This window comes from Canis lupus, chromosome 4 (genome assembly GCF_011100685.1).
Source record: "Canis lupus familiaris isolate Mischka breed German Shepherd chromosome 4, alternate assembly UU_Cfam_GSD_1.0, whole genome shotgun sequence".
Lineage (NCBI taxonomy): Eukaryota > Metazoa > Chordata > Mammalia > Carnivora > Canidae > Canis > Canis lupus.
The window spans coordinates 16,884,027-16,956,115 of NC_049225.1; the positions used below are offsets into that span (position 1 = coordinate 16,884,027).

Here is a 72,089-nt window from a genome sequence, read left to right on the forward strand (position 1 = left end):
AAATAATTAATTTTATCACAAAATATATTTATGGTATTTATAACCTATATGTTACACATATTAAGAGATATCTGTAGAGATATTATTTCATTGTTCATATGTACTCCAAAATGTCAGAACACTACTGAAATGGATTTGCTACATATATAGTCTTCCATATATTTTGTAGTGCAAAAAATTTGAATAAATTATACCTTGGTAATATCTTCTTGACTTTCAAGAATATATCAATAATTCATCAATAATACTAAAACATTGTCCTAATGGTTCATACTCTTCCACCATCTTATTCGTGAGGCCCCATCTTATAAAAATACTGCAGTGTGCCAACTCCCCCTTGGACTTGCCATATATTACATTTGGCACACCTTTTTTTTCTCCCTCCTTGCTGAACTCCTGAGTGACTACATTCATCTCCTGGCCATAGTCCGTGCTGCTTTCGATTAGCTCATGAAGATATGGCAGTGCTGGCAGGATGCTCAAGCTACACTGCAGAAGAAGCGGGAGGCTGAGGCTCACCTGCTTTGGGGCAACAAGCCTGACAAACTGCAGCAGGCCAAGGATGAGATCTTAAAGTAGGAGTCTCGCATGACTCAGTATGAAAGCGACTTTGAAAGGATTTCAAATGTGGTCTGAAAAGAAGTGATATGGTTTGAGAAAGAGAAATCCAAGGACTTCAAAAACCAGGTGATCAAGTACCTTGAGACCCTCCTGTATTCACAGCAGCAGCTGGCAAAGTACTGGAAAGCCTTCCTTCCTGAGGCAAAGGCCATCTCTTAATGGACAAAGGACACCAGAAGCCACCTGCCTGAAGCTGTCTTTTTATACTCTTTCCTCCACCTCTGCTGGACTCCAGTGATGCATCCTGCCTAGCCTGGACATTCCCCCTACCTCCCTGCCCCCAAAACCCCTGTCCCTATTCTAACCATTACTTCATTTAGCTTCCATATATATTTTCTTACCTGAGAGAATAGTTTCTTGCTTTAAGCAAAAGACTTACACTAGGTGGTGGAGTTGGAGGATAGGGGTGGAGTATTGATATAAATATATAAATACAAATGTATATTTTTCAGGATGTGGTTAGGAACTGGGAATAACGTTTTCTGGTACTTCTAATGGTGCCATGAAAAGATTATGTAATCAAATATTTTAAAATCAGATTAAATAATCTTTTTTAAAAGATTTAATTATTTATTCATGAGAGACAGACAGAGAGAGAGAGAGAGAGAGGCAGAGACACAGGCAGAGGGCGAAGCAGGCTCCATGCAGAGAGCCCGACGCGGGACTCAATCCCAGGACTCCAGGATCAGGCCCTGGGCCGAAAGCAGGTGCTAAACTGCTGAGCCACCCAGGGATGCCCCCCCCCCCCTTTTTTGAGCTAAATTATCTCTCTCTTTTTTTTTTTTCTAAATTATCTCTTTATTAGGAAAGCACCAACACCACATTCTTGGAAATTACTGAAATTTTATTTGCCTCAGGCTTATGACTTGAAACCAAAGACATTGTGCAAAGAAAGCAAAGATTAAGTACACTTTAGGGAGAAGGAGACGATACACATAGGTAACATAAGAGATCAGGTTGACAAAGAAGCCATCCAATACACTATACAGACTGCAATATTCAATAGCGTTTCAACAAAACTTTTTTTTTGTTTAAATCAAGAGCAAAAAAAATTGAGCAATGTTTACAGTAGACATAAATCTTAAACAGTTCAAAAGCATTTTTTTCAGATCATAGAGCATAAAATGGAAAAATGTCTATACAGGTGAAGTCTAACTACTGTACATTTATCACCTATTAAAGTTGCTTATATGTACCACAGTGTAAAAAAAAATACCGAACAATTAAAACCTTGAAAATTGCCTGATGAAAAATAAAATAACCAATGGCTTTTCATGGGTTCTCCTGGTTATCAGTGCTACAAAAAGACAAAAAGACAAAAACAAAACAAAACAAAACAAAAAACAACTTCTCATCTGAACAGGTGGCAAAACCAGGCACAATCAAACCATTACCAAATTAGACTCATCCACAGAAATATACTATCCATCCACATATTTTCCATCAAAAGCTTTGTCTGTTTTTAATCTTTGAATCTTTGAGGCCCATTTGGTCACAATATGTTACAAATATTTGTGTGTGTGTCTCTGTGTGTTGTGTGTTTTTACACCAGGATATCATATGTTTGTCTGGCACTATCCTAAAGCTAGTTTATAGATGATGATGATACAGAAACAACCTAGTGCCCACAGGACAAGTGAACTCATAGTAGAAAATGAGAGAGGGGAGGAAGGAGTTCATATCTACCGAGGGAGGGGGGAAGGAGTTCATGCTTCCATATCTATCACTTTTCTATGGAACTTGATTCTTGTGTTTTGTGACAACAAAGTACATTGATATCTTTCATCTTGATATTGTTGCAAGAAGAAAGGAAAGGTAGTGCAGGGACTCAACTTCCCTTTGATGTTGTTGTGCTGACTCTATAAGCTGAATTTTTACTGATCGTAATGATGAGGGAATGCATTCCTAGATGTTAGAATGTTTCCTATACTGGAAGAAAACCTGGCTTCTAGCCTTGATTCTGCCACTAGTGTAACATTTGACCCTGAGGAAACCACTTTACATGCTTGATCTTCAATCTCATCATGTATAAAGAAAAATCTCTACTGTCTCTAAAACTCTTGATTCTCTAAAGGTCTGGCTGGATTTATTCCTATTAGTTTGGTTTCTGACTACTTCTAGACAATGGGTTATAAAACTTTGTAGTTAAAAGATAGTAAGAAATTTAGGCAGGAACTAATACTTGATACATAGATATTTTGAACAAGTTACTGAAATATACTACTTTTAGAATATGTGATAAAAGCAAGGCTTTTGCACATGAAGATGAGGATTCATTAGTAGCCCAGACTGCTGCATAAAGGGCAACTAGAAGCTAAGCAATAACAGCCATATCATTTTGATAGTGTCCAATTAGGCAAGAGCTGTAGAGCTCATCTGAGGGTAATTTGAAGCAGATGCCAGCATTAAGACACAGATGTGGGACATTTTTCAATGGCAATGGAACGTGTGTGGTATAGGATAGCTGATGGCTTCATCATCATTTTTCTTTCCATGGCATTACAATGGTAAAATACACAACATTCAGCTGATTTTATGTTCTTGAATTATTCCCAGGAACAGGCTGTCCTCCTGGTAAATATATCTTCTGAGCTGGGGGCCATTACATTTTGATTTATACAATCCTCATGCCCTCTTTGAAATCTGATATCTCTCATCCCAAAAGTGGAAGTCAGAATAAATTTCTCAGCATAACACCAGGAACTAGAAACAGATGGATAACTTTGATAACCTGGGATTCTTGTCTGGCACAACAGTGCTCTCTCACTGCTCTTGCAGAGAAGTTGAAGTGGATAATTCCTGAGCATCAAATGTCAATATGTGTTTTCTTAAAGCTGGCTTTAGTAGATCTAATACTTACTTCTCATGAAAAGTTTGTTTTCTGGTTTTCATTCAAGTCAGTGTGAATAGCAAACTTAAACGTCCCAGTTTCTTCCTTGTGAATAGTACCATTCATTTTGAATGCTAAACATTAGAGGTATTTATAAATCATCCCTATCTCCCTAATTCTGCTTTTCTTTGAATAGCCAATCAGAATTGATGAATGCCACCTCTTTGCCTAGAGGGACACTGGGCTATGAAGCAGATAAAGACTGTGAAGGTTAGTGTCGCTGGTAGTCAAGTAAATGTAAATGTGTGCAGAGCAATTGAAGATAATTTCAGAAACAGAATGTAATCCATTTAATGTTTCCTGAGAGGGCTGGGTCCTAATTGGAAGAGTTGATTGGGTCGAGAGAGTTTTTCCAGAGTAGGTGCATTATCGTAAACTGTACAGATAGGATTTAACATAATTTGTCAGGAAGTTCTGAATCCAAGGGAAAGTAATGGATGAGGACCTGAAGGAGGTTAGTTTAAAGAGAAAGGCAATATTGTCCTCGGTTGCTGGAAGATCATGGCAACCAAGCAGAGGAGCGTGTCCTTACAGTTTTGTCAGAGCAGATTGGCATACTGAAAATACAGCAGCATGGAAAAGAGCACAGTCTTGGATTCTGGGAGGCCAGGGAACTCTCCAGGGGTGGTGCTGGCACTTCATTGCTGTGAGACCATATTCAATTTCCCTAATGTTACAAGCCTCAGTTTCCTTATCTGTACAATGGATATAGTGCCAAGGGGCAATGACATGGATCTGCTGTGAGAACGGAGTGTGGTAAGGCTTTTACAGTAGTTGGCAGGGCCTGGCCTGGAGTAAGCACTCAATATATATTAACAACAATTCTTCTTGTTGTCTGGCAGCCGAGGCTGATTGCACTGGACCAGGCATAATGACCTTCTTTCCGAGCCCTTTCAAGGTTTTCCAAATTAAATGGGCTCTGATTCATTTCAGGATGTTTATTGCCTTTTCCTTAAACTTTAAGGTGTCCTTTCTCTATTGAAAACACTCCAATTACAGACACTAGAATCAAGGTGATTCCTAAAGCTTCCGAAGGTACTTTCTCTCCTCTGTGTGTGTGTGTGTGTGTGTGTGTGTGTGTGCCTGGTTGAAATGATCCATTATGTTCAGCCTCCTGGGAAGGCAATTGGCTGTTTAGCAACAGCATTACAAAGTGAGCTCATATACAAGTTATTATCCACTATAACCATAGTCTTTTTAAACATTATTTATTTCCAAAAGGAGAATAGGTTTCCATTTTCTATCTCAGCTGCTGATGATTTTTCCCTAGGTAAATTATCCTGCAGTATTCCTGTTAAATTTCATTTCATTTTATTTGCCAATCTCCCCAAACCTGTCATTCAGCAATTCAGTCACCTCACCTGTTTACTTTTTTTGTTTAGAATTATCTGCACATTTCATTAATGTTGGATTTAAATCACCTCCTGCTTCACAGGGATATTTTGTGTAGAACCCACTCCTCTATAGATTCTAAGGCTATGCTGTTTAAAATTCATCAAATTTTGTTTTAATGGATACAGTTTTTCCTCTGCATGGCAGCCTTTCTAAATAACATTTCTCTGTAATTTCTATGTTTCTGAAAACAAAATGTACTAATTCATTCATTCATTCTTTATTTATTTATTCACTGCTCACTGAGGCAGGCACATTACTAGGCCTTGGAGACCAGATTCTTCCTCTTAAGCACTTCTTCATCTAAAACACTGACATTTTAATGAGAGAGCAAGACCTGCAATAAATAATTATAATACAGCATGGTAATAACTACAAAAGAGGTAAAAACCCAGAGAGGGCAGAGATAACCTTTTCAGTTAAAATTTAAGTTGGTCTTTAAAAGACGAAAAAGGAAGACTTATTTCCATAATCTGTAATGACACATCTAATACTACATATTTGTAAATGAATACATTCTTAATACACACAAATACATATTCAAAATGGTATGTTTCAGCTACACACACACCTGTTGTAGTTGAGTGAATTTTTTTCTCTTGGTGTATTAGTATATCAGGACTTACAGGGTGGAATGAGAGGTTATTATGCTGAGTGAAGTAAGTCAGTCAGAGAAAGACAAATATCATATGATTTCACTCATATGTGGAATATAAGAAACACAACAGGTGAACATAGGAGAGGGAAGGAAAAATTAAATAAGACGAAATCAGAGAGGGAGACCATAAGAGACACCATAGGAAACAAACAGGGTCACTGGAGAGGAGGCGGGTGGGAAGATGAGATAATTGGGTGATGAGCATTAAGGATGGCATTGATGGGATGAGCAATAGGTGTTATATGCAAATGATGAATCACTGAACTCTACCTCTGAACTAATAATATACTCCTATATAGTCAATTAATTATAATCAATTAAAATTGATTTTAAGTTTAAAAAAAGGACTTACACACAAGCTTGTTCCAGGATGTATAGAGGCTAAATGACATTAGCCTCATAGCCCTAGTCTCCATCTAAAACTTACATCTGTTTTCAGTCATCACTTATTCCCCGTTAAAGACTCTCCTTCCTATGTCTGCAGCATTGCATTTATACAGACATACTGGGCTTCCCATCTTGGCCAAAGAGCAGCTATGTCCTCAACCTTCACCCTCTGCTCTTTGTCCCTTCATTATCTTTTTAGGATCCTCTTTGTCCTTCCTTCCAGCTTGTTTATTTGAACAGCCTTCTTAGGTCCTCTCATGAAGCTGCCTCTCATCCCTTTGCAGGAAGTAGAAACAAAGATTCTCCTTTCGTATTTTTTTCAAGATGCTTAACACCTCCGACCCCAACCCATCCCATTCTACCCTAAGCTGTCTGTTGGTACCCTAAGCTGTCTCTGGTCTTCATGTTAGGCTTACTTCATAAATCCTGGAGTAATAGGTAGCACACATATACATAGATGTCTCAATTTTTGTGGCATGAAGCTACTAGTTGAGAAATCAGTTTACCTTTAAATGACATTAGCATATGTTTAATGAGATATAGTTTACATATATAATTGTGTAAGTTTAAGGTATAAAATGTATTGTTTTGTTACACTTGAATATTGCAATATGGTTACCTCTCTAATGTTAGCTAACACCTCCATATGTCACATAATTATCATTTCACTTTCTGGTGAGAACATTTAAAATCCAGTCTCTTAGCAACTTTAAAGTATATAATACAGTATTTATACTATAATCACAATGTGTATTGTATCTCCAGAATTTATTATCTAACTGCAAGTTTGTACTGTTTGACTAACACCTCCTAATTCACCCCCACCCCCACCCAGCCCCTGGTAACTATCATTCTACTCTGTTTCTATGAGTTCATCTTTTTAAAATTCCGTGTATGAGTCATATCATACAGTATCTGTCCTTTTCTGTCTGACTTACCTCACTTAGCAAAATCCTTTTAAGTTCCATTCATGTAGTCACAAATGGCAGGATTTCCTTTTTTCTTATGGCCAAAAATATTTATAGTTTGTGTATGTGTGTGTGTGTGTGTGTGTGTGTGTGTATTACATCTCTTCCTATTCATCTGTATATGGACACTGAGGTTGTTTCCATACCTTGGTAAAAAAATAAGCTGTAATAAACATGGAAGTGTAGATATTTTTTAGATATTCTGTTTTCATTTCCTTAGATCTATACCCAGAAGTGGAATTGCAGGATCATATGGTAGTTCTATTTTTATTTTTTAAAAGAACCTCCATATAGTTTTTCATAGTATCTATACCAATTTACATTTCCACCAATAATGGACAAGGGTTCCCTTCTATCCACATAGTCCTAACATTTATTAGTCTCATTTTCTTGATGATAGTCATTCTAACAAGTGTGAGGGGATATCTCATTGTGTTTTGGTTTGCATTTCTGTGGTGATTAGTGACATTGAGCACCTTCCCATGTGTCTGTTGGTCATTTGTATGTCTTCTTTGGAAAAATGTCTATTTAGTTCCTCTGCCTGCTTTTACATCATTTTGCCTGCTTGTTTGTATTTATGTCATTCAGTTGTATGAGTTCAAAGGGATATTAACCCTTTAAAAGACATATGGTTTACAAGTATTTTCTCCCATGCCATAGGCTGCCATTTTATTTTGTCCATTGTTTTGCTGTGCAGTGTTTCAGTTTGATGTACTCTCATTTGGTGATTTTTGGTTTTGTTGCTTGTGCTTTTAGAGACATATCCAAAAAGCCATTGCCAACACCAATGTCAAAGAGCTTTATCCTGTTTTCTTCTATGATTTTTGTGGTTTCACATCAAATGTTTAAGTCTTTAATCCATTTTGAGTTAATTTTTGTGAGTTGTGTAAAGTAGGGGCTAAATTCAATTTAATTTAATTCCATTTTTCTGCAATAAACTCCATTTATTGGAGAGACTATTCTTTCCATATTGAGTATTGTTGACATCCTTGTCAGGTATTAGCATATTTAAAAATTCATAACAAAATTTAAGAATGAACCAAAGATATTATGAACATCTAGAGGTGGAGCTGACAAAATTTGTTGATGGATTTAGTGGGAAGTGTGTGAAAAGAAAAGAAAAAAAAGAATCAATGTCAGTCCCTGGGTTATTGGCTTGAGCAATTGGGTGGTAGGTACTAATGTTAACACAGGGGATGAAAGTGAATTTCAGAAAAGGCTTTTTTAGGTGGGAGAAAAGAATGGCATTAAGAGCTCTGTTTCAGGGCAGCCCAGGTGGCTCAAGGGTTTAGCGCCACCCTCAGCCTGCAGGTGTGGTCCTGAAGACCCAGGATCAAGTCCCATGTCAGGTTCCCTGCATGGAATGGAGCCTGCTTCTCCCTCCGCCTGTGTCTCTGCCTCTCTCTCAATATCTCTCTCTCTCTCCTGTGTCTCTCATGAATAAATAAATAAATAAATCTTTAAAAAAGAGCTCTGTTTCAGATATGCTAATATGAGGTGCCCAGCAAAGGTTCAAGAAATAATGTAAGATTTCTTTCTCTTTCTCTCTCTCTCATGTGTCATTCCTTGGCAAATCAAAACTTCATCACAATATTCTTCTTGCAAGAGCATTGAATTTTTAGATTAAATCCTGGATGTGCTTTCTGTAGCTGTATGATCTAGCACATTTCAGTTAATCCCTGAGTTTCTTTAGATACAAAATAGGAATAATAATGTATTATGAATAGGATTGTTTACAAGGATTAACTTACATTCAGTTGAATTAAATTAGATAAAGTACCTGGTATATGGTATCAATTTAATATCAGTGCCCTCCTGGTCACCATCTTCCCCCTCCTTTGTCACATTGTATAAAGCAAATGAAATTTGAGCATATTCTCAGATACTCTGCAATTTTCTTCCAACACAAATTAGTGTTTTCTTGAAATATTCAGGTTTAGAAGAAGAAAGAATTAGCATGACACTGTATAGCAATATGAATTGGAAACATTATTTTATAATAAATCTTAGTTGTCTCCTCTCTCATCAGCATGGTGACTTAAGAAACAATTTTAGTCTGCTGATTGCCTAGACTGAAAAAATAATACATTAAAAAAATAGACTAATTTATGGTCACGAAATTAAGTATTTATGCTCAGGAAAAAAAGATTATAGAATTATAAGTGAATAAACACATATTTTTACTGGGTCCTTTTTTCAAGTTCTATTCCATGACTCTAAACTGAAAATATGGAATGCCTGGGTGGTTCATGGTTGAGTGCCTCCTTTTGGCCCAGGGCGTGATCCTGGAGTCCTGGGATCCACTCCCGCATCGAGCCCCCTGCATGGAGCCTGCTCTCTCTCTCTGCCTGTATCTTTGCCTCTCTCTGTGTCTTTAATGAATAAATAAAATCTTTAAAAAATAAAAAAATAAACTGAAAATATTATTATCTAATACTAGATCACAGTTTACCGACAGTACTATCAATGGGAATAACTAGGGGAGAGTTGAATGGCATAATACATAACAGGCACCTGAGAATTGTTATTTTATTTATGTCTTTTCACTCAATTTACACAATAAGATTTCATTTTTTAAACTTGTTAACATTTTTATTAAATGTAGTTATTTTCACAGCTTTATGGTTGAAATGTAGTTTCTAAAGTAACACCTGGTTTGTGGGAAAAGAACAGTGAACTATTCTTATTTAAAACAAAATATCCTCTAAAGTGATTAGGATTAAATTCTCACTTCTAAAAGTAAAACTGATGGGGGGGGTTGGTCGTTAGGAGGCTTGAGTGCTAGGTACTTAAGGAAGAGTTTGGGCTTGTAGCCAGTTATACGAGAGGGTCCCTCAAGTTATGTCCAAAATATGCAAAGGAGTATGATCAGAGAGGTTCTTAATATGTTGATGCCTCAAAGGAGGGAAATGAGTAATCCAGTTTAGCCATAGCCAAATATTTCATGAAGAAAGAACTATTTTGACTGAAATTAATAGGTGAGCCAACTTTGAAAAATTCTTTCAATTATAAAAGTGCTAAATGATATGTGGTTGGTATAGAGAATTTAAAAAAATCTATCTGCAGAATAGAATAAAATTTCATCTATAATTACATCACCCAGGGAAACTCACTATTAAGATTTAAACGTTTATTTCAGATAAACTTTTATTTTATTTATATACTTTGAAAAATATTTTTTTATATAATTACAAATTATATACATATAGCTCTATACATTATTTTAAAATAATACACAGCTGGTCCTTGGGCAATATGGGAGCTGGGGTCACCGACATCCCTCCTACCCCTCTGTCCCCCTGCTGCACACTCAAAAAATCCACTTACAAACTTTTTACTCCTTCAAAACTGAACTACTAATAGCCTACCATTGACTGGCAGCCTTACTGATAATACAATGTCTATTTAACACATATTTTGTATGTTGTCTGTATTATATGGTATATTTTAAAAATAAAGTAAGCTAGAGAAAAGAAAATGTTATTAAGAAAATCATAAACAAAATACATCTATAGTACTGTACTGTATTTATTTTAAAAAATCTGTGAATAGGTAGACTCATGCAGTTTAAACACATGTTGTTCAAGGGTCAACTGCGTTATTAGTATTTGACATATTGTTAAATACTCCTAGAATATATTATTGAAACAAAATTGAACACTTTTATCATATTCTTGTCTCATGGTTTATTTAATTATCTATCAACAAATTAAGATCTTGGATGTAAATACTACTATGTTGTGTAGGATTTCAGATTTTATTTATTTATTTATTTATTTATTTATTTATTTATTTATTTATGTATTTATTTATTTATTTATATTTTGTTTATTTATTCATGAAAGACACACACAGAGAGGCAGAGACATAGGCAGAGGGAGAAACAGGCTCCCCATGGGGAGCCTGATGTGGGATTTCATTCCAGGACCCCAGGATCACGACCTGAGCCAAAGGCAGATGCTCAGCTGCTGAGCCACCCGGGTGCCCCAGGATTTCAGATTTTAGAATTGGACCTGGGAATAGAAATAGTTCAGGTAACTACATGAAGAAAGTTGTGGAAATAGGAATGCGTAGGGAATATTTAAGAAACAATTACTATATATGTTTAGGCAACAATTAGGTGTATGTATGTAAACCATGTAGGAATTATTGCAACTGGGTTGGGGCAGATTCAAGTGAACTATAAGAGTTAGGGTCAGATATTCAGTTTGGAGAGGCACTGCAGGTCTGCACATAGCACTGAGACATAATCAAAGCAGTGTTTTTGGAAAATTCTTCTGTAAGGAGAGTGTAGGAGTGAACTGGAAAGGCAATATAGTGAAAGACAAGAGACAAGATAACAGGTTATTTTAATGGCAAAATGCAAGATAATGAGGGCTGGAACCTGGGTGATGATTGTAGGAAGGGAAAGAAAAAGATGTTGGGGAGAGAGGTTTCTAAGCATTTGCTATAGTGTTCTTTGGTTAATGCAAATTAAATACATTTTGGGGATGCTTAGCATGGATATTACCAGCCATTTTCTCTCTGAGTGCTGCTAAAACTAGTAAGTGCACTATAATGACACTGCTAAAATAAAACTGTTTTTCCTTTAATAATGCTGCAGTCTCATTATACAAAATAAGCCAATGTAGAGTTATAATTCCAATAGTTTAGAATGACCTCTTGAAGGTATTTTATTTTAACATTCCAAAGGCTTTTTTGAGTTAGGTTTCTTTTTTTTTAATTCTCTGTAGTGTTGTTTATATTTAAATAATAAATAAATTGTTTGCAGTTGATATTTTGCTAGATCTGTTTTCCTGTCTAATGACTGCTTGATGATTTCAGATTTTAGATAGTTATTTAAATTATTTATTAAGAGAGTTAACACCATTGAGTGGGTTTGGTTTTTTTTTTTTTTGGTCTTGATAATAACACTTAAACAAATGCTTATAGAAACTCAATCTTTTTATAGAAGGAAGGTAGCATAATATTGTACGAAGAGGACTGGAGTCAGATTCAAAAGTGTCATGCTTTAGGCTAAGTTTGCCATCATTCAACCTTAGGCCCGGCCAGGACTTCTATTTCTGCCCTTCTGAAGCTGCTTCTACTATGAGTTTAGAGCCATAGCTGTTACTATTATTGCCACAGAACTACCACAGAGCCATCACTACTGTACACCTGCTACTACTCTTTCTGCTAATGACGTGTTGCCTCCTTTTTTTTTTTTTTTTTTTGTGGTGGTCAGATTACTTTTCTGAGGGGCTTTATGTGCATTACTTTCAACCTCCAGGCCAACCACACGAGATAGGCAGAATTATTTTTATTTACTGAGGAGGAATCTGAGGTTCAAGGAGATTAAATACTTTGCTCAATGAAAATGATGATTCTGGAAGTTAACCCGAGATCTACACATACTGCCTCTGCGAGACTGAATGAGAAATAGACTGGACCTGATCTGCTGCTAAAGTGCTGAGAGGACTTAAAAACTTAAGACTTCCACAGCAGAGGAGCAGAAACCCTATTTCCTTTTTTTATTGTTAGTGGAAAAACACAACTTTGTCTTCTTCATGGTTTCTGGGTATTTTTATACCAAGTCTTTGGATCTTTTCAGATTCTGCACATTTACATTTCTTATTTCCAGCCACCCATAAAGATGGACTTAACTCCTTCCTTGGGTACTATTTTAACATAAGTGGTCTCTTAATTTGTCTGAAAACCAAATTAGACTGTGTATTTTCTGAAAGTAGGCATCACATCCATCTCAATACCTATCTTATTACTCCATAGATGTTTGCTGAATAACTTAATACATTATAGAACAGAAATATAAAAATATTTTGTTAAACCTAAAGGATTTTACTATTAAATCATTATTTCTCAAACTGGAATTTAAATGTATTCAAATATGTAATAATTATTTTATAGAAATGGGCTTAAAATAATATTAGGCAAATCTATATTGAACACAATTGACAAGTAATCTAGCTTCTGGTTCTTAAAATTTTAAATACCTAAACACATCTGTAGATGTAGCTGTGGGGACATTTTCATGAGATAAGGAAATTTATGCAGTAGAACTAAACATTCTTATAAAGAAGTATTTTCTGTGTATAAGAATAGGTGTAATTTCATAACTTGGGTGACATTTGAATAACTTGCCTTTGAAAAGTAAAATAAACAACTTTTTTTTCAGTTTAGAGTATAATTGAAAGTCATTCTTCATGTAATCCAAGTTTCTACTTTAATAAATATATTCTGTACTCAATAAATCATGAATCCAAAGTACCAATGAGAATATCTCTGAACTCAAAATGGCATAAAAAATTGAGGCAATTATTCAGATACTTAGGGCTATCGGAAACTGTAAGCAATTTTGTAGGAATAGTTTAATTTTTAAAAATCTCTCTTTGCTGGAATTTCAAGTATTTTACTACTCACTCAGGTAATTTCAGGTAAAATAATGCTATTTTGGATATGGCAAGTAAAATATTTTTTCAATATGTGTCTCTTTAGTCTATGAAGAATTTGAGAGTCTGATTTGAAACTCTTAAGTTTATCTTCCATTGTCTTAAGTTGCAGTTTCTTCCACTAAGCAAGTCTAAGTTAATTAATTTTCTTTCTGATCTTGGGTTAACCAAGATCATGGATGATATGCTCTTCACACAAAGCCAACCCTGTTTCTCTGTGAAAAGCAGTAAGCATCCCTCTAGGAAGATAGGGGGCAGAAGTGTTCCCTGGGGGGATGATTTACTGACTTGACTGCTCTGTCCTCGCCACATCTGCTCTTCTTCTTTTGCCATGTAATGTTAGCTGCTTGCTTTAGCTGCTTGTCCCTTTGATGGCCAACAACACCTATATGAAAGGTGACTTTTTCCTCACAAAAGCAGATGTACTTGACTCTATTGTATCTCAACTGGATTCACTGAGGGACTACAGAATATTGGACTGGCAGCAGAGCCATTTGAACTTTTTAAAAATTCTTGTTTCAAGGAGATTAGATTGATCTTTCTGATGTGTCCGTAAGCCCAGTCAGTCATGCCAGCCTGGTTGGTTGCTCATTTTTGTTGTCTGAACCATCCGCATATCCTTCGCACTTAGTTTCAGACAATGTGAATCTAGGAGCATCTTAGAGGCAGATTGGTTGAAAGAACATGGACAGAGTAGAAGTAACACTTGAAAATCAAATTTGTGAGGATGTTAGAAGAGTAAGGATGCAGGTACAATCTCACTTCTTTTCAGGCTAGTCAGTTGAAATATACTATGATGGTTTCAGTATATTTTGGCTGACTTGCCTAAAAGGTTTATTATCTTATTTCATTATTTAAAATCAGAGACACAATGAATGAATAAAACATTTCATTATTCTTTCTTATTTATATTTCATACCAGATCCATTTTCCATTTCTTACATTATTTCTCACAAGGCCACTGTGCTTCCATATGCCCCTCCAGATCCACAATCCAGCTTTCTTTACTCTTCTGTGTACCCTGTAGGAGTCTGACTTCTGTGGATGCCTCAGTGTTCTCTCTTTCTAAACAGATTCTAAATCTAAACAGATTCAACAATTGGAAGCACAGACTAGAAACTAAAGGGTAAGAGAAGAGTCAAGTTGGGTTATTTATTATCTGCAGTTTGCTTTCTCACAGATCAAGATTTGGATGTGGCTGCTTTCCTCCACTGAAGGTGATAGCTTCTATCAGGCAGCTACCTCTATACAGACCTCTACAGGTACTGCTAACTACCAACTGTTGAGTTCATAAAAGTGATATCTAAGAAGAAAAATTCAGTATTAGTTGTGCCTCGTCTAGACTTCTCATGGTGTGCTAGGTCTAGGGCAATCTTATAGGATTGCATTCTTGGGGATCCTCATTACTAGATTCAGACTAGCCTGAGAAGGAGAGGGCCACTTTACTATCAGGACAAATTGTGCAGTGCACTATAACCAATGTTGCAGAAAGGGAAGTCAGAGAAGTGTGAATGGGAACAAATCCCGGCCAGAATTACTCCAGCTCTTGGACAGAGTGGTTGGTTAAAAATGGGCTTATATTGCAGCATGCCAATATGAGGCCACCCTGGAACTATTTTTACACTGCAATAAAAAAAAATTACTCTTGCTGTTAGGGTTGTATATTCACACCCTGAGGCTGCCATAGCAAATTACCACAAACTTGATGGCTTAAAACAGCAGAATTTTATTCTCTCACAGTTCTGGAGGCTAAGTCCAAAATCAACTTGTCATCGGGTCTTTGCTCTCTTCTGAAGACTCTAGGGAAGAATCCTTTCTTACATCTTCCTAGCTTTAGGTAGGTAGCTTCCAAAATCCTTGGCACCCTTTGGCTTGTAGCTACATCATCCCTCTTTCTACTTCTGTCTTCATATGGCTTACTTTTTTCTAAGTGGCTGTGTATTTCCTCTCCTCTTCTTAAAAGGACACTAGTCATTGGATTTAGGGTCCACTCTAATCCTGCATGACCTCATCTTAACTAATTACATATGCAAAGATCCTATTTCCAAATAAGTCATATTCTGAGGCTCTCGGTGGATATAAATTATTTGTGGATGACATTCAACCTAGTACAAATTACAACCTCATGAGAACCTGAGCAAGAAGAGAGACAGAAACTTGATGATATTGTGCACCTGAATCTAGGTCTATCAGATCTGTCTAATCAGTTATATCAGCGAGAACAATGCCTTTTTACCTCCTCCCTTCAAGTGAATTTGAGTTAGGTTTTCATTTAATATGTCTTTAGATCTCCAATATAATTTCTGGTCAAGTTAAGATTTTGACAACGAATATCATATTTGAAATGCAGTATCTTCTGTTATTACTGTTATTACCACAGATGTGTGACATAGTGAGGCACAAAAAGACCTGTAGCAGTGGGAAGAAGGGAAAGATTGATGGGCTGGACCAGTTGGGGTAGGGATTTATAAAGCGACATAACAAATAATGATGGTCCATGACCAAAATAATGATGCTTTTATTCAGTTCGGGGATAGGCTTCAGTATTTTCTTAAAACCTCCCAAGTGATTCTAACAGGATTTAGAACCTGGAAAAAAAGTGCTGCTGGAAATTCTTAACTTCGTCCTATATACATGGTGCTTTCAAAAGAGATGCCATTTAAGATTAATGGCTATGTTTCAGTCATGTTGTTAAGTATATTGCATGTATTATCTTAGTTAATTCTCATGGCAATAAGATGATTTATTATCCCAATTTCATAGATGAGACTATTGAAGTTTAGATTCAAAGTGGTTAAATAACTGGAAGTCATAGCTAAAAAGTGCAGTTGAAATATGAACATATGCCCTTTCCACAACAAGGCCTTAGGTCATAATTATTGTGCTACAGGTTTATTAAGATGATAAAACTGGTATTTTTAAAAGGCGAATGTGCTGGTGATATGCAGGATGAATTAAAGGTGGATGACACTTGGCAGTAAGACTAGTGAATTGGTATTTTTGTCATTATGCTTTTGGTCTCTAAGCAATGAATCAAATCACTGAACTGTTGATTTGATCTGTGGCTCAGCAATCAGTCAAGAAAAGCAAAAAAGACAGTATTGTTGAATAAAATATGCGTATGGCTTCCATATGTGCATATTCTGCGATGAGGGAGTGGCCCTTGTGCTAAGTAATTCAGCTCAGTATGTTCTGTATAAAATTGTGTCATGTAGGTCATTTTTATGTAAAAATGTGTATATATGTACACATACATAATGATAGAAAATCAACTGTTATAACAAAGATTCTCAAACAGCAAATTTATTATATTTTTTACTCCTTAAGGTTATTTAGGCATGTATTCTTTTGTAATATAATTTTTAGTAAATTAAAGTTTATGTTCAATTGGCAAGTTATTTGAGTTTCTTGCATCTTTATTTTCTTCTATTGCTGACCTATACTTGGTTGTGCTATTACATTTAATTCCCTAAAATAATTATTAATGATTTTTTCATGTTGTGGTTATATGCCAGGTTTAGCTTTCAGGAAGAAAGCAAAACAAGTAATTCTTTTTAACTTTTTTTTTCCCCTGAATTCATATCATATTTTTGGCTAATGCTGTTAGTTTTGGTAAAAATTAATTAAAAACTTGATTGCATATCTTTTACATAAATTTAATCAAATATTTTAACTGCTATATTGCAAATATGTACTAATGTGACAAACTCAATTATATTTACACTTCTCTTGTCTAATATTTGGTGATATTAGCTTTAAAAACATAAAAATATACAGCAGATAATGAAAATTTAAAAAATCACTACATAATGCTTTAATGCGGAGAGTGAGTGGCCCAAGAGAAAATACCACTTTTTAATTGCATTTCTTTCTCTCCTTTTCTACAGCTAGCCAGCTCTCTTCCTTCCCTGAGAGTCCACATAAAGCATTTTTATTAGAGACAGTGATATTCAGTCAACATAATGATGCCATCAGTTTGGCCAAACACCAAAATCAATGCCCTAGCTATTTGTCCAGCATCTGTGCTGCTGAAGACAGGGCTTCTGTTGACTCCATAAATTAAAGATCAAGTAGTACATGAGGAAGGTTGGAGAGCTGATTCCCAGAGAAGCAATGGTAGGTTGTTTTTTTCCGTTTGTAGTAGTGAAAGATTTCTGAAGAATCATTACTCATTTCCTTTGTGCTGCTCCAACGACCAAGTGTGGCCATCTCCTGATAAATAAATGGCCAGGCCATTCTAAATACCTCTTACACTGTGTCTTGGTGTCTTTTAGAGAATAATATCCAGTGGGTCAATTCTACTTCTTTTTCATTTTAGCTTCTACCATGACAGTGTTCTTAGTGGATATGATCTATGCTGGACACCATATGATATAACAATTGTATGAGCATTTGTTATATGACAGGAGCTTATTTTCTGTTATTAAATTTAAGCTTTGGCCTAACCATAGGTATTATTTTACATATTATTATTATTATTATTATTATTATTATGAGGGAGAGAGAGAGCATAAGTGGAGGATGGAGAAGAGGCAAAGGGAAAGTGGGAGACAGAATCTTCAGCTGACTCCACTGAGTGCAGAACCCTAGGCAGGGCACGATCGCATGATCCTAAGATCATGATCTGAACTATAGTCAAGAATGAGACTCTCCACTGACTGAGACTTCCAGGTGCCCTTACATATTATCTTTGAGTTGAGATAGTTGAAACTCAGAGAGTGAGTCACTTGGCTAAGGAAATCCAACTACTAAGTAGAGAAGAGTCAAACCCAGGTTGTTTGGTTCTAGACCTATGGTTTTTCCACTGCACTGCAAGGCACCCAGTATATTGTTGCTGTACATTTGCTTTATGTATTGATACAGATTATGTTTATACTTCTCAGTACTTACTTAGTGAACAAGAGGGTGGATATGATGCTTCATGGGGATAACTGCTTGGGTATAAAAACCTGAAGCTTTGTTTGAATAGCTCCAGAAACAGTGTGAAGTTGAGGGATCAATTTACTATTTAGAAAATTTCTAGCCATTCTCCCTTACTTTTCTTTTAGTTTGGAAATCCTGGGAATAAATCCATTAAACTTCAGGTTCTTTGTTGGCAGAAACTGAATTTTAGTTACTGGTGTATTCAGAATCTAACAACGACAGGAATGTTGAAGGAGTTCAAGAAATACTTGCAAGCAAATAAATGAATAACTCAGGATTACAAGGGGACTTGGCTTTTGCATACCTACACTGGTTTGCTTTGACCATGAAGACCTGGCCTAATTATTGTGAAGGCAGAGAGGAAGGTGTTCGTGCATTAGGATTCCCCTAAGCCATGGTATATCTCATGGATCAACTCAGGCGAATCACTTGTGGCTTCCTAGGGAGTTGCTTGGAAAGGATTCCGGATGTATAGCAGGTTTCTAAAGCAAGATTACAGTGGCAGAGGAGTAACTTCTGGCACAATGGAATCATTGTTAGCTGCAGTTGGTCACACTTTATCATCTCTCCTTCACATCTGTGGACAGTATAAGACAATGGATAGGACTTGGGTATTTTTAGAGTTCTGAAGTTGCATCTGCAGTTATTTTTCAGCATATGAATTATTGTGATATATTTTATTGTTTTGAGCAAGGAAATTAATAATGCTGGAAGAATATATTCAGTATCCACATTTCTACCTGGTGGCAAAATAGGGTCCAGAACAGTCTGTTCATTACTCTGGCTCCTTTTAGTCCTTTAATTATGTTGAATCCGCTTCCAGACCTTTTTCAGTCCCTGAGTGATTATGGCTGTTGAGTAATAATGCATCATTAGTATGCTGTGTTTAGCTCACTTGATGTGCTACTTGAAAGATCCAGGAAAGAGCAGCTTCATAAGCAGATTGGCTTTAATTATTAGAGGGAAAGGTACACCAGTGCCAAGGTGTTCCTGTTGGCATGAACATTGATTTTTTTATAAAATTATAATTTGCATTTTTAATTTTAGGTCTTTTATTCACTTCAGCATTTGTCAATGCCCCTGCTATTTACACATATTCTCCTTAGACAAATCTTATACTCATCGTCATCCTACATCTGTTTCTCAACCTTCCCTTCTCCCTTGGTATTTTCCTTGTATGGTACAATAAATCCAATCTGAGTTCTGCCCATCCTTGGAAACCCCCAGTCCTTCAGAAGCCAGCTCCTCCCTCTGTGCTACAGTGTAAAAGTCTAAATCGTAGCAAAGGAAAATGCTTCTCTCTAGCATTCCTTAAAAATATTGGTACTAATGCCATTTGTTCATGTTTTAGTTTCACACTAATAAACTACACAACATTTACTAAAGGATGAAAAATTTCCTCTCATCTGCTGATTCTATCTGAACAGAGAACAAAAAGTGACTTATATAAGACAAATTAAAGAAAAATTAGAATTGCTAAGTAAAGTCAATTAAATTTCCTTCAAGTAAATTCAAGCACAACTTTTTTTTTTCATATTGAATGACTACAGTAGTTAAAATTGAAACATAGCCCAACTACAAGACTATTTTCATTAGTTATCATATTTAATTCTTCCATTCCTGTATTTATTTTCAAGCAGGTTTATTATGGCACAGTCTTGACATGTATTTGTAAACATACTCAGGACAGGGAAAGCAGAGCTAGAGGAAGCAGGAGGAGGGAGAGGAGAAAATTTGCTCCTGCAACATAATTTTGCACTAGCTGCCTACATACTTTTTCCATCAGTATCCAAATTTATTGTATAGTGTGATTCTGAGGACAGTTTGCAACATAGAAGGTTCCATTTGTTACTGTCACACTGAGCAGCTAGCAATGGCTAAATTACTTGAAGGTAATTTTTAACATCTTTTCCTCAAACACTTTAGCCAGGAAAATATTAATCAAAGTACTTAGAAGGAAAAGCCCTATATAAAATGAAGATTAAAAAAAAAGAGTATTTTGTTTTTAAAATGTGGAGGTGTTATTTTGTTCTTCAAGCAAATGTTAATGAGCTGTTTTATATTTTCTGCAAGAAACTCAGCACCTCTTTGTGGTATTTAAAATGACATCTTCATGGAAATTTTAGAAATGCTTAATTATAGGATGCTGAGTATAGTACATGCTATGCCAGTAGAATGTTGTTTATTGCAGGCATACAAAATATATGTCAGTTGAAAGAATTTTAAAAGTAGAAAATAACCTCAATTCTCATTCTAGCAGGTAAGAGAGTTTGTATTTTAGCATTTCCCCTCAATGTTATTTTTAGCCACTTCTAAAGAATTCAATTCAGTACTGGAAGTGGGACAAGAAGTCAAATGTCCTTCCCTTAAAAAAATAACAATTTTAATTTAAAAAACATATAAAGAATACACCTCTCATCCGCCCATAAAAACAGGAGGAAGTATGTGTGAGGGGTTAGGGTAGAGAGGGCAGATTATAGAGAGATAAAAAATATATATCTTCACATACTTCTTTTCCCTAAATAAACACAGCTTTTCAGTAGTTCCATGGGGACCCCACTGTGAGAAGAACAGGTAGTGGGAGGAGGAAGGGCTCTGGTGTTTTAATAAGGCAGCTTCTCAGATTGAAGCAGCAGGGCTAATTGACCAAGATGTAGCTCACATTCCCACATAAAACTTTAAATTTAAAGGTCAGTTGGGTACCAGAAGCAAAGAGTAGGATGCAGCCTAGTCAGGGGAAAAAAAAAAAAAAAAGAAGTTTCTGTATTCCTTGGAGAGAATTTAAGAGGAGCTGATATTTTTTACCTATTCCCTTGTAAGGCAAAAAGGAAGTAGTTTATCAATCATTGGCACATTGCCCCAGCTCATGTAGAGCAGCCTCCTTTTACCAATTCTAACTCTTTTTGAGTTCCAGAGCTACTTCCCCATTGATTTCATTATCACAATGTGGATGGGAAACCAAACTCTCAGAAGCTCCCCTCCTTCACATATTCCGTATGCCTTTCAGTTTTTTGGGGTTTTGTTTTGCTGTTGTCATTAATTCAACAAGTCTTTGTTGAGGTCTGCTGTCCCCCTGGGTCCACAGTGGTGAACATTTTCCCCTTCTGGAGCTCCCCTTATGGAGCTCGCAGTCTTCAATATTATTTTCTGAATCTAAAATTCCCTCATTATTTCTTTCCTCTGTGCTGCCATTTTATCCAAGTGAATCATGTTCTTCATAATACTTTCTTCCTTCTCCTTTTGACACTTCCCTGATCCTGTTTCTCCCTCTTCATACAACTGTTACTTTTCTTTGAGATTTACTTTAATTTACAGCCAGAATATTACTATGTTAGCGTCCCTGGAGATTCCTCAGTTCTGGGTGCCCTACTAAGTGCATTTCAAGTTTCTTGTGATTCAGATTTCCCTTTGCTTATGGCACCCACATCTAGATGAATATTGAGTTTACAGGGAGCTAACAGAACTACCTGATAGACCTCCATAGCAGTAGCGTCTTTATTCCTTTGTGAAAGCTCCTCTACATGACCTTGGTCAGCCTTTCCTCCTATCCTTTTCCTAACCCTGGCTATTTTAAACTTTTTTCATTTCCCTTTTCCCATTTTCCTTGCTCTCTGTAGCCAACATCTTCTGCTTCATGTAGGACTAGAAGCTACAGAAAAAGGGGATATCTTACCTTTTCCAAATCCAGCAAACCTTTCCATCCTTGCTGTTTTAAAATCATCTTTCCTTCAGCCTCAGAAGAAAAGATGTCAATTGTCCTGCTCAAGACAAAATCTACTACCTAAATCTGAGTCCCTTCCTCTCCAGCCTTTTTGGGGGAAATGTCTCCATCCATTTTCTCATTGTTTCTCATCAGCTTCATTCCATAATGACTTTTCTTTTGGTGTAGAAATATACTTGTTTCTCTAACCTTGAAAAGTAATCAAACTGTGTCAATCCCCTATTTTTTGTAGCCATCTTCTAGAAAAAAAAATACCTGCTCTTTCCACTTCTCACCTCCTGTCAGTCCTATTTTCTTTTGCAATCTGGAGCCTATCTATATACTCCATGGATCCCACTGTCATCCATACTCTACCTACCCACTCTACAGACACTGTTTTCACCAAGGTTAGCTTCTAGATGCTAAATGCATAAAAGACTTTCACAATCTTAGTCCTCCCATAGCAGTTAATGCTGTTAATTCTTTCTTGAAGCTACCCTTTTCAACAAGCCCCATATTCCCTGCTTTTTACTCCCATCAATCTGGCCTTTTTTTTTTTAACTTAATTTTTCTTTGAATGTTCATCTTGTTTCTATTCCAACTGTTTATAGTTCTATTTTTAGAACTTTTGAAATACCATATTCTCTCTTGTCATTTTTAATAACAACCTTTCTGCTGATTACAATGTGCAAATCTCCAATATGCTCATTTTCCAAACCTCAGACCCATAGTCAGTTTCTCCTGTATCACTCCACTTGCCTATCTCATGAGCATCGGACTGAAATTGCCTATTTTCCCACATCTTTATAGTCTCCTTCCTTCTTTTACACTCTGAATCCAATCGATCAATGAGTTCTGAAGATTCATTTTCTTTATAGCTCTAGAATTTGCCTTTTCTTTTCCATCCCCTGAGACATTATTTAACTAAGTCGTCTTTATTAGGGATTACCTAAATTACTTAAGCAACTTTCTATGTCAGTGGTCCTCAATATTGGCTATACAATATAATCAATTATAGAATTTTTAATATCCCTGCCACCCTGAACACATCTCTGGCCATTACATTACGATGTATGAGGATGGAGTTCAGGCATTCCAATATGCAGTAGTGATGGAGAATAACTGTGCTAATCCATCCTGGTGCACTGAATGCTAGTGATGCATGACTCAAATGCTGGTGATATGTCATCATGCTATCTCCTTTCTGAAGACCATTTGATGGCTCCTTGCCACCTTTAGGTAAAAACTAAATTCCTTAACTTATATCTTTATGTCTCATTAAATCATTTATTAATTTTAATGGATATTACATGCACATGAAAAAAACCCAAAAAGCACACAAAGAATATACTTTGAAAAAAGAAAACACTCCTTTCCACCAATATCTAAACCCCAAGATGCTTACCCCACCTCCACAGGCAGCCATTGCTCCTAATATCCTTTCATGGAATATTTCTATATAGATCTATATAATTTTTTCCTTTTAAAAATGAGATTGATAGAACACTGTTTTGCTTCATGATATCCTCATTTAATAATATATTTGGGAAATACATTCACCTCAATATATATATAGGGAGATGAATCATGCTTTAAAATATAGTTGTATAGTGTTTCATTATGTACATGCAAAATACATAGTGAAAAACCTGCTTCAAGTCATTTACAGTCTTTTGCTATTGCAAACATCATTGCAACAAACAACAACAGATGAATGCCCAAAAGATACGTGCATTTTATATATTCCTAGGAATTGCCAAATTATCTTCCACTAAGGCTGGGCCTATTTAGATTCCTGTCAGCAATACCTGTTCCCTGCATGTTTTTCAACATTGAGTGTTAATCACTTTTTTTTTTTTGATATTTTCATTGTGTATTTATCGCACAATACACATATAAATGGGAATGGATATCTTTTGAAGTGTTGAAGTGTTGAAATACTATGTACATTTCTGTCTCTGTGAATGACCTATTCATACTTTTCTCTGAGCTTTTTTCTATTTAACAGTTTCCTCAGATATTAACTAAAATCCTTAAAGAAAAGATTGTTAACTTGATCATAAAGAGTGTGGGGTATGGGTGGAAGGGAAAATCTGAATGTATACTTACAAAGCTGGCAAGGACAGAGGGATAGAAGGGGAAGAAAAGGCCTAGAAGGCATCTGATCACAAGTGGCTTTCTTCTGCTAAGAGCCTTGAATGTCATAGGTGGCAGAGAGAGAAGATACTGAGCAAATGCTTTCTTGCTTGAAGAGCTACTCTGATCTTTCAATAGCCACTCTGGAATGAATACCTCCAGGAAGAATACACAGTTTATTTTTATCTGAAGAGACCATAGTTATTTTTTGAGTCCTACTTTGCGTGTTTTTTTTTTTTTTTAAGATTTTATTTATTTATTCATGAGAGATACAGAGAGAGAGAGAGAGGCAGAGACACAGGCAGAGGGAGAAGCAGTCTCCATGCAGGGAGCCTGATGTGGGACTCAATCCCGGGACTTCAGGATCACGCCCTGGGCCGAAGGCAGACGCTCAACCGCTGAGCCACCCGGGCTGCCCTGTCTGCCTGTTTATATACTAGCAGAAACCAAACTGAAATTTTTAAATAAGGGAGAGATTTTAGATAAGGAATGTTATTGTTCCCATGCTCCCATGTAAATTCTAGGCCTGGGGGAATAATACCAAAGAGGTTGAATTTTTTTCCTGTGATTCAATAATAAAATGTAATGTCCATATTCCATAGAACTAATAAATAGTTATGAAAATAAATATATGATTTGGAGAAAAATATTTTTTAGGCTGTCAATACTTTATAGTATCATAAAAGAGAAATAATTGCTTAGGGATTGTTTTAAAAGAAAACTAGAACTGATTAATTTTATCAAATTTCAATTGTTGCCATGTGGGGATCCCTGGGTGGCTCAACGGTTTGGCACCTGCCTTCCGCCCAGGGCATGATCCTGGAGTCCTGGAATCGTGTCCCACGTCGGGCTTCTTGCCGGGAGCCTGCTTCACCCTCTGCCTGTGTCTCTGCCTCTCTCTGTCTATGTCTCTTATGAATAAATAAATAGGATCTTTAAAAAATAAAATTGTTACTATGTATAATAATGTACCCTATCTGTGTGCTATTCCTAAATAAGTAAAAGAACCTCCAAGGATTTAAAGCATAGCCTTACATTAGGTTGTCCAACCACCTGGGTTTTCCCCAGACTGAAGGGTTTCCTGGGAGTGGGCCTTTATGTGGACAAACTGGTATGCTGTGGTCACTGGGGATGGATTTCTCAAATTTGATCACAAATTTTATATATATATATATTGCCAGTGTGCCTACAAATGGGAATAAGAAATTTTAAGAACTAGGGTTAAATGGGGTCTAAAAAGTCAAAATTGCTATGCCAGCCATCAAGGTTGGGACAATTATTTGCAGTCTTGTGAGATGGTGGAGTTATCCACTGAGTTCTTAGTTCAGGTCATTATTTTTTCTCTTTAGGCTTTAGTTTGTGGTCTACTCAATTGAATACTCTTCCTTAAATAACCAGTTTCATATAAAGAAACACACACTGGTCAGCTCATTACGCTATTGAAATGATCAGAAATTTTCTTCATGAAGCTTCTGTTTCCATATTATGAAGGGCATAACAGTTTTTTTCCTTCTTAAGACAATTTTTATTTTTTTGAAGACAAAAAAGCATGCTATTAGCTCTCTATTTGTTATTTTATTCTTTCTCCACCTGCTTCTTAAATGTATGCCTTTCTCAGTTTAATTCACAGTTTTCCTTTCACTCTATATACTTTCTTCATGTTGCAGCATCATAAAATTCACTCATGCTATACCTCAGATGTGCAGAGAAATTATAGTTCCCCAGACTCCCATCTGCCAGTTAGAGGGAAATTATATTTTAGTTATATTTACTTTAAAATTTGGTGTGTCTGAGACATGTTAATAGTCTCGAAGGTAGCACATATTCTAAGAATAATAGAAAAAGAACAACTATTCAGTCTCCTGGATTTCTTTGTCCTTTACAGCTTATTTCGTAAAATAGGGATATAGATGTGGCTTATCTCATAAGATAGGGATATGGATGTGGCTCATGAGACCTCCTCATACAGCTGATGGGTTTTGTTCATGAGGGTGCTATGCCTTGGCCCTTCCTGTTTCCTGCTAATTCTGCTATCACTGACATACCAAGGCTTACTGGTTTACTGGTTTTACTTAGGACTCACTGGTCCTGTTGATGCCTAAGTGTTGTGACCTCATTTGGCTCTGACTAGGTGATCATGTTCTTTTGTCCAAACTTTTGTTTTCTTTTTTCTTTCTTTCTTTCTTTCTTTCTTTCTTTCTTTCTTTCTTTCTTTCTTTCTTCTTTCTTTCTTCTTCTTCTTTCTTTCTTTCTTTCTTTCTTTCTTTTTCTTTTTTCTTGCTCTTTCTTTCTTCTTTCTCTTTCTTTCTTTTTTCTTTCTTCTCTTTCTTCTTTCTTTCTTTCTTTCTTTCTTTCTTTCTTTCTTTCTTTCTTCTTTCTTTCTATTTTCTTCTTTTCAGAATATTTGGGAGTGTCCATTGATTTTTTTTTCTTTGATCCACATAAATTATCTCCAAGATGCTCCCTTTCAGGTCCACATGATTATCTGAGGTTTAGAATCTCTTTTGCTTTCATCTTGCTTAATGAGCATAAACATATTTTCTAGGGCCAAGACCCCTTGAAACTGAGGTCCAACCTTCCTAGATATAAAAAGTGCCCATTACTCACACTCCAAACACCTTGCCAGTGTGCTTGCAAACATGTGGATCTGGGTCTCAGATCTTTACTATTTGCAAGTCTGCAGAGCTATGTTCCCTCCATAGGTTTGGGGCAATCTCCTCTTTCTAAAGAATCCAACCTCTTTTTCCTCAAATATACCCCTTCTGTCTGCATTCATCATCCAGGACATCTAGCAAAATCCTCTCATGCCTTCTCATATAGGCCACTCCTTTCACATTTCTATGTATATTAGGTCTCTTAAATCTAATTTGGGCAAAATCAAAGTTTTCTTTAATTGTCTCATTTATTTTTCCTAGATGTCCTACCATCTTCCCCATTCCCTTCACAACCCCGAGTTTTGAGTTTTCTCATGCCAAACCCAGGAAATTACGTTTCTTTTTGCCCTGACTCTTCAACCCTTGATCATATCCAGGGTATCAGCAAGTCATTGTCAACATTACCTCTAAAACCTAAACTTAATGCATCCATTTCTCCCACCACTTTTCTTGACTACTCTGATCGCTTTCTTGTTGCTGACTGGCCCTCTACACTCTTCTGAAAGTGGCATAAATCAGAGGATGTCTCTCCCTTGCTTAAAATCCTTTAGGCCTGTCATACTTAGGAGAAAATCCTAAATGTGTTACTTTGGCCTACCTGACCCTCCATGACCTTGTTCTTGCCCCCTTTTTTGTCTTCATCTTTAAGTCACTATAGCTCTTGTCTATTTTACTTCAGCGGTACTGAATGGATTCTGTTCCTCAAACATAGTAGCTCATTCTGGCCCAGGTGGTTTATACTATCATTCTCTCCTTGAGGAAGGCAATCCCCTACTCTTGGCATGGAGGAGTTGCCTCCATCCTGTTATTTAAATAACAGCTTGAATGTGCTCACCCCCAAAGGCCTTATCCAATCACCTAAACTAACATAGCCTCATGGTCCTTGGCTATGACTTTTCTCTCTCTCTCTCTTTCTCTCTTCTTTTTTTTTTTTTTTTTTTTGATAGTCACACACAGAGAGAGAGAGGCAGAGACAGGCAGAGGGAGAAGCAGGCTCCATGCACCGGGAGCCCGACGTGGGACTCGATCCCGGGTCTCCAGGATCGTGCCCTGGGCCAAAGGCAGGTGCTAAACCACTGCGCCACCCAGGGATCCCGACTTTTCTCTTTTTTTACTCTCTGGACATCATTCAACATCATCTTACGTTCTTCTCAGTATTGTTTTGCTTATCGCCCTTTTCCCCAGCTCCCTATGTTTCATTCTAGAACAGGCCTTCTCATAGCAAATACTCAAAAAACATTTGCGAAAGGAGCAAATCAATGAATAAATGAATGTGGTGGAGTTTCGCAAAAGAGAGTTTTGTTCAAACAGCTCTGCTTTGGTGCCTATAATGTTCTTGCGGGTAACGTTTGCCTACCTCTTTGGAGGGATGGGAAGGAAAATAAGACACAGATTAATATCTGAATATATTTCTTGTGCAGTGTGTCACACTATACTTAAATAGATGAAGGAAGATGAAACTATGTGGTTTTCACATTCTTAAAGTCAAGTGAACTTAAGCAAATCCCTGAACATCTCTGATTCTCGTTTTTCTCACCCTTAAAACTTGAGTACTAAATCTTGCCTCACAAAAGAATTTTAAGGAGCAAATGAAGTTGTACATGTGAAAGTGCTTTACAAAGTGTTTAAATAAAAGCTAACCTCTGTAGCAGTCTATCTTCGTGTTCCTGCAAGAATGGATCATAATAGAAAAGGATGTAGATGCAGAAGACTTATTTTAAAGCATAGCCTTATATTAGGTTGTCCAACCACCTGGGTTTTCCCCAGACTGAGGGGTTTCCTGGGATGTGGGCCTTTGTGTGGACAAACTGGTATGCTGTGGTCACATTAGTCACTGGGCTCTCCACCAGTCAAACCACTGCAAAGATTTATTGCCAATTTCATGGTCTGTAAATACAAGGTATTAAGGTAAAGTAATATAAACCCAAAAGGGTCCAAATGTATGTAGAAACATGAGGAGTACAGAAACCTTGACAAGTCAAGAAGGATAGAGTGAGTCATACATCAGAGTGCGTTTGTGGAGAAGGTTCAGGGAATTAAGATATCATAACTAGCTTTAAAAATAATTTCAGTTATGCAAGATGAATAGGTTCTAGAGCTTTGCTGTACAACCTAGTGCCTATAGTTGACAATTAAGTTTTGTACAATTAACACTTTTTTGAGGGTAGATCTCATGTTAAGTGTTCTTACCACCAAAAAAACAAAAGCAAAAAACTAAAAAACAAACAACCCTAAACCCAAAGAGGCATGCCATTGATGACTATGTGCCAGCTCTACAAAGACATAAGAATACAAAATGGAGAAAAATCATTCTTTGCCTGACTACATCTTTGAATTCATCCAGTTTCTTCCTTCTTATTCTATTTCATTAGAAGGTACAATTCTCTCAGATTTCACCTTCCTTCTACCTGGTCTCCAAGTTTTCAAGCCCTCCAGCACATGATTCATACGGCAACTGGAGTGATGTAAAGTGTTCTAATCTAATTCTTTCATTCTCTGTTCAATCTTACTTATTGAAAGTCTCTACTGCTATTACAGATTAAGAAAATAGGAGCCTAGATATGACCTAAAAATCTCTGGTCCATTGGTACCTCATAGTCTCATTTTCATTGACTCCATACCACCTGCTTATTGGAATCTTTACTCATTCAGTTACTCATATGTTACTACCCATTTTCCTTCCTCACGACCTTTGCACAGATTGTTTTCTCTGCCAGGAGTACTCACTGCTTGCCTACCCCACTCACAATTCAATGTAATGTCAATGTAAATGTCAATGCTCATAGGTTGGGGAGACACTGGGGTAGCCTCCTCTTTATACATTCTCATTACCCTGAGTTTCTCCTAGCAGTGCTTATTTTTACTATAATTTAATATTATAAATATTAGATATTATATTTAATATAATATTAAATTATATTAATATAATATGCCCCTGCCTTGCCCCTCTTACTCTCTCTAATAAATAAGATTTACATTTTTTAAAGTAGACCTCTGCTAAAACTGAGATGTGATTTCATACCCTGTGCTTTTTCCTTGGCTCTCTATTGTCTTTTTTTTTTAGGTGACAGAAAAAGGCAAAGAACAAACTAATAAGTGAACAAAGACCCTGGGCAACTCTTTAGTTCTAGATACACATAAGACAGTGACTATGCTATAAATCTTCCCACCTCCTACATCAAATCACCAAGAGCTGCTCTTCTGGAAATAGCACCTGCTGAGATGTAAGTGATCTGTGTTACTGGAGAGCTGCCTGAGGGGTCATGCGCATGGCTGCAGATTGAATCTCTGTATCCCTGAGGCTGACAGCGGGTCTCACTCTTCCAGCAGGCATCAACATAGCACCACGGCCAAGTATCAAACTCACTTGCAAATCTTCAAAAGCAAAATTACTTATGTCCAACCACACATTCCACATGTAGAGGAACAAAATCTCCGGAAAGAGGCCAAGGAACTTATATAATTTTTTCACATTCTCTAGAAGATTTTGGTGATCAGTCAGGTTTGGGAACGATTATATTCACTCCTTAGATCATTACAATCCTGTGATTTAAGAATAAATACAAAGTGAGAAAAAGGAAGTGATTTGGGGCGCCTAGTTGGCTCAGTCGGTTAAGCATCTGCCTTCAGCTCAGGTCATGATCCCAGAAGATTGACCCCCACATTGGATTCCTTGCTCGCTGGGGAGCCTGCTCCTCCTTCCTGCTTGTTTTCTCTCTCTCTTTCAAGTAAAAAATAAAATCTTTAAAAAAAGAAAGAGAAAGTGATTTGTTCATGTTAATACAACTAGTAAGTAGTGCAGGAAGACTCTGAACTCAAGAGTTCCAACTCCTATCAAGTGACACATTATATTGTGACACACTCTAGTTTTTAAAAGAAATACTATATCCTGTAGGATAGGTCTATGAAGAAATTTTAGTGAGAATAGCTGCAAAAATGGTGTTACTTGGATTAAAATGCTCAGTCACGTTCTCTCATGTGCTAGAAAGTGAGTTTAGAAAAGTTCCAAAGCAATGGTCCTCAAATTCCATCATGGGTAAAACTCAATTGGGGCCCTATCACTTAAAGCTCTGATTCATTGGGGCCTTAGGATTCTGTACCTTTCAAAAGCCCCAGAGGTGATTCTCATGTACACAGTTAGGCTTTGGTGAACATTGCTCAAAATTGCCTTCTAGTCTGAGACTGTGATGATTATTTGCCTGTAAAGTAGTGGTTCTCAGCCTTGATTACACATTATAACCACTTAGAGAATTTAAAAAAATACTGATGTAGAGGCCACATGCTAAGAGATTCTGATTTAATTTGACTGAGATGAGACCTACTTAACAGTATTTTGGTAAAGCTTTTTAGGTGATTCAAATGCGAAGCAAGGGCTTTAGAAGATAGATCAATTGTTGGAGCCACACGTATTAACTTTGCCTCCAGATTAAGACAGGAAGTACATTGAAGGAATTCTGATTGCCTTTCTGCTTTCTAGGCATAAACAAAATTATAAGGTATTTTGCAAAGATAATATAGCACTCAATGGTGACAATATGCTAACAGTTGTGTGCCTGAAGATTAACATATAATCCACTATTTGAGAAATATGTTTTTTTTTTAATGAAACATAATTATGGAGACCACTTTCCAGAGACGTGGAAAAGCAAGCCCAGCACATGGGATTAAACAATTAAGACTAAAGAAAAAGAAACAATTTTCAAATCAGCAACAGTTATATCCATTTGATTATTTTCATGCACATTATTAACTAGGCTGTTTATATTTTAATTAGAAAACATACAGAAGCATAGCTATTTAACTTCTAGGAGGTAGGATTTCTTTTCACAACAATAAACAATAGGAATAGCAATAACAACCACAAAAGCTTAATTTCGGCCACAAGCCATCATATGCGTTCAATTCTGAATATTAAAACAGGATTGCTGAGGCTGAATTCTTCTTATTTAGTTTTAGTTGGAAAGAAGTACAATTTTTCCAGACATAAAGTAACTTATGCAAGACAGTAATTCCGTCTAGAATTGGTGCCTTGCACACTTGAGGACTAAAATTATAAGCATTTCTGAATGTCAACTATGGAATAGGAACTATGCAAGATTCAAAGCAGAATAAGACATGGCTATTATTTATGGGACTTACAGAATAGCTGGAGCAACACACTTCATACATGGAGAAATTATCAAGAGCACAGAATCCTAGAAATTAAGAGCATGAAAGTTTTCAGTCCTGGAATCATTATTTATTTGTTTTGTGATCTTGGTCAAGATTTCTTCTTTTTTTTTTTTTTCCTTTGGGAAAGAAAAGGGTGGAATTTCATCTTTATTTACAGGACATTGTAAGATATTAGATTCCACATAGAAATAAGAAACCCATTGAGAGGTGAAGCTTCCCATAGTATGTACGGTTTGGAATTGTTTAATTATAGTTTGCTTATAAAAGTTTCTACATTAACAAAACACACTTAAAAATAGTTCTTAATAGAGAAACAGTAAGACAAATTTATGCCAAAATAGTACACAACAAACAACTTGATGCCTCAGCTGTACAATATAAAAGTTAAAGGGCCCAGGGGTGCCATCCTGAACTTGGAATGTATAACCTTCAGAGGTAGTTTCTGACAAAGCATTTTGATCTTCCTCTCCCTCTACAGAGAAATACTTCTCAATCGAGTTTAAGGAAACTTTGTACCCAGATTCATGTTCATGGTTTTGTAGAGCTTCATCTTTATCCAAACCTCCACATTCCTCAATCATTATACTCATTTTCTCAGTTTTATCTAGTTTCTCAACAGCCTGAAAGATGTTTGAAATGGCGTCCAGAATAACCAGAATAAGTTTGGGATATGTTGCAGTTAAGAGGTTCATCGATGGTTCTATTATGCCACAACAAATGAGGTATCCAATCTGTTCAGTTGTTCCACCACTTGTATAGTTGGTCATAGCCCATACAGCTTCTTTTGTGTCTTAAAGTCTGCCTTAGAGAGAACACCAAAGAGGAACGGGTCTAATTCATGATTCACAGCTTGCTGTATCTGGTCCTGGAGACCAGTTACAATGTTTTAAATTGTCCACATAGCTTCCTTCTGAATAGTTTTGGGGTTTGTTAGCAGGCTGGGAAAGACAGGAGCACTGTATCTGTTGCAACCTGGATCTGCTCATCTGTCCAGTGATAATATTTCCTGTGGCTCTTAGTGCAGGAGTCACAATGGGCAATACAGTAGCTTCTTGGAGCTTCACAAGTTGGGACACAACTCCTGAACCATTTCAATCCATTCATTTGGACCATCAGTAAGGTAGGTAGGAAATTGCCCAGCAGGTGTCTGCTAATATTTCTGGATCAGCATGATGCAGGAGATGAACTAAGGTAGGAAGAATCAGCTCAACAGCATCTAACGGGGCTACAGGATTCTTACTGTAGCAAAGGTTTGAAAGTGTCCGAGTAGTTATGTAAGTAAGTGAAAGATGACATGCTACAAATATTTATTGAGTATAGATAAGATGAAGGAAGGTATTAGGCATTGTGGGGTTACCATATTAATTTCATTCAACTTAGGGACTAGAAGATAAGATAAAACATACCCATAATACAAAGTAGCATTTAAAAAAATTAAAATACCGTGGTAAATAACTTGGTGGAATTTTAGGGGACTTGAAATAAAATACTCATATTTTCTTGGCCGGAATTGAGTCATATGGCCAAAACTGCCTGCAAGGAAAATACCAACTATGTACTCAAGAATCAAAAGGAAACTCAAACTGGAAAAATATGTAGGAAATAAATTAGGGTTCCAGTAGGGCTATCAAAGAGGTTCACGAGCCAAATTTCCATTATTTGGCTGATCCATGGGAAATTTTAGCCTGTGTCAGTGTGTTAGCATTGAGTCGTATTCAACAATCTCTGAAGTGTCTCTGTCTGGGTTTTTCCATTTGCCAAGCACAAAAGAATATTGTTAAATAGCTGTGGATCACTTTGGGATATACAGAACAAACATTCAGCATATGTCCACATTTTGAGTATGTCATTGATATTCCAAGATTCTTCCTGAAACTACCTGCATTTAAGGAGCCATTAGTCTATTAACTGACTCAGATCAAAGACTTTGATGGTCTACTGTGGTTTTGCTGCCCAGATTTGGGTGTATGAAAATTTAATCATCCATTTCATTCTCAGGGACCCCATGGTTAATTCACCACAGCCAGAGATCCTTGTGGGTCAGATTATTCTATTTTCCATGCTGTCCCTACTGTTATTAGAGTAATCATGCTCTTTTATCTCTAGCAATTAAGTACATGTCCTTGATCTCTGACACCTTTGGATCTGCTCATTCCAAATGAAGTCAGGAAACTGTTTCAAAATCAGCATTTCCCTCTAACATTCCTGGCCCACAAAAGTCTCCCACTCAAGTGCTTTTGAAGGATTTTCTTTGGCAGAGAGTGCACGATTGGAAAGGTATACTATGTCTAAAGTGCTGGAATGTTCTGCTTCATGTCCTGGGTGGTGATTATATAGATGTGTTCTTATGTGTTCACCTAGCACTCACTGATTGCTTCCACAGGTCTCTGATGCCTTTAAAAGCATGCATTTTTGGAATCAGTTAACATTTTGTTTGGCTCTTCAGTGGAACATATTTTGGTGCAAGGCAACTACAACTATAACTGTCCACTAAAAATGTACACTCTAAAAAAATGTACACTCTGCTCTTAGCTCTGTAGAAAGTAATGATCCAAAATAATTTATCTTTGTAACTGAAAAAAAAAAAAACTTTCTTTTACTGAGTAGCAATGTTTAAATTCCTAGAGGTGCTCTGGTGAATTCTCTATTACCTTCATCACTCTCTATATAGCCTTATCTTGTTTTATTATTTTTTCCAAAGTCCTTTCACTACCTTCCAAAATATGTTTATTTTTTCTCTATTTCTTCTCCAGATTATAAGCTGCAGAAGACCAGACAAATATTTTATTTTGCCTAGTGCTTTATTCTTAGCACCTAAGCCAATCTCTGGTTTATGATAGGCACTCAATAAATATTAAGTGAATGAAGGCATGGTGTTACTTATTAAAATGTCCTGTCAACAATAAGGAAGAGTAATAATCTATTTGCTAGGATTCTGCATTTTAATTTTGCCTTTTAATTTATCATTATTGGTAAATTAAATGTTTATGTTTGCTTGAATTTCATATATCATGCATTCTGTGTACTGACATTGTTTCAATTGAAACAATACTAATGTGTCTTAATTGTAAATTATTATCAGCATGTTGCCACAAATGGTATGATTTGGGGTCTTCACATGAAATGCAGGGTAACTTCTCCTTCCTCAGAATAGCTGTATCATTTTCTTCATGAACTAAGCATTTGCCATATATCAAATACTATCAGAAGTGTGCTTTTATTGTCTCATATAATCAGTTCTCCTAAAACACTTGTTTTGAAAATACAAATTTGTTCCAAAGTGATTGATGCATTAGGAAATAATTTGAACTTAACACAAATGCTGTATTTTCTTTTGCATAATTTCTTAGCTGAATGCCGAAAATTGCACCCAGTTGAACCAAGCTGTATGGGAATACATAAAGTGTGTACACCCCCCTACACACACACAGACACACACACACAGACACACACCTGAAACATCTACCAGATACTTCAGTTCAGCATGTGTGTCATTTAGTATTACAACCTCCTGTGTGGTTGCAGATAACCTTCGGTCCACCATTTCACAATAATTCACAAGCTGTAACCCATTCAATGCCCCTTCCACGAGGAAATTTCAGGGTTTTTTTCAGGTCAAATACTACATATATATGTCATATACATGTGATATCTATATATACATGTTAAGTATATGTTATGTGTAACTAATATATCATATAGAATATAAGTGTATATTATATTATATATTAAGTATATATATACTACTTAAAATGTATAATTGATAATAGATTTCTGTTAAGTTCTTATTTTTTTAATGTGTTACTGACAATTTACACTTTTGAGTATTGTGTCTTCACCCTAATTTTCCCCATAAACCTTGTGAGTTTTATTGTGCAAGTTTTGCATAGCATGATGCTTCTTTAAGAATGTATGTGTCACATTACAACAAAACTGGCAGTATTATTATTGCTCTATCATCTGTGTTCTCAAAATCCTCTAACAACACTGGTTGGGTTCTCCAGAAGTAGATGCTGATGTATAACTGGGCTGCAGTATGTTTTTGGGGATCAACATCTGCAAAAGGAAGTAGGCAGAAGCAAAAGCAGGCCAAGAAGGGATACAAACTGTGGTGTAGACTTAACAAAGCTTCAGGAAAGCATTCTGGAAGGAGTATTGCATGTCAGAAAGTATGTCCTCTGCTGAACTGAAATGGCCAAGTCTTTTACCTCTGTTTTCCTCAATCACCCAATATGGGTGTGGTTGGAAGGGTGAGACTCAGGCGAGGGGGCTCTCTGCAGCTAAGGCATGTCCTAGAGAAGCTGACACCTGGGAACTGTCTGCTAACCAAACAAAGTCTCTAGAGTTGAGCATTAAAAACCTTTCTTGAAAGGGAATACTGCTTGAATTTATTTCATACCCATATCAATAGGTATTTCTGGGTTAATCTCATAATATCTTTTTGGTTAGAGAAACTTAATTTTGAAATAATATTAGACTTACAAAGGTTGCAAAGATAGTACAGACAAGTCCTAGTACCTTTTGCTGACCTTCCTCTGTTATTACTACCTTACATAACTCTGGTGCAATAATCTCAACCAGGAAATTAGTATGGATGCAATACTATTAACTTAATACAGGCCCTTTTCAAATTTTACCAGTTCCATTCATATTCTTTTTCTGGACAGAATCCAATTTGAGATCCCACATTATATTTACTTGTCACGAATTATGCTTTATTTTTTACTTATATGTCCATCCATGTGAGATCCTTAAAGACAAATACCACATAAATCTAATATATTAAATATTTAGCAAAGTGTTTGGTGATATAATTATTAGATTAATAATTATGGGATGGAAAAATTATGCAAATTTTCCAAAGATAGATATTTGTTTAATCCTAATTTCTAGCATTATGCCCACAATTGGTCTTCAATTTGTTTGCTTAGTAATTTGCTTAGCAATGAATGAAATTGAACTTTACATATTGGGTACCTCTCATGGCGTAAATGATACAAATTAAACAGAAAAGGAAGCCCATTCCTTTCTTATCACTTGTTAAAAATTTGTTACATTTGAAATAGGGAAAGAATATAAATACAACAGAAGATAGAATAAACCATCAAACATGTTTAGGGAGATGATGTTGAATCTCATTTTGAAATGTGTGATTGACATGCATTAATAAAGAGAAGGAGGCAATTTTTGCAGAGGATGGTGATGTATAGAGCCATAGAAATATAAGACTGGCACCTGGACACAAAAAGATGATAGGACAGAAGACTGAAAGCAGGGTGTTGGGTTTTTTTTTTTTCTTTTTTGAATCAACAGGCAGAGAAAATTATTAAATACCCTTATCCATTTCTTGAGTACTAAATAGAGCTTTTGAATGATGGATTTCTTTTTGATCTTGTGTGGATTTTGCATGATAGAAGCTTGCTGCTTGCTTGCATTCATTCATTCATACTTTGAATGATTAAAAAAACCCATAATCATATAAACTAATTGCTTACTAGGATAGAAGGAAATGGATTTGGATATAATAATTCAGAGAGAAATACAGATTTTCTTCTTAATCATGTGGTTATCATAGGGAAATATGCAAGTAATTTTTTTAAAGATTTTATTTATTTATTCATGAGAGACAGAGAGAGAGAGAGAGACATAGGCAGAGGGAGAAACAGGCTCCCTGTGAGGATACTGATGAGGGACTTGATCCCAGGATCCTGGAATAACAACCTGAACCAAAGGCAGATGCTCAACCATTAAGCCACCCAGGTGCCTGAATATACAAGTAATTTTTAAAATCTACAATCTAAAACACAATTCGTTTGGTTAATTAGTGTAAGAGAAATGTATTATTTACATCTTTATTTGTTGATTTATAGTATTTTTCAGTTATTCATTTATAGGATATATTCATGATGCTAATTATTTGGGGGGGCACAATTACTCATTATTCTCTTTTTATTTTACCAAGTATGTAGCGATATTTTTATTTTTACATTGGATTGCACAATTTCTAATCTGGCTAAGTACATACTTCTCTGATAACTCTCAAAATTTTGGATTCTATTTCTAAATGTCCAAAAAGCTCTATTTTTTCTGGAATGTGATGGCTGTAAATGGTGTGAGATTTTAGTTTAAGCTTAGTGTTATCTTGGATGAAAGGGATTAGCACACTGCAGAAAGGAGCTGAGTACTCAGTGCAGCTACTTTCCTTCTCCTGAGATTTTAATTCTCTTTCAAATAATCAGTTGAGAAAGTGACTACCAAAGACAAAGCAGCATAATATTCAGTGTTTTTTCTCCTTGTATTTTGAAATCCAAAAGCACAGCTTGTAAAAATAGCCTGATGTTAGGATGTTTGTTGCATTTAAAAATTCGATCAGTATTTCTTCATCTTTTTTAATGAAAACATTTTTGCTAGCAGAAGGGTTTTTTTTAATGGTAATATGTATAAAGAAAATTTAGATGCATATGAGGTTGTGTTACAGTTGTTAATGCTTGCATTAAAATATTTTCAAACCTGCTTGATTTTGGAAGAAATGTTCTTAATCACAGGTATCACTTGTATGGCATCTTAATGTAACAGTCCATATTTGGTCTGCTGATGCCTAAATCAAAATCCTCATTATCTCTTCCAAAACCAGCTCCTCCCTTTCTGCATTCTTTGTCTTTACTAATGGCATCTTACTCTGCAGTTGCTCAGATCAGACCCCTGTTGGGTTATCTCCATGTTGGGCTATACTAGATAACCTGCATCTCACACTTGTGTCTGGTACAGCACTGATCACTCTCCACTTTAATGTTCTGTCGGAGAATATATTTCTTGCAGAAGACTGTGTATCTGTCTCTTAATGCTAGACCTTAGATCATTGTTTGGCATGAAATAGACAATAAATGTCTGGGGAATAAGTGTAGGGCTAAATAAATGAATGATGTCTTTCTGTCTCTGGGATCTGCTTATCTTCCAACGTCTATTGATTTTACTTTCAAAATCCTTCTCTTATCCATCATAACCCCTTCATTCTTAGGCCACAAAGCTCACTATAGTCTTCATAAGCAATTGCTTAGACATCTTGCATGAGACTTCTTATGTCATTTTCATCTCTGTCACCATTCCCCTCCTCTATCACATCTTTCATGTTGCTATCAGAGCACTCTTCCTAAGAGACATCTCTGAATTTATCATTCCTTTGCCACGTATCCTCCCAGGCCCTAATTCTATGCAAGACAAGAAATACAACTCTCTGATATCTTTAGCATGTTATCCAAGGTCTTCTATGCTCTGGTCTCAGAATAGCCAGCCTTCTTTTCACTACATCCACTCTTGCATATGATATTTCCTCCATATCAGGAATTATTATTAATTTTTTCTTCCTTGCTGTGTTTTAGATCTTTTGTTTGCTGAAATATCTTTTCCACCTTCATCTCTACCTGTCACCAGGCAATTTAGCCCAGGTTATATGTCACCTTTTATATGATTAAGCATTTCTAAAGAATTACCTCAATGGAAAGCAATTTCTCCCTACTCTGTTATCTCATAGGACTTTGTCCATAATTATTTACTTCATTTACCTTTTATTATCATTATTTGTATTTGTAGATTATATCACTACTAAGGCATAAAGAATTTAAGGCAGAGACCATGCTTGCTATTCTGTGACTCTTCAACAGATTTAAGCATGGTTCTTAAGAGGGCAGATACAGGTGTTTGCTGACTGAATCTGAAACATGTGCAAGTATCCATTATTACATTTTCTTGATATCATAAACTTAACATAGTGAACTACACAAAAACAAAGTGTGTAACATAGGGTATTATTTAAAATATCAAATTTTATTTATTTCTACTATAAAAGGAATTATAAATTTGCAAGCTAGGTAGAGTAAACGAAAAGTTAATAATATCAACCTAATCAGAAAACAGGATCACTTCATGGGGAAGTGATTTTGAATCTGCTTTTGAATAATATATCAAATATAATTTAGAGAACAGAGACACATAGAAGGAACATAGGCTCCCGAGAAATCTGGGTTTAAAAAAAATTCTTATTTTTAACCATGTAAGCTTAAACCATTTAGTTTGAGTCTTTATTTCCTAATTTGTAAGATGGAGATAATTAATAGCACTTGTCCTTACATTACTGGGTGTTTTCAGGTGTAAGTGAAATAGTAAATTTGATAGTATTTTGCTCTAAATGTGAGTACACATGGAAGTTATTATCATTTAAAAAAATTTATCAGTTTTCTAGGCTATCAGATAATCAGTAAATTAACATTTAAGAATAAGTATGTTTTTCTTGTAAATAAGAAATGTATATCCTTCCATATCTCATTCTTGATTTTTTGCCATGTTCCAAGTTGTTAACATATGGAGAATTTTCCATTGTTTTGGAGTATAGCAGATAACTCTTCAGATAATTGGTATGACTGTTTAGTCAGGTTATTAACATTCATTAATATTCAATCCAGCCATTGCAACACCTATAGGATCTATACACTACTTCCCCACCAGTTAAGCAGGGTATCTACAGATTCAAGGACTAGTTAGAGAATGGCAATTGTGCTAGAAAAGAAATTGATCTGAAATGGGTTTAACTCTGCACTATTCTATTATAAAATCCATGAAAATGAGAACTTAATATGCTTTTCATCCCTATTTTTTCCCATTATTATTTTTTCACTGCAGTGCCTGAAATATAGAAGTTATCTAAATATTCATTGCATGCTTCAATGAAGGAAATATCTGATTATTTGGTGATCAACTTGAATAATAATGTTAAGCTAGAGAGGCCAGGAAAACTCTCAAACTTAATGGAATGTTTCCAAAATATTTAGGAGATAGGAATCTATCCTATTTTGTAGATAAGCCTATAGAACTATGGTATAAGGGGCAGGAAGAAACCTCTTGGAAAACGTCAGTCGTGAAACTTGAAAGATTGTCAACCAAATTGCCAGTTTTGAAGTAGAGTTATAGAAATGCCAAATAGATTAATATCAGCCAAGGCAGACCTGAGTACAGAGATGCATTATCATTGGGTTTGTGTCCATAAGTCATAGCTTCTTCACCAGGTTTGTATCTGAAAGCTACTAATGTGACTGGAGCCTATAGAACACAGACAAACATTATATGGTTTCATTCATTCAGGGAATATAAAAACTAGTGGAAGGGATTAAATGGGAAAGGAGAGAAAATGAGTGGGCAATATCAGAGAGGGTGAAGAACATGAGAAACTCCTAACTCTGGGAAATGAACAGGGATATTAGAAGGGGAGGTGGTTGGGGGGTGACTGGGTTCCAGGCATTGAGGGGGGCACTTGACCGGATGAGCACTGGGTGTTATACTATATGTTGGCAAATCGAACTCGAATAAAAAAATATACAAAAAAAGAACATAGTTTTATATCAGAGATGTGTTCAAGTATTTATTATTATTATTCTCTTTTTTCTATCTATTGCCTTTTGTTATATCTGAGTCCTCCCTGTTTATCGCATTTTGTACTAAATTATCATTTGATATGATACATTTGCTCAATTGCTGAGCCGGTGACAGTACCCTTATCAAATCTTTTTCCACTAGTGGAGACATTTCTAATGCTTTATTAACAGTATAGATTTTGATCCATGTTAATAATGATGACATGATTAATGCCGGCTTACTTTTCTGAGCACTTATGATTTATCAGGCACTGTGCTAAATATTTTAATATACTGTTTTTAATCTTCATAACTATTCTATGATTAGGTACTATTACAATTTCAATTTTACAACAAGGAAACTAAAGCAGAGAGAGGTTATTTGGTTTTCCAAGGTGCTCACAGCTAGGAAATATCGAAGCCATGTATTGATTTCAGGTGGCCTGGTTTAGGGCCAGTGAGCTGAACCACTGTTACAACTGGGTATTTGTTTAACACACACTTCCTGGGATTAAAAAAGAGTGTAGATCATGTACTCTTATAGTTTAAGATGAAGATTATAACTAAATCAACAAAGGAAAGTTTATTAAGGCAATAGGGATGACCTAGAAAAGAGAATGAAGCTGATGAAGAGTTTTCTAAAATGAGAAACTACATAGAGTTATTCTCAAAGTTATATTGAACAGCTACCATATTTGAAGCACTATTGTTGGTATGGGGATCATATTCTTATTAGTGGATGAATTGTGTAAATGTGATTATTAACTAAAATCTATTTCATTTGAAACTATGTTAATATGCATAGACAATACTTCTGACAGCTAAAATTACTTAGACCATATGCAGTTCCTGTTTGAAGCTGCAGAACTTCTTTCAGATGGCCATGGAGTTGTGCCACCTTCATGGCAGCTGACTATGAAGGGCACAGATGACCAATGGTTTTCAGTTGTGATACCTTTGGATCCTTCACTGTTCACACCATAGACATAATTCCTATAGACTGCTCCAAGCCAGCGGGCGAGCAAGGTGATGTTCTAGAACCAATCTACTCCTGCTTGATGTGGGAGCTCTTCCAAAAAACAACCTATGCTTGGGAGGTTCCTTTCAGGTTGGCTGAGACTTTCTCAGAATTTCATTGCCTTTTGGAGCTTTCATACCTAATTTTTTCCTTTCTCTTCACAGGCTTCAGACATGCGTCTTGGGCTGGAGCCTTTCCCTACTTACTTTCTCCACCCCATCTCCTTCTTCCATTCCTCTCTTTACTCTCACTCTCTCACTCCCTCCCACCTTCTCTCCCTCTCTCTCTTTCTCTCTCTTTCACTCACCCCTTCAGGCATGTCCCTCAATAAATATCTGGGACTTCTAATCCTATCATGGTGTCTGTTTCTCAATGGCAATAAACTGGCATGTTAGATAAAATTCATGAAGTTTTTTTTGCCAACAGGAATTCCATGATCTTTTTTTTTTTTTAATTTTTTATTTATTTATGATAGTCACAGAGAGAGAGAGAGGCAGAGACACAGGCAGAGGGAGAAGCAGGCTCCATGCACCGGGAGCCCGATGTGGGATTCGATCCTGGGTCTCCAGGATCGCGCCCTGGGCCAAAGGCAGGCCCCACCCAGGGATCCCGATCTTTTTTATATACTATTGATGTGCCAATTAATTCAACAAGAATTCCAACAAGCATATTTGAATGCATAAGATTATTAAACAGGCATTCATGGAGACATTACTTCCTTTAAATTCTATTTTAAGACAGTGAAATGTCATTTATAAAAAAGAAGAAACTGCCTTTAAACAAGTCTTTTTTTTTTTTAATTTTCTTTTGATACCAAGACTTTACCCAAGGATAAAGTCATCAAAAATGGTAAATATTTCAATTAAATTTATAAATATATGTCTTTTCCAGAGCACAGCATACATATTATCTTAATACTAACCATTAGAGTGACATTTAGCATTAGAATGAAAAAGTAGAATACCACTTAGTCTTATGATTATATAGTTCTGGTCATTCACCATTTCTGCTTAAAAAACTCCATGGTCACCCTCAGTACTTCCTGTTTATTTGTCTTACACACTATCTAATTAATACTTGATTAAAATGCACACCTGCAGAGCTTTCCCATCACTCTGTGGCTCTTAACTCTCTATTTTACCTCTTTTATTATGAAATTAAAAATACACAACTCTGGCAGCATATAAATGAAAATAATAGTGATAATAACTTTTAAGAATAAATTAGCATCATTTATTTTTTTAGTAAGCCATGATTTTTTTTTAGGCTTAGTGCTCATCTGAGTTTAAGAAACAGACATATCTTAGAATGAACCACATTCTTTTAAGTTCCTACTTTCTTCTACTAACAAATCATAAAATATCAAGTTTCTCTAGATATTTTGAAACTTGCTGGTCATTCCTACCAAGATTAATCTAACCTATTATTATAACCATTATAAATGCAAGAGTAAAAAATCAGGAGCCATTGCTTATTTATTTTTTTGTTTGTTTTGCAAAACCTTAAGGGATTTTATTTACAGACAACATTCAGAATGCCATAGGAAGTTGAGAGAAAGAAGGGATTCAAGCCTGACTTAGTGAAAAAGTCTTCATCAGAAAGACTTTATAAGCTCCAAATTTATGTTAATTTTCTAACCTTCCTCACCAATATAACTGGGAGCACTCATATCTGTAGCCTGTAAGGGACTAACGGGGGATGATGAAGGAATTTATTTAAAGAAGACAAACCACCAAAATAAAGTTCAATACTCATCAGTCATCTACTTTTCACAATCAGCATCTCATTTTTGCAGATCTTGAGTTATGTAACTCAAGATCTTTTATGTACCAGAGGACCATAAAAACCAACAGGCAAGAAAGATGCACAAAAGCATTGACAAATTTATTAAATATTTAGTGATAATATTGGAAGAATCAAAGCAATCTGGAGCAGATGTTGGCATACTATAACTTAGAGGCCAAATCTGCACTGCTTCCTGTGTCTGTAAACAAAGTTGTTTTGGGACACAACACACCCATTTTTGCAGGTGTTATCTTTGGACGCTTTCACATGAACACAGAGGGGTTGATCATTTGCAACAGAGCCATGTGGCCCTCAAATCCTAAAATATTTATTATCTGGCCCTTTAGAGGAAAAGTTTGCTGAGCCCCAGTCTAAAGACAAATGTTTAGGAATACAGTCAATTCATAGAAGGAGAATATTCTCCTTACTTTTGAGAAATCTTTTATTTTTTTTTATTTATTTTTTTTTAAAGATTTATTTATTTATGATAGAGAGAGAGAGAGAGAGAGGCAGAGACAGAAGCAGGCTCCATGCAGGGAGCCCGATGTGGGACTCGATCCCGGGACCCCAGGATCATGCCCTGGGCTGAAGGCAGGCGCCAAACCGCTGAGCCACCCAGGGATCCCCTTGAGAAATCTTTTAAATTAGAATCATGTCACCATGTAAATATAAATATCATCCTTAACTACGTCAGAATAACATTTGTGCAGTTTTTTTGTATTTAAAATTGTTTAGTAGTGTTCATGAAATTCTCATACTTCTAAGGTAAAGGAGCTGCAATTACCTTTATTGTAAGCATGTAACACTGTACATCACTTTTAGTTGAGATAATGCAGCAAAATCTCCCACTTCCAAAAGCATAATCGTGTACCAAGACTTCTATGTTATTTAGACTTACTATTTTATCAATTTGCTGAATGAAGATTTGAAATCTTGTTCCAAATGTACTATTCACTGATTGTTGAGTCCTTTCCTTACAGAAGCATGAGCAAAGATACCCCTTCTTTTATTTTTCTGCCATGTTGCCTTCATCGATAGATTCTGTTTGTCAGTTAAACTGAAAATGATTGTATGATAGTGCTCAAAGTAATGTCTCTGTTCTAGTAACACAATGGTTCCATATATGTCTGATGCTTTATCATGATTTGTTCTTTTGTTTGTTTCAGAATTTTTCTCCTAAAGAAAAAGTCATACACATATCCCAATCCCACTTTTTCCCTATAGTCCTTCTATGTCCTTCAAAGTGGTTGAATATTATTCTAATATGTTTATGACAATACATTCTATTGTTTTATATGTTTTCAATTTTACATTAATATGATCACACTGGGAGTGCATGTTTGCAGCTGGATTTTACACTCGATATTTATCTTTCTTTAATATCTAAATCTAATTCATTCATTTTAAGTGTTTAAGTGCATTAAAGTAACCAACACATTTTTAGGAATAGAGATTCTTTTAAGATCTTCAAAAATATTAAACCCTTTATTTGGATCAATTTGTATTGATAAACTATTATATAACTAAGCCATTGCATTTATTCATCCTTCTACTGAAAAACAATCAAACTGTCTTGTTTATTTACTCTTTAGCACATAGGCACAATGAATATCTTTATACATAACTTATTTTGTGTGATTACAGTTTCTCTAAAATAGAATGACTCACTTGTAGAGTTTATATCTTCAAAATGACTAGATACTACAGAATACTCTACTGAGCTGTTTTTCCACCAGTAGCATTAAAACTTGCTTTTCTTACAATCTTTCCCAAAAATTTGCATTTCCCTCATTGCTAACAACAAATAATTCTTTTAATGTTATCTTCTTTTTCCTCTTCTGTGAATTGCCTTTTAAATAATCTTTTGCTCATTTTTCTGTGGTGTTGTCTTTTTTTCCAGTTGATGAAACAAGCTTCAAAAATTCCTTATTCTAATTCATTGTCAGATATTTGTTTATATGGAAATACATGAAAACAGAAACATTTGGCCATTTTAGAACCATATAAGCACCACTATTATTCAACCTAAATACCATGTATATCTTTTTCCAGCCTGTGGATTATTTGGTAACTTCACATCTGAGAAAATTATTTTGAAGCACAGGATAACAGGCATTTAAAACTACAATCTCTTAATGAAGGACACTCACAAGTAAGCCCTACCTTTATCTCAGCTCCTTCTGTGGAGACAATTTCCTACTTATGATGTGGAGAAGTAGAATCAAATAAAGCATTCTGAGCTGAGAGGCAGAGATTGGAATCTTGACTGCTAAAACAGCTAGTTTCAATCACTAGAGAGGAAGTAGCTGAGCAATGGGGATGCTGGGAGAGCAGAGAGGGGTACAAATCTGTGTGAAGGTCCCTACTGAGTCCTTGACTGAGAGTAGAATTGTGGTTTTTCCAGATAAGGTCATATGAAGTTACCAGCTGCTCTTGGGTTGAGAGTAGAACAAAATAAATATAAGTCAATCAGTGGTGCAGACATTTGAGTTCCAGCACAAGGAGAGTAGAAAGACCTTTGTAACACCTGAGCATTTGAGACACAAGAAAGATCCTGTTTTAGGAATAAGACCCATGTCCTAAAATAAAACCTACTTTAGATCCTCCCTAAATCCTAAAACATACCCATAGCAAGATATGTGGGACAGTAAGAAATTGGAGTTTGAGCTCCAACACATTAGAGAAGCTTGGTAAAGACTTTGTACTTTCCACAAGTCTACCCTAACATAACAAAAAACTAAGCCTGCACATATTCAAGGACATTAGCCACTAATTGCATATGAAAAAGATCAACACTTTGTAGAGAAAGAAAACAGAATATAATGTCTCTGTAATGTAAGTATTATAATGTCCAAAATATAATGTAAAAAATTAGATCTGTAAATAAATAATAAATTATGAGTCATAGCAAAAAAATGTAATAAATAGAAACAGACCCAAGATGATCCAGATATTAGATTTAGAAGATAAGTTTAAAAAACAGTATTATAAACACATACAATAACTAAAGAGGAATATCTTAATAAATAACCACAAATAAGACCATAGCAGGAAAATTTACAAAAATACAGCAAAGTGAAAAATACTAGGTAAGAGTAATGCAGCAACTGAAGTAAAAGTTTATAGTCAGCTTAGTAGCAGATTTTTTTTAATGGAAAGTCAACCTGATGATATATCAATACCAATTATTCAATTAGGTACTTGGATTTATATAATGATTTAATCTGATAATCAAACTGAAAAAATAGAGAATAAAAGATTGAAGAAAATCAGTAGTTTTTGGTGACCTTTAAGCTCTTATATCAATAGTTACATTAAATATTTATGGACTACACATTCCGATTTTAAGGAAAATTGTCAGGATTAAAGGACAAAATACAACTATATGATATCTATCAGATATGTTCTTTATTTTATTTTATTTTTTACGTTGGCTTCCTGCCCAGTGTGAAGCCAAACAATGGGCTGGAACTCATAACCCTAATATCGAGACCTGAGATGAGATCAAGAGTTGACTGCTTAACATACTGAGGTGCCCCAAGATGTGCTTTAAAAATAGGGTTGGAAGAAATAGGAATATAAAAGACATACTATACAAACGCTAAGCTTAAAAAAGGACATGTCTATATTAATATCACATAAGGTAGGCTTCAAGACAAGGAATGCTGTCAGAGATAAAGAAGGACATTGCACATGCTAAAGAAACAGTCATCAGCTCCTTGGAAAGAGGTCAAACGTAAGAAAAAAATTGACTAGATCTAAATAAAATTATAAAAAACATTGTCTTCCCCAAGTTCAACTGGATATGTACAGTACTTTTCTTCAAAGATTTTATTTATTTATTCACGAGAGACACAGAGAGAGAGACAGAGACAGAGACAGAGAGAGACAGAGACATAGGCAGAGGGAGAAGTAGGTTCCCTGCAAGGAGCCGGATCCTAGACTCGATCCCAGACCTCAGGATCACACCCTGAGCCAAAGGTGGATGTTCAACCACTGAGCCACCCAGGTGTCACAGTACTTTTAAAAAATAATTCCTTACTGCTCTGTAAATAGAGAAGGATCTATAACAATACCCTATTAATACAAGTTTGTGGTTTTCCCATAATGAATTAAAGTCACATTTGCTTAGCTATTGTACAGAGTCTTTATAGACTCATTCTACTTAAAGATTGAATGAAAGCTTAAATTAACATCTTAGGAATGTGACCTTTCTGAAAACAATCTAGAGGAAGACTTTATGATTAATTGGACATGTCTTGCTTGTATTTTTAAAGGTGTTATGGTTTCATTCAAAAGTTGCAACTATGTCCAGACCTAAAAAAAATAAAATAAAATAAAAAAATAAAAGAAGCAAGGAACATCCCTAACACCCCTAGGTATAAATTCAAAAAACATATAGCTTAATATATATGAAATAAAATCTAGCCCCCCAAAAGGAAGAGAAATATAGACAAAGTGATTATCACAGTTCATGATTTTAAGATACTTCTCTTGGTATTTGATAAGACAAGAAGGCAAAAAATTAGGAAAGATCTGATCAAAGCCTTCAGACAATCTCACTTAATTGGTATTGACAGACCACTGCATATAGTAACTATAGACTACGTATTTTTTTCAAGTGCATGTGGAATGTTTATCAGGATAGATTGTACATTGAATATTGAGCCATAAAATGTGTTAAATTTTAAATGATTTAAATACAGCAGAATATATTTCTGAGAAGAAGAGGATTAAATTAGAAATCAAAACCTGGGAAATTTCCCAATATTTGGAAAGTATACAACTCCACTTCTAATAAAATTCATAAGGCAAGAAAATTAGAAAATATTTTCAATTCAGTGATCATAAAAACACAAATGTTAACATATACCATGTATTGGAAGAATCAGTATTGTCATGCATTAGAAGATGTATGATCATGTGTTAGAAGAGTTAATAATGTGAGTATGTCCATTGTCCCTATATTGACCTGTAGATTGAGTGTAATTCCAATCTAAATCCCAAACAGATATTTTTGTTGTTTATAGAACCTGCCAAGATTCTAAAACTTATTTGGAAATGCAAAAATTCTTGAAGAACTTAAATAATTCGGGGTGGATGGTGGAAAGCAGCTTGGAGGGCTTGTACCACTTGATTTCAAGACCTCCTATAACTCTACAGCTATATAAATCATGACAGAGTGGTAGCAATACCAGGATAAACATAGGGATTAATGGAACAGAATGGGGAATTCAGAAATTGTCACATACATGGTCCATGTATTTTTGAAAAGTCCATCAAGATAATTCAATGGGGAAAGTGCAGTATTTTCAACAAAAAGGATTGCAACAGCGGGTGTATAAATATGGAGAAAAATAAACTGCCATCCTGACCTGCCATCCTTACCTGACCCAAACTTACCTTACCTTACCTGAAAAGAAACATGTGCTTAAATACGTAATTTAAAACTAAAACTTAAATTTAAAAACTTCTAGAAAAACACATGGGAAAATCCTTATGATTTTGAGTTAAGATTCTTTGAACAGACCATAAAAAGTGGTAACTGTGAAGAAAAAAGTGATATATTAGATTTAATGAATGAAAAGCTTATGCTCTTTAAGGAACTCAGGTAAATAAATGAGCAAATGGGAAAATATTTTCTAAATATGTATTTGTAAAAGGACTTATATCCATAATGTTAATTAAACAACCAAACATTTTTTATTTTTTAGCAAATGGGAAAATACATGAATTTTTACTTCACAAAAGATATGACTAAGAAGCACCTGGAAAAATATTCAGCATTTTTGATCATTAAGAAAATTCATAATATAATACTGCTTTATACCTACTTGAATTACAGAGTTAACAAATAAAAACACAGATGATACCAAGTTGGGAAGAATGTAACTAAATTGGAGTTTTCATGCATTGCAGGTGTGAATATGAAATGATAAAACCCTACTGGAAAAGTCCTATAATTTCTCATAAAGGTAAACATACATTTGCTTACCCTATGACCTGGCAATTCAACTCCTTCATATTAATGTAAGAATTGAACACAAATTTCTATAAAATGATGTATGCAAGAATGATTATGCTTACTTTATTCATAATAACTCCCAGCTGGAAACAACTTGAATGTTCTCCACCAGTAAATGCATAAACAAATTTATGTTATATTCATATTCATTTATATTTACATTAATACAATAAAAGGATCAGGTTTCTGTTGGAGCATGGAGGCATGGAGAAATGACTGCAGGCAGTATGAAGGAACATTCTGAGGTGATGGAAGTGTTCTACATCATGACTGAGATGGTGATTACATAAATATATATTTACCAAAATTCATTAAGCTTAAAATACAAACTCAAAATGTGTACATTCACTGTTTATAAACTATACCTCATTAGGATGATGATATTAACAAAGAAAACTGAAAATTGTCCTCATAAAGTAGAGAAAAGGTATTGCCTCTAAGAAATAAAAAAAATAAGTCTATGTAAAGGGAATAAATATCAAACATTAATACTTTAAAAATTAGAAAATTATGAATTAAAGTGTATATGTATTGTATATGTGGAGAGAAAGAGAAGAGAGAGAAGATGGGAAAGGGATAAATCTTTGAGGAATAAAATTGTGGAATCTTTTTGGTAAGTAGAATAAGTTTTAAAAGACTGAGAGAAATGGAAATAAAATTAGAAAATCAAATCAAAACATCAATCAGCTGTTGATACAAGAGCAGAGAAATAGGGGAGGAGATATTTAAAGAAATTAACCTGAAGTACTCCTGCTCCCATCATGGAACACAAGTAGCTCATACCAACACTCCCACTGAGAATAACTAGGAAAGGTGGCTCAAAATTTTAAAATGAAGTAAAATAAAATAGAAATACAAAGATTAAACTATAGGCATTCATATACAGTTAAGTTCATTTTGGTAAAAGTGAAAGTTCATTCTATTAAAAAGTATACCTTTTAATTTTTTTAAAGATTTTATTTATTTGAGAGTGAGAGAGACAGGTGGAGCGTGCAGGAGCAGGGGGTAAAGGCAGAAAAGCAGACTCCGTGATGCACAGGGAGCTCAATATGGTGCTGGATCCCAGGATCATGACCTGAGCTGAAGGCAGGTGCTTAACCAACTGAGCCATCCAGGTGCCCCAAATTTATACTCTTAATATTAAGTCACTTTTTCATGAAAAAAGTTACAATTTGTTATCAAATCTTTGATTTGAGATAGAGAGTTATTGAGATGAATTTAGGAGCATAATTATACAAGTTTCTATCTGGAACTTATCTTCAGAGGGAATAGAATTTTTTTTTAATTTTTATTTATTTATGATAGTCACACACACAGAGAGAGAGAGAGGCAGAGACACAGGCAGAGGGAGAAGCAGGCTCCATACACCGGGAGCCCGACGTGGGATTCGATCCCGGGTCTCCAGGATCGCGCCCTGGGCCAAAGGCAGGCGCTAAACCGCTGCGCCACCCAGGGATCCCCAGAGGGAATAGAATAAATGCTGTATATGTATACATAGAAGAAAGTCACTTGCTCATTCTGTAAGTTATTTGATGATAAATGGTGGGACAAAATATTTCTGAATACTGTTATATATGTATACATAACTTGCAATAATGTTTTAAAAAGTATTAAGATAAAGTAGTGGAGCCAACTTTGGAGTATGTATACATTTTTTTAGGTTCTTTAATTCCGATCAGGATTTTTTAAAGTATATTTCCTTTTAAAATAAATAGCACTTTCACTGAAACTATCTCTGTCTCCAAGCCAAAGCAATTTGAAACAGTCTGTTTGATAAGTGTCTTTAGTGGAAGAACCCAATTTCCTAGTTATCTTGCCTTTCAATGAATCAAAGAAAAGTCTCAAAGAAAGGATGATATATTTCTAAAATAGAATAAAGTAACAAAGAAAAGTTGGATCAATTACTATGGAGAGAGTCTCAGCAAAGTTTCTAAAGGAAAATTCTTTATAATTAACTTTTCAACATTCATGTAATATACACACTTTCAATTTATCCTCTTCCTTTCAAGAGCATATGCTCTATTCTCTCAAATCTATTATGAATGTATATAACCAGGATGATCCATTTTATTAACCTGAGGTAAACATAATCACATTTTCAAATTTTTCTTTCTAAAAGATCTAACCTGCCCATACTGATAAGAAGCCCTATCTTTCCTTTTTGTATCTATGCCAGTCAGAAAGTAAAAAATATTCAAGAATCAAAGAACTTTACTCAGTCTATCATCTATCCATCTGTCTATCTAATGAATTGCTGTTTTGATATGAATGATATTGACAAGTAACATAAGCTTTCAAAAAGAAGATATTTCCCATAGTGCATATTGGTATAATTAGGTCTCTTATATTGGGAAACATAGTTCAACCAATGTGATTATGAAAAAAAAAATTATAAACAAAATTTATTTGCTGAACTTGTCTTTCTAAAAGTTTTGCAGAACACAAAGTGTTTAGTTTTTTCCAGACTCTTTATTTAGTTCCTTAATGTAGCACTTGGAAACAACAGGTGTTAAATGTCTACTATTCATGAGGAACTTGTTTTTATAATATTACACTTAGAAATTAAAATGATCCTAAAAATGTGCATTGTAAAAATCTATCAATTTGATAAGAGTTAGTATGAATTCCAGTTATTAGTATGGGCATTTTCTTGGAAATCTAAATTGTCTATCCTAAGAGTGCATTTTTTTTCTTTTTCTTTAGCTATTTATTTTTTTGCAGATTTTGATCTCTATTTTAATAAACATGTAACAAAATATAGCATCACATTTACAGTGGATCAAGCTTTTTAATTGTATAAGTTCACTATATATTTCTAAAAGAAATACTTCCTGGAGTAACCAATGTTCTGAACAACTAACTGAAAACTCCTTTTAGTTAATGCAACTATTAGTTCAGCTGAAATTTGATAAGACAAAGAAATATTAAAAGTGTTCTATCACTGTCGGTAATGTTCAGTCCATGAAATAATATTTTGCTGTAGGACTTTTGAACTGGCAGTCATTTCTCTGATAATAGAAATTTGAAAATTTACCTGTTCCACAAAAGTGAATTTATTTAGATGAGTAATTTTTGCAATTTAGATATTGGTATTTAATGAGGCATAGGTTATAAAATTTAGAACACTTTAAAATCCCCACTTACTATTCACTCAGCTTGATTGAAATAAAAGATGCCTACTGGGATAGGTGTTAAACTATTGCCTTTCAGCTCTAAACATACCTTTTATATGATTTGTGATGCTAGAGCTAGGACTCTGAAAACTGCATTTCTCCTTTGCCGGAATGTTAAATTATGCTAGTATGCATTGGAGAGAGATCAGAAGGCAGAGGCAAGAGAAGAAGTTGCTGGTTTTAGTTGCCTTTTTCTTATAGTCATCCCAGTAAAGTCCTGTCCTATGAACAACAGCCAATTCTAATATTCATCCTTTCCCCTTGCCAATTCCAGAACCGGCCTATCATGCCCTCTGGAGGGACCAGCAGTGGCCTGACAGTGAGCTCATCAGACGGAAGAGCCCCAAAGCCAGCCTCATCTCCACTTCTCTGTTTTGATAACCCGACTCCTGTTTTGGGATCCCCATCCTTAGCAGGTTGGAGCTGCTTCCTGAAGTTTCTATTTATATGTTGCCTCAGTGTATTTTTTGTTTGTTTTTGTTTTGTTTTGGCCTTTTCACATCTGTTTAAAATTACTTATGATTTTCTCTCTATACTATGTATTACATATTTACATTAATTGTTATATATAATATATTATCTGTTCAAATAGCTAGTGTAGTTCCTGAGAGAAAGAGAGAGAGAGGGAGAGAGATTTATTTCAAGGATTGGCTCACACAGTGATAGAGACTGTCAGGTCCAAAATCTGCAGAGTAGACTGGAGATCAAGAGAAGACTTGTTATTGCAGTTTTCATCTAATGGCTGGCTGCTAGCAAAATTACTTCTTGCTTGAGGGGGATCAGTCTTTGTTCTTATTCAGGTCTTCATCTGATTGAATGTGAGGCCTCTTGCATTACAAAAGGGAACTGCTTGACCAAGTCCAAGGTTTATTTTATTTTATTTTATTTTATTTTTAAGATTTTATTTATTTGACACAAAGAGAGCACAAGCAGGGGGAATGGCAGAGGGAGAAGCAGGCTCTCTGGGAGCAGGGAGTCCAACAAGGGAATCTAGGGAATGGATCTCAGGATTCTGGGATCATAACTTGTGCTGAAAGCTAATGCTTAACTGACTGAGCCACCCAGGTGCCCGAGAGTCCGAGATTTAAATGCTAATTTCACTCAAAAGCCACTTCACAGAAGCATCCAGAATAATATTTGATCAAAAAAATATCTGGGCACCATGGCCTAGCCCAGTTTACATATAACAGTAAACAGCTCAAGTAGCAAAGATTTCTTAGTTATGACAAAAAAAGCATAATACACATGAACTAAAAAAATGATAAATGAATTTCACAAAAATTAAGAACTTGTGCTCTTCAAAATCACAGTTAAGAGAATGAGAAGATAAGCCATATTCTGAGAGAAAAAATTCCTGGCTATATATCTGAGAAAGGAATTGTAACCAGAATTCTTCAAATTTAATAGTGCTAGAACAAATATCCCAATTAAAAAAAAATGAGGTGAAGGTATTTAAACAGGCACTCCAACAAAGAAGATAGATGGTAAATAAGTATATGTAAAAGTGAGTTATTGGATAAATGCAAATTAAAACCACAGTAATATAACACTACACACCTTTTAGGATGGCTAAAATTTAAAAAAAAAAGTCCATTACAGTGTGCCAATAAGAATGTAGAACAACTGGAACTTTTGCAAATTGCTGGTTGAAATGGAAAATGGTAGAGAAACGTTGGAAAACAATTTGATAGTTTCCTATGAAATTAAATGTACACTTAACCTATGACAGAGCAAACCCATTCCAAGGTATCCACCAAAGTGAAATTAAACTTATATTTATACCAAAATGTGTAGTTGAATATTTAGTGAGATATATTCAAAAGAAACAAATATTCATAAGAACCAAAGACTAGAAACAACTGCAAAGTCTTTATGGCATGTATATCTATGGGATGTATAAGCAAACTGTGATGTACCCATACAATAAAATACTGCTACTCAGGAAAAAAGAAACGGACCATCAATACATGTAATAATATGAATGAAACTAAAATGCATTATATGTAGCGAAAGAAATTTGAATCAAAAGGCTAGATAGTATATGTATACAACATTCTTACAAAGGCAAAAGTATGCAGAGAAAACACAAATCACTAGTTGCAGATGTTGGGGATTGAGTAGGAATCGACCTAAAATGGACACAATGGAATTTTGGGGGTAAGGGAACTTGACTCATCTTGATTGTGAGGTGATTATATGACTGTATTTGCTTGTCAAAACTGAATTTTACTGTATGTAAATTATCAGTTAAATATGGAGATAAATGTTTCGTATGCTTCTATGATAGTGTCATTTTCAATGTAGCCCCTTTACAATGGAGGTAAGCTTATATGAAATCAAAATGAAAATTTCATAAATACAATATATAACTTTATTAACATTTTTGAAGGTCTAGACAGATATTTCTGCTTTAATTTACTCCATACATAACCACATGCGTCAGGGAATCATGATGTGGGAATGCCGAGTACCTTTAAAATTTTGCAAATAGGTTTTAGAGTTTTGATTATATTGAAAAATAAAGATCCTATCATGAACTATATTTTACACAAAAGGTTGGCATTCAAAACAATCTTAGAATTCTTTTTGGGTTAGGACTTTTACTTTACCATATTGCTATTATAAACTATTTGAAAAAAATAGTGAACCTGGACATTGAAAAATAAACCTATTTTCTAGAGAATATTTTCATTCACTCTAAAATAACATTTCAGCATTTCTGACAGTTCTATTTATCAATATACTATGGTATTTAGTAAAAATGACAAGGTATGCAGAGCACCTTTCTGTCATGAGTGGATATTGCAATTTATTGAACTTTATATGTAAGTTATTCAGTCTTATTACTTGTACTTTTCTGAGGATACAATGCAATGAAAGAATCTGTAATTTTAAGTGGTGCAGTAAGCCAAAAAGTTATGGTTTAACAGAAGAGTATCTTAAATGCTATTTCTCAGAGGGGTATTCTGAACTATGTTGGTCACCCTGTTAAATCTTGTCTTAGGTTGTTTAATTTCTTTTTGCACAATATCATAGTGATATGATTACATTTTATCCCCGTAACTAGATTATTAGTTATACCTGTACAATATTTATGTTTAACTTAATTTCAGACTAACTTTAAATATACTGATGCAGAATATAAGAAACTTCAATGTATATAATCATTTCCTTGCTTCTATCCTTTGCATTTTTGTCAGTCAATTATATTTTGAATGATTATAGATAAGAGAGAATATGTTATTTTTTATTACTGCCATTTTTACCATTTCTTGTACTCACCTTCTCTTTGTACTTATCCAAATTTTAATTGGGGTCATATTTTTTTCTGTCTAGAAAAAATTAATTTACCGTTTATATGATTTAAGGTCTGCCAGCAATGAATTTGTTTGTTCTTTCATTTTTAAAAACATTTTTAAAAACATTAAAAACATTTTAAAAACATTTTAGATCTAGGGTAGGCTGATAGTACTGTACAACTACTGCTAAGCTGTCTTGTGGTCTTTGCACTTTTTCACAAGAAGTCTGCTACAACTTTTTAGGTCTTTCTTTGTATCTCTGTTTAAGCCATATTTTTTTCTCTACCTGTTTTGAGGAAGACCTTTTGTTTTGTTCTTCAGTAACTTAATGTGATGTGTCTAGGTCTTTATTTTTGTTTTTTCTTTTTACTGTTTATTCTACTTGGGATCATTTGAGCTTTGATCTGTGGCTTGTTGTCTTTCATTAATTTTGCCAAATTCTCAGTTATCATCTCTTCAATTATGTCTATAGCCTGGTTCTCCCTCATTAACTCTGGAGCACGCACCCACATCGTAGAAGGCTTGACATTGCCCCTCGCCTCTGGAATGTTGTTCGTTTTTGCTTTCCTTTTCCTTTCACAAGAGTCAGATCTTTGATGGATTCTCTTGAATTTAAGTAATGCTTAACAATCTTAATGATACTTAACAATGCCAATTTTGAAGCAGTTATATTTTATGATCTCATAAAATATTTTAATAATAGTATCAGAAGAACAAGATACTTCAGAGCAAAATATTAGTTCGGTGGCATATTACCTCACCTGCACTACTGAAAGTAATAGAACCTTAAGAAAAATCCCTTGGTTGGAAAAAAAATTTAAGATTTTATTTATTCATGAGAGAGAGAGAGAGAGGGAGGGAAAGAGAGGCAGAGACATAGGCAGAGGGAGAAGCAGGCTCCCTATGGGGACCTTGATTCAGGATTTGAGCCCAGGACCCTGGGAACATGACCTGAGCCAAAGGAAGATGCTCAACAACTGAGCCATCCAAGTTTCCCTGTAGAAGCTTTATTCATAATTGCCCGAAGGTGGAAGCAGCCTGAGTGACTTAATATGGGAATGAATGAGCAAACTAAGGTACATGCAGGCAATGGACTATTCAGCACTAAGAAGGGGGATATTAAGCCATGAAAAGGAGGAATCTTAGATGCATATTGCTATGAAATCAGTCAATCTGAAAAGGCTACTGTATGAGTCCAAATGTATGACCCTCTAGAAAAGGTGAAGCTATGGAGTAGTCAGGAGTTGGAGAGAAGAGAGCATTGGATAGATGGAATATGAAAATTTTATAGCAGGGAAGCTATTTTGAGGACACTATATTGGTGGAGTCTGTGTAAAAGTGCACAGACTGCACAACACCAAAGTGAACCTTGTTGTAAACTATAGGCTTTGGGTTATAATGGTAAGTTGATGTAGGTTCAACAACTGTACCACTCTGGTGCAGGCTGCTGATAGTAGGGGAAGGGGTTAGAGCAGTATTTCAGAACTCTGCACTTTCTGTTAAATGTTTCTAAAAACCTAAAACTTTCAAATATCTATTAATCAAAACAGAATTAAATTATATTCTATAGAACTAAGTACTTGAAGCAGGAGTAGCAGTCACTTCTTGGCAAGCCTAAGTACTGAATCCAGACATTCACATCTGTACTCAAGGTTATTAAGGATGCTGAGGCTGGCTAGGACAGAGGGCAGCAAAAACTGGGATGCAAGTCAGTGGTAGCTCTGGGCTCTCCACCGCTTATTCTGTATCAAGATATGGCCCATTCAAAGGGAATGGTGTTGATGTGTTCAAATGAGGTCACCTTTTCTTCCTCGGTGCAATTAATCTTTTCATCATCTTCTTATTTCTCTTAGTACATTCAGGGAGTAACATATGATCTTCTAGCCCTGGAGATGGGAAAGTGCAGGTGGGTAAAAGGAAAAGAGAGATCATCCTTTTGGGAGTGTCAGGCATCCAGGCCTGACCTGCAGGAAACTGCAGGTGAACCCAGACTTGTGTGTTTGCAGGGAGAGGTCTTCTATGGACCACACACCACCCGATACCAGAGGCTTGCAGCAGAAAGGTCTCAGCAGAACCAGGAATGGAATGTGAATTCACAGACTTGGATTGACTGGCTCTTGCAGCAATTCTTGACCATGCTACCAACATGCCTTACTGTGCTGAAGTTACCACTTTGACTATATTAATCCCCCTGCCTCTCTTACTCTTCTTTTTTTTAATATTTTATTTATTTATTCATGAGACAGAGAGAGAAAGAGAGAGAGAGAGATAGGCAGAGACTCAGGCAAAGGGAGAAACAGACTCCATGCAGGAAGTCCCACGTGGGACGGATCCCAGGTCCCCAGGATCACACCCTGGGCTGAAGGCGGCGCTAAACTGCTGAGCCACCTGGACTGCCTCTCTCTTACTCTTCTTAAAACTTTTCCAAATTCTTGATTTCTTGGTCACCATCTTGCATTTCCCTGAACATGACTCCAATTTAGCATCTGGTGATTTTTCAAGAATAGTCTTTACATGGTCACCACACTCCTGGTTTATTTCAGGGTAAGCATGTTTCCAGAGCCGAAGATAAACCTCTATTTTCTGGCCATCGGTACTCAAATTCAATTGTTGGCGCCAGTTTCACAGTGTCCCAGAGTACATTATTAACTGGAGGCAAACTGACTGGCAATGGAGGGACTGGTGTACTACAACAACAACTATGTTTTGGACAAAACTTGAATTGTTCACTTATTTGAGGATGACAAACTTTATCATTCGACCCAGGCATCTTCAGACTGTCTTCTGAAATTGAAGAAACACTTCCATTTGTTCTTCATTAAATTCTTCATTAGCTGGAACCAATGTGAGAATCACACTTTTTTCCTCTAATGCCTCCTCGGAGAAATTCTGCTCATGGTTGTTGTAAGTTGAGTTTGCCATTCCAGGATGCTCAGGGGAAGGCAAAACCAGCAAGGTCAGGACATGGGCCCTTTGCTCCTTTTTGCCTGAGGGCTTCCATGGGAAAAAAATTAAGATTATGGATGGTTGCAGCCCTCAGAAATTCATGGATAGGAAATGTTTGTGAGCTAAGACATTAGAGAGAAACATCTGTATAATTCCTTTGAAGAAGGAGACTTTTTTGAATAACTTAAAAATGTTGGGTAAATTTGCTGGAGCTTAGTTAGAAAGTAGAGTTTGATAAATTAATCACTCTCTCAGAGATAGCTATTCGATTATATTAGAGTGAGCATGGGAGTTCCCTTGACTTGACCTTCCCATTATTGGTTGTATTCACATCTGGGCCTGAGCATATGTGTTTTGTGTTCTCGAATTTCTTGTCCTTACTTATTTCATATGCTAGAAGCAGGCCTACTTTGATTCAAGGCATAGAAATAAAACCTTGAAATATCATTATCATAAGTATTGGTTTCTCTGCTATAGATGTATGTTTCAATTATTTATTGCTGTGTAAAAACATCACCCCAGAACTTACCAGCTAAAAATATTATTTATTATTTCTTCAGATTTTATATTTCAGGATTCAGGCAGGTTCTTCTTCTTCAGGTGACATCCACTAAGATCTCTCAATCACCTATATTTACCTGTGGCTGTACCTAAGTCTAATAAAGCTTTACCGGCATGTTTGACAGCTCATTTCCTCTCCACTTGGGTTCTCTTTTTATCTGTTTTCTCCTAATTCAGTAGCACAACATAATTTATTTACAACATGATATCTGGCTTCTCTAGAGAGAGAGAATGGAACCTTCCAGGCCTCCTAGAAACCAGGCCTGAAAGTGGTACAACATTCTTTTGCTATAGTCTACTAACAAAGTAAAATTATAAGACTGGGCAGACTCAAGGGGAGGAGAAGTAGACGCTGCTTTATGATATGTAGAAAACTGCATGTGTATCAAGGAGGGAAGGAATTAATGGCAGCCATCTTTTAAGACTATACTCTAGAAAATAAAAGTGACTCTAGTAACAAAAATAAAACTGGCTCAACCCACTGGTGAGAGGTCCTTAGAAGAACATCAGCTATTCCTCTCCAGATTGCTTCAAGAAACACTGTAGAGTCATCCTTAATGGACGAAGTGATGTACAAGGAAATCAATGAACTTCAACTGTGGCAGAAAATGGTCATATTCTGTAGTTTTGTTTAGAATATGGTCATATGGGACCATTCAGCAGCCTAAGACTTGTCAGTAGCCTATTTGTAAGTAATTGATAACATACTGTGATGGTTAGTTTTATATGTCCACCTGACTGGGCTAAAGGGTGGCCAGGTAGCTGATAAAATATCATTTCTGGATATGTCTATGTGGGTATTTCCAGATGAGATTAGGATTTGAATTGATAGACTGAGTAAATCAGGATGCCTTCTCTAATGGGGATAAAGCATCATCCAAACCATTTGAGGGCCTGAATAGAAGAAAGAGAGAAAGAGAGAGAGAATTCACTCTCTCATTGTAAGCTAGGACATTCATCTTCTCCTGCCCTTGATATTGGTGATCCTGGTTTCAGATCTTCAGACACAGACTGAGTCACACCACCAGCTTTTTTGCTTTTCCAGCTTGCAGAAACAGATTATGGGATTTATAAGCTCCATAAATGCATAGCCAGTACCAATACAGTACCTTCTTGCAAAACATACATGAGTGCACACCACACACACACATGCACACACACACACACACACACACACACACACACATCCTATTGGTTCTGCTTCTTCAGAGAAATCTGACAAAGATACCTGCCTACGAACCAACTCTCATTAAGGACTGATTGAAAAGCTTTTCTATCTTTTATGACATGGTGTAGGCTTTTTTTTTTTAAGACTTAATTTATTTATTCATGAGAGACAGAGAGAGAGAGAAACAGAGAGAGAGGCAGAGACACAAACAGAGGGAGAAGCAGGCCCATGCAGGGACCTGATGTGGGACTAGATCCCAGGACTCCAGGACCACACCCTGGGCCGAAGGCAGGCGCTAAACTGCTGAGCCACCCAGGGATCCCCTGGTGTAGGCTTTTAAATCCACACTGGGCATTTGATTATAGGTTTAACACTTAAATTTGGTTATTTTCCCCTAAATTTCTATACATTGTCTGTATATGCTGCTGTTGCTGGCATATTAAGAAAAATGAAGAGAAATAATACCCAAATGCTGATTTATGCAGTGTGGCTTAGCTTATCTACATATTGTCAGGGTTGATCATAATCTTACTTTGTTTGTTAGTTTTTCCACTGTTTTCAAAACAGATGCTAGCCATTTGCTCTCAGATAGATATAAACCACTGTGATAACATTGGTAATATGGCAGATGTTTTAGGAAGAGTTCTTGAAACTAGATATTCACTTAAATTGGAATGTGTGGTGATGATAGGACTTGCAATTTTACATGTAATGGAACTAAAAATTAAAATATACAGGGAGATGTAAGCTAAACTTTTTGAATTCAGGAAACAGTTATTCTCTAAATCGGTTTATTAATTTTTAGTGATCACTTAAGCTATGACAATAAATTCCAGATTATATTAGGAATAATCTAAAATCTCTTTCATTTTGTTTAATTTTATTAGTGTTTTTTAAGGTTTTCATCATTTAAATTTAATTAAATTGGTTCAAATCTTACTTTCAGTGGGAAAGATAATTGAATAAAATGGTATGTTAGCTGGTGGATTTTGACATTTTAAAAAGACATAAAATTATGCCTTTCTGAGAAGTGCATCACCTAACAGATATCCCCTTTGTACATGATTTTTCCTTTTGTAAAGAGCCTATTTCAATATTGAACAGTGTCTTAAATATAATACATGCTCAATTAAATATCTATGGAGTGATTATTTAAGAAGATGACTACCTACATAAAAAAATGGGGCACCTGGGTGGTACAGTTGATTTAGCAACTGACTCTTGGTTTCTGCTCAGGTCATGATTTCAGGGTTGTGAGATCTAGCTTCACGTCAGGCTCTGCACTCAGCACAGAGTCTGCTTCAGACTCTCTCTCCCTCTCCCTCTGTCCCTTTTCTCCATGTGTACTCCCTCAAATAAATATTTTTTTAAAAGGAGAATACTAATTTTTGTACATATTTTTTGTTATACTTAAAAATAGGGTAATAATACCTATAGAAGCTAGATTATATAAATCCATTAGAAAATAACCATCTGATGTAAGGGAAATTTTTTAGAGTTACCTGAAAGGCAGTCTTCCAACCACTATTGGAAAGAATTCTTGACAAACTTCATAGTTGTGTAACCAAAGGTAATCTCTTTTGCTGACTGTCTTGCCATGTGGCAGAGATTGGGATGGTAGGGCAGAAAAAAAGAAAGGATGTTCAAAATCATTGAGAGATTACCTTAGAGCTCTAAAGTTCTACAATTCTTTGTTTAATATTTAGATATTTAAAACAAAGAATTATTAACTGGGGACACCTGAGTGGCTCAGAGTTGAGCGTCTGCCTTTGGCCCAGGGCGTGATCCCGGGTTTCAAGGATCGAGTCCCACATCGGGCTCCCTGCAAGGAGTCTCCTTCTCCCTCTGCCTGTGCCTCTGCCTTCTCTCTGTGTCTCTCATGAATAAATAAAATATTTTTTAAAAAGAATTATTAACTGGTGTCTCAGATAACTATTAGTATCAGCTGACTATATTTTACTTTTAGAATTTTAAAATACAACATTTAGATAAGTCACAGGAATAAGAGGCACAGCATAAGGAAGAGTCAATGATATTACAATAGGTGTATATAAGTGTCAAATGGTAGCTACACTTAGGGTGAACACAGTATAATGAATAATTTGACAAATCAGTATGGCATACACCTGAAACTAAGTGTGTCAAGTATAATAAAAAAAAATATAGGCAGATGATTCAAATAAGAGGAATATTAAGTACAAAATAAACATATGAAAAGATGTTGAATCTCACTATCAAGTGCCTAAAAACTCTTGTTATAAAAGGATATATGTATGTAATTTTCTCTGCATGTTTTTTTGTTGTGTTATTATTATTGTTTGGCCTATATATTTTTGTTTACACTTCAATTATTATTATTTTAATAACAGTTTTGTTGAGATATAATTTACATGCAATCACTTTCACTGTTAAGGTGTACAATATGGTGGTTTTTAGTACATTAACAGAATTGTGTAAGCATCACTGCTATGTAATTTCAGAATATTTTTATAACCCCAAAAAGAAACCCCAAACCCATTAGTAGTCACTCCCTATCTTGCTGCCACACTCAGCCTATGGCTACAGCAATCATTAAATTGCTTTCTATCTGTATCAGTTTCCCTGTTCTGGACATTTCATGTTAATATAATCATACATTATATGGCCTTTTGTATCTCACTCTTTTACACAGCAAAATGTATTCAATGTTAATACATGTTGTAGCATCTATAATTAAAAAAATAAGACATTTTAAATTAATGTTCAGTCTGTAAGTTTATATTTTTAAAATTATCATGTGATAATATTTTTTAAAGGTTTGATGCTGGATTTAAATTCAACAGAAATGCACATGCCACTGTATCCTACTTTTAAAATTGAAGCATAATTGAATTTGATAAGGAAAAGAGATGATGATTTCATTTTTTAGCTAACATCTAGTTGATTGCATATAGGTATTTTCCAAAACATATTTTCTCCCCCAAAAATTGCAGGAGGTGGGAAAGTAAGGTTTGTCATATTTTATCTAGAAATACTGGAAGAAGGAAATGGGTCGATCTGTGAAAAAAATGTTTGTCACTAGATTGTTTTATTGAAATGCCATTTCAGAGTTCAGATTCTTGATCTTTACTCCTGTCTTTACCCACATATATATATGCAAATGAAAACATGAAACCATTTCTCTTACTGTTTTCTAGCATCTAAATGCAAACTGTTACTTTGGGTCCGTCCGCATTCCTTTTTCAGCTGCCTTAATCTTTCATGAAATTTAAATGGAAAAGCTTCATCTTGAATAGGATAGTGTGAGTTTGCATTATTCAAAATTAATTTATATTTCAAAAATTCCCATACACAACCCGGTGCCTGAATTTTTCATAGAAAGTTTGCTTTTAAAAAGTAAAGAGTGGACTTAATTTAAACCACCAGATATGATTTAGGAACAAGTTTACATTCAGGAGATATCCATTTAAAAAGACTCCTATTATTCTATCTCATTCCTGAAAATAACAGTTTGCAATATAAGTCAGGTGGCATTGAATTTATAAATAGCATTAAAGGAATATGCAGAGAGTAGGTCAGGACATTGCTGTGGATATAATCAGGCCACCTTAACCTGGGGACACAAAGGGTATTATTACAATCACAAAGCGGTCCATCTCTACTGACTTGGAATTCCGTAAAACTGCCCTCTCAAAACATATTCCCAAATGACTTACAAACTTGTCTTCTGGGACAAATTTTCCCATTCTCTTGAATTGGATATCTACTTATGCTGGCAGCTAGAGACTACTGATTTCTGGCTTTTGGTTGCTAATGCCTAATGCGGGTGCCCTTAACTATTGAAAATAACACTATCCCAGGGTAAGAGATTTTTGTTTCATTGCTAAAGCCACTGGCACTTGATGCAATCAATCGTCACCTTGGCTTTTCAGATTCCCAAGTTATTTAGTTTGGACATTTTTTTTTTAAAGATTCATTTACTAATTTAGGGAGAGAAGACACATCTTACACGTGTGCACTGGGGAGGGCAGGGGGAGAGGGAGAAATTAAGCCCACTCTGAGCTCAATGTGGAGCCAATGAAAATGGATCTTATGATCCTGAGATCACAACCTGAGCCGAAACCCAGCTGGCCTGCACAACAGACTGAGCCACCCAGGCTCTAGGAGTTTGGACATGTTTTATCATAGGCCCCTTGCCTCAGGATCAGGCATGAGTCCACCCAGGCTGGATCAGAGGACAGACTAAATGACAAATGCTCTGAATGATCAGCATCTTCCCTCTCTTTTGACACAGGCTGGTTTTATTTTGCACCAACTTTCACATTTTGATTCTCTTTTCTCATGGGACGAGCTATTTTTTTTTTTGGTGGACTCCTTGAAAACTTACAAAAATTGAACAATGAAAATTCCAATCTTCAGACTACAGAAAATAATAAGACAGATACACTTTTAGAAAATAAGGCACAAATTTTAATTAGTGCCATACTAGTGATAAATGTTAGAGACAGCACTTTTTTTTTGGAGATTTTATGAATTTATTCATGAGGGACACAGAGAGGGAGGCCGAGATATAGAAGGAGAAGCAGGCTTCCTGCAGGGAGCCGGATGCCAGACTTGATCCTGGGATCGGGATCATGATCTGAGCCTAAGGCAGATGCTCAACCACTGAGCCACTCAGGTACCCAAGACACCACTTTTAAGACAATTTTACATGTTTTTTATGGTGGGAATTTTAGGTGAAAGAAAATAGCATCTTAATGTACTAAATGTATTAATCTTTTGTCCCCTTTTATACTCTGAAGGTAGTAAAAAGCCTTAAGGCTTTCTCTAGAGAGAGGAATGAACAATGTCTATTGCTGATGAAGGTATATTCAGACTTACTATGTAGGATATTTGCCATAAAATAAAAAAAGGCAGATGTGTTAAGGTTCTCCAGAGAAACAGACCATTAGAGTTAACATACACACAAGCATTCGTATTTACACACATAGATTTATATATCAATTATTATAATAATGATAAATATTATAATATTTATTTTCCATAATGTAAAATGTAATTATGGTATAGGTACTTATATATGTAAGAAGGAACAGCTCATATAATTACAGAGTCTGAGAAGTACCAAAATCTACCGTGAGTAAGCTGGAGGCCCAGGAGAGCCAGTGGGTAGTTCTGATGTAGTTTTGGAATATTGGTGAGGCCCGGGGCCAAAGGCCAACAAATAACTTTTTAGAATTCTTTGGTGCAAAAAGGTGATTTTATTAAAGCATGGGGACAGGACCCACGGGCAGAAAAAGCTGCCGCACTGGGGTTATGAGGGAGGGCTGATTATATACTTGGGAGCTGGGGGGAGGTAAGGAAAAAGGACTTTCAGAAGCTAAAGAAGACTCTCAGGATGCCAGAGGCCTGGCTATTGTCAAGCTAAGGTGGGTTTTTCCCTGTAGTAAAGCATTAACATTAAGACAATTGGGAGTTTCCTGGTAGAATGTTATACCCTGCCTGCCTCAAGTACTTGCCAATGGGCTGCAGGTTATGAGGAAATTTTATTTTATTTACATTGGCTTCTACTTTTGTTTCCCACAGCATTCATGGTGGGGAGAGTGATGTTCAGGCTCCAGGAAATGGAGTTAGGGGTCTCTGCAAGTTAGGTTTATCAATAGATAAAATTTTCCTTGTAAATCACTACGGCATTTGTAAACTGATGGAGATTCCTATCTTGTAGGATTGTGATCCCTCTAAGTTAATCATTTTGTTTTTCCCTTCTCTCAGTTTTAGGGCAGCCAGAAGTGCCTGCGAAATGTCAGATCAATCCACCTGGGGTGGTTCAGTGTGTCAGCTTGTGTTTGTCCTCAGCTTGCCTTCTTCTTCCTCCTCAGCTACAGTCAGAGTCCAAATGCCAAAAACCTAGGAAAATTGATGGTGTAAGTTTAAGTGCAAGGGCAGGAAAAGACTCATGTTCCAGGTCAACAGCAAGGCAGGCAAAATTCACTTGATCTTTTTGCTCTTTTCAAATCATCAGGTGACTAGATGAAGCCCACCATGTTAGGGAAGGCAATCTGCCTTATAGTGTATACTATTTCAAATATTAACACATCCAGAAACACCCTCACAGACACAAAAAAATAATGTTTGTCTAATATCTGGACACCTTGAGTTCTGGACCAGTTGACAGATAAAGGTAACCATCATAGCAGGAATCCCTATCGGTTGCTTTATTTATTTATTTTTCCTATCTGTCCCTTTAAATACTGGAGACAATCCGCTCAATATAAGGCTGAGTGGCTTCAGGATTCACCTTTTGCAGAAAGGCTGCTTTCTTGTTTGAGAAAACAACTCCAAAGGTTCTTTTAATTCGGCAAAAGTAATGTCTTGATTTTACTCTGAAATGGAGAGGATTTCATCCTGATAGGAAGTCTGGGCTTTTATAGAGATGGTAACCAGGCAAGATTTCTTTCTTTCCTTCTCTCCTTACCTTCCTCTTTCCCTTCTTGCTTCCTCCTTCCCTCCCATCATCCTTCCTTTCCTTCTTCCTTCCATCCTTTTTTCCTTTCCTCCTCCTTCCTTCCTTTTTTCCTTCCTTTCTTCCTTTTTTCCTTCCCTCCCTCCTTCCTTCCTTCCTTCTTCTTCCTTCCTTCTTCCATCCTTCTTTCCTTCCTTCCTTCCTTCCTTCCTTCCTTCCTTCCTTCCTTCCTTCCAAACAATGAGTTAGATGGATGAACTTTGAAAATATTATGCTAATGAAAGAGGTCAGATACAAAAGGCCACATATTTTAGGATTCCACTTATATGAATTGTCTAGAATAGGCAAATCCATACATGGAGAGGATAGATTCATGGTTGTTAGGGGCTGGGAAAAATGAGATTTCCTTTTGGTGTGATGGCAATATTCTGGAACTAGATAGGAGTGATTGTTGCACACAATCGTGTGTTCTATATGTCTTATGTGTCACAAATTGTACATTTTTAAATGATGAATTTTGCATATTTACATTTAGAATGGTCTAAATAATTAAAATAGTAAGAATACACGTATTTTGTCACAATAAAAAAGAAAAAACAATTGAGAGAAGATTTTAACTACCTCTATTTTGACCCCCAATTTTCTAATGGATTAAATTCTCCCTTCCCACTTTTCTTTAATTCATGCAAAAGACCCTGCAGACAAAGCATCTTCTGATGGAACTAAAACTACCCCCTCAAACTATAAGAACTATCTGGGGCCTACAAGATCCTGTGATTGTCTCTAAGACAATGATTGAGTTTACCTTTCCCGCCCACCTGCATACCTACTGACCTTTGTACCACATTTTCCTTAAAGAAACCTGGAAGTATTTTCAACATTTTGGAGACAGTCTTTGAAATATTAGACCATGTCTTCCCTGTATTGGCCTCACTGCAATAAATCCCTTTCTCGTTTCCCCACCACTCATCTCTCTGCCTTTGGATTTTGTTGGCAACAAGTGGTCGAACCTAGTGTTTGGGACCCCTGAAGCCAGAAGCTCTTACACCCCTTGCACCCAAGCTACACAATGAGTTAGGAATGTAGGCTCCTAGGAGTGAATTCAGAATCAAGAGAATTATCTTTCACAAGAATTCTTTGCAAGAATTCCTCTTCTCAGGAAGTTATCTGGCTTCTACAACAGAGTGGTGGGAAGCTGGAGTGTAGACAGGAGAAATCAAGCAAGTGACTACCTGTGAAAGGATATGTCAAATTGAATTTATTGAAAGTGATATTAAAAGACCATTTGGTTCTCTATTTTTGCATAACAAACTTCTCCAAAACTTAATAGTTTAAAACAATGAGCTATAATTTCTCATGATTCTGTAGGTTGGTCGAGTGGTTCTTCTGCTCCAGGAGGCATCACTGGAATAAATCACACAGCTGCACTCATTTGGGAGAAGTGAAGTGTGGGGCTGGATGTTCCAGAAGATCACATTCACACTTAGGCCTTGGTGCTGCCTGCTGCTGAGGCTCCTTGGCTTTCCTTCACGTAGCTTCTCTGGCTATGGTGATTCATCCTCTAGGTTCTCTCCAAGTTTTTTCACTTTGTAGCAGGATAACCTGGATTTTATGACAACATAGTAGCTGAGTTTCAAGAGTGAAGAAGCTAAATGTCTCTTAAAGGCCCAGAACTGACACTGCTGTCACTTCCATGCTATTCTACTAGTCAGAGCACATCACATGTGCAGTTCATATTCAAGCGAAGGAGACATAGACTCCATCTAATCATGGGAGGAGTGGAGTTCTCAGATAAGGAGGGAATGTAGTAGCCTTTTCTGGAGAATATCTACCACAAATATCCTGTTTTATGTTTTCATTTATAGCTGTGTAATTTAATCTCCAAACCTTCAGAACAGTAAGGTTAACATTCTGAACATTTTTAAAGTTAACATTTTGTTAACTTTAAAAAATTAAAGTTGTATCAGTGTTCATTCTGGCTGGAAGGAAGGAAGATAGCCAGAGTCATGGTTGCTGTCAGCAAGAGAAGACCTTAAAGGAAATGGAAGGTCTATTTGGGGGAAAATGGCTGACAAAGAGAACAAGTGAAAAGTATAATCAGTATGGAGCATGCAAATAATGTGTAGGAATTCTCAGAAAATCTAGGAAAGGAGAGCACAATTAATAGAAGATTTTCTTCAGCAATTCAGAATCTAAGCTCATACTAAGATAGTTTTTTTTTTAAAGATTTTATTTATTTATTCATGAGAGACACAGAGAGAGAATGAGAGAGAGAGAGAGAGAGGCAGAGACACAGGCAGAGGGAGAAGCAGACTCCTGGGATTCGATCCCAGGTCTCCAGGATCAGGCCTTGGACTGAAGGTAGCGCTAAACTGCTGAGCCACCCGAGCTGCCCAAGATAAGGGTTATTAAATAGGAAGGATGAATCCTAAGACTGGAGATTGTAGAATCACATATTACATAGGGACATTACTCAAAGGATCTAAACCTACTTTAGCTGGAGATCAGAAAAGAGGTAAGTAATTACCAAAAGAGCAGACGTCTCCATTGAAATAATCATAATATCTCTCATCCTTATTCAGAGGATGCTGTATGCTTAATGAATAGCAATTGTTTTTATGATTCCATTGAGAAGCTATAACTAAGTTTTTACTGTGTATGTTATTATGGTAGTAGAAGCAAAAAATCATGAGTGGAATCTTTTTATTCCAGAGAAGCAATGTAAATGGATTTTAGGGATTGAGAATTAAAACCAAAATTATTTATCTTTGTCTTTTCTTCTTGGACACTCTTCTTTCTAATTAGGACAAAAGACATATAGCACTTAATCCTGATTTCTACCTTTACTCATATTGCTCTATCACACAGACTATATTTTTCTTCTTTTTATTTCATTTGCTAACATGTTGCCTTTCCTGAAGAATCTAGTTTAATAATTTGCTTTCTAGGAAGTTTTCCTTAAAGCATAGCCCTCATAACATACAAGGAAATTGCCCTTGAAAAACATTGAAAAAAAAACCCCTCAAGTATAAAACACAGTGGTATTTAAGAGGGAATTATGATTGATAACAGATTTTAGGGTAAATATTTGGGTTGTAATACTATTATTGTCCCTCATGCATAACATGTCCATTAGTGAAAGAAAGAAAGAAAGAAAGAAAGAAAGAAAGAAAGAAAGAAAGAAATTCTTTCTGTTACTTCTGATTGAATGTTTCTAGATCAATTGTCTATAAAAGAAAGTATTTTCATGCTGGTTTTGGTCTACTTTGACTATTGTTACTGAAAAACATAGTGACATACTACTAGGGCCAAGATAAATTAATACGATGCTATGTTATTTTAGAGATCTGAACCCAATATGCAAGCACAATACTAGATTAATGGTAAATTAATAATTTATGTAATATAATTTGGCTTTGTATGTACTCATTTAATTGTCATTAATTTCTGGAAGGCAGAAAAAGAAACATCATTTGGTATTAAAAGTGACAGTATCATCATCTATATTTAATAAACAAAATTGCTATGCTTATTATTAGAAGAGAATATGTCCCAAAGGCTAGAAAATGGTATGAGCTTATTCATAGAAGCACAGATTTTTTTTGTCTGGAAAGGATTGTATGGACTCTTACTTTCAGAATGAAAACTCTGAGATTATCTTTACAGAAGCAAAAGCTGTCTCCTGGATTCAAATTACATAACACATTAATCAGTGGTAAAATTCATCACTATAGCATGGGCACAAACTATCAGAACAGACGGTGCCCATGAGGTTGGGACAGAGAGTAAAACCCTCCCTCTGTGTCTCATAAAACACCTGTAGTTTATGGATTGAGAGAAGACTTCTAGGGCAGTGAGAGAGAACTTGGGAAGTATGGGCTAGGAGTGGGAGATTGCACAGTGGCTATTTGTCAACTGAAATGGAAATCTTTACATATTTGAATAATCTGTATACTTATATGATAGAGAAATGTTTGAATTTCAGTCCTGACCTTATTTTCTTCCTTCTAATTAACAAACTCTGTTATTTGAACAACTATTTAATAACAGAGGAATATCTAGTTTCTATTCTTTAAAAAAGCTAGTATTTAGCTAGAGGGAAGGGACTAAAATGCCTATGGAGCCAAATAAACTTTATATTGAAGTATAAATTATTTGGAGCATATTATATGTATTACGTACATAAAAGAAGAGAAAGATTTCTGTGGCCTGCAGTGATTGAGGAATAGGGAAGTTACTATGATGAAGAGGAAACTTGAACATGAATTTGAGAGATGGGCAGCATATAAAATAGGTACAGAAGAGGACAGAGGTAGAACAT

The 72,089-nt window shown here is 35.7% G+C and overlaps 1 pseudogene; it reads right to left on the bottom strand.

Moving 5' to 3' along the window:
• Positions 1–30,013: 30,013 nt before the first annotated feature.
• LOC100686418 lies at positions 30,014–35,491 on the bottom strand (annotated as a pseudogene).
• Between the last annotated feature and the right edge of the window lie 36,598 nt (positions 35,492–72,089).